We start from the raw sequence: 71,738 nt of genomic DNA, 5'->3' as shown, positions 1-71,738 counted from the left end.
ACTCATGAGCAATAGTCTTTCTACAGAGTGAGTATAAATATGCATGCTTCTGAGGCCTGTGGGAGGACATGGACAAAGGTAGGTGGATTGAGGGGGACTTCAGCTGGCTGACCTTTGTTTGGGCTCTAGGCAGCCAGGGCTTGGGGAGAGAGCTGTAAAGCTCTGGTCAGCACTCAGCTCCGCACGGCTAGTCACCTTGATTCATGCACCAGGTCATTAATCCAGCAAGAAGTCACTAAATGGGCAGACGAACAAAAACAGGAGGCCCTTCTGAGAGCTGTAAATTATTTCTCATAACAGCTTTATGCACTCAAAAGTGTAGGGTGTTCCAGAAGCACTGTGGAGAGCCGGAGGAACCTTGGTTTCTAATAGAAACCTGGGAAGTTTTGTTCAACCACTAGCAAGTTACTTTGTACAAGTGGCTGGGTTGGCACAGAGATGACAAAAAAAAAAAAAAAAGTCCTTAGCATTTCAGAAGTGCACACTGGTGAGTAGAACTCCTGCACCCTGCTTTCCCCATTCCTACTCCCATCCCTAGTGCCAAGAACCATCCTTTAAACCCTCCTGCATTGTCTGACTTCCTTGAGGTGGACCTGGATGCCTGTCATCCCTAACAACTCCTGGTCTGCTCTGATCCAGTGTCCACACATGACCGACTCACATTTCCAAAAAGCAACCTGAACCTCTCTTGGGAGTGGATCAGAAACCGTTTCATGCTTCCCTAGTGATTAGAGAACTGTTTTCTAAAGACCTTGACCGCCAAGTGCCCACTTGCCTCTTCGGGCTTTCTGCAGTGGAATTCTCCCAGCCAGACATCCTGACCCTCTGGTTGGCTTCCAAATCTCCAGCTCCTGCTAATTGTTGCCTCCCACATGGTGTCCTGGTTCCTAGTTCCGTTGACCATCTACTTCCAAGAGTCCACAAGGGCTCCCTCTCCACCGCCTCCGCTCCCACACTGCATAAGCACGTTTTACTTGTGCTTCAATTACACTTGGCACTTGCTCACTCATCACATGCACCACACCTGACTGATGGTCTCGGCTAAACCAAAAGCACTGTATCTGCTGACTCATCTTTTAATACACAGCACCTTCTGGGGTGTCTGAAACCGACTAGAAGCTTGCTGAATGTATCAGAATGAGTGCCTATGCAAGGTCATAATAAATAAGACAAGAATTGCTTTTTCAGAGATTACTACAATGCACATTTATCTCTGCGATCCCTGTTTAGCTCCTAGTGCTGCACTTGGAAAAGTTGTCATGGACAATTGACTGCCTCATTGTTGTGGAACGATGTAGGAGAGCAGTATGATATGAGAAGAGAGACAAGGTTCATTATCTTGGGGAGATTGAAATGCAAGTCTCCTTTATAATTCTGCCTCACAAACGATACGAACAGTCATATTCAAAGGTCGATGATTTGGTCAGTTGAACCTTTTGGTTAAGTGCTGAAGTTTCATGAATTCATTAAACAACCTTACTTTTGATATGGTTTCACTTATTTAGACATACAGCAGTTTCCTAGGGTGTAGCATAATAAATTAACCATACACTACAAAGCTATAAATACAAAATATATATTCTCACACAAGTGTTTCCCAAGGCAAAAGCGCAGAATACAGGTAACAGCCAGCTGCACTCCCTTTTCGGTCTGCAGAGGATGAGTGTTCCCTGCTACTCCCAGCTCTGGGCATCCCTCAGCATGTCACTGCATCACTCCAGTCTCTTGCTCCAGCTTCACAGAACTTCTTTCCTGCTCTTGTTATTGGATTTAGCACATTACCTGGTATTCTGAAATGATCTCATTTTGTGGCAATACACTTAATTGCAGTTGCAAAAGGTTGTTGTACAAATCAAGTCACACGGGTTCTAAAAGTTAAGGAGTGAATGCGTTTATTTTAAGGAAGGGGGACTTCTGTTCTCCTATGTACCGACTGTTAATAGAAATTGCAAATATAACTATAAAAGCCATGGGATGGCCTTCCAGATTAAATGACCATGTTACCTTAATTGTGTATAACTTGTGAAATGGTTCAGAAGGCTTTGATTCTCTTGGTTGGGAAGGAGCTGCAACTGGGTGTGTATTTAGCATTCATGTTAAAAGGGAGTGCCACCTACTGGTTGCTGAGCCTCACAACTAAGCAGTAACGAGCAGCAGCACAGATAATAATAAATCCGATTCTTCGACATCTGGAAAGACGAAACAGCCATCCCAACACAACACCTCTCCATGTCTGAGCCTCGGATTCTTTACCTGCACATGTCACGATTTACTCCCTCATTTCTTCATCTGTGAAAGCACTGCTATTTGGGCATCGCTAGCTGGTGGCGGCTGCAGGAGTGCAATGATGCGCAAGCACATGCATAAGTACTATCCATACTACACGACAGTTCCTCTTTCTAGGAGTGTGGTGTGGATGAAATGGAAAAATCCAAAGGGTCTGGAGCAGAGGAAATTGATGCTTTTCATCAGTCTTAAATTATAGTTCACCCAAATGCCCAATTAGAGTGTCCCGAGTTGGTTCTTGATCTTATTTGGTGACGATCTCTAGGTGCTTCCGGAATACATGTTGGTTCTCACTTGCTGTGATTCACCATGGCCTGCAGAAATTCCCCAGCACCTCTCCAAGTCTGATTGATTCTTTGCATCTGAACAGATAATTTGGTGATCTTGAATTGCAGAGCAAAAAGAAAGATGCTTCTTTTCCTCCATCCACCCCATACTAGAGTCCGCTAATTTAGTGCATTGTAGAAGACATCTTTCATCCTTTCAGTATTATTGGATATTGTCTACATTTTATATAATATCTCCAAAAGTTGAATCCATAAAAACAAGGATCTATAATTCTTAGCAAACCAAAAAGCTTTCAAACTCAACTTCTACAAATAGACTAGACAGACCTCAGTATTTCCAAGACAGTGAGAAGAGCGTTCTCCAGTGGATGTTCAGGATAGTTACAGTGGCAAAACACAGGTCTTGTGATTTCCTAAATTGAAACACACCACTGTGCCATGTGCGCTTGGACTTCTCTTTGATGTCTCAGCCATCTGGCAGACAACTTTTTGCTTCCACCTTTGTTCCCTTTTTACTTCTACTGGATATCTCTCAACACCCTGAGAGGGAAATGTCCCTAAGCTATAATGAACTTGGAATGTATTTCTCAAAAGTACATTTTTCATGGAATTTCAAGTGATGCACTCTTTGCAGATGCACTAAGGGCAGATGACTTAAATGACCCCTCTGGTGATGGTTTCAATGAGCTGGTTATTGGAAAGCTGCTGTGAATGTAAGGCACTATTACTCTACACTGATGCTTCAGTGGCAGGAGCTAGTTAGGGGAATATTTTCTTCCCTAACATTTCATCCCCGCTAAAAAAAGTCAAAATACCCAATGTTCTCTGCATGCAAAGGTGACACCAGCACCAGTGTAACTGTGAACTGCTGCCAATCCCCAGCCTTTGCAAACAATGTCATGGTGCTTTAACTTGCTTTGCAGTTTACTCAGCATGTTTTTGAAGTATCGTTATTATGCATCTTTTCCACAACGCACTGTTCAGCCAACTTGTACTCTTTCAGCTGGAAATCAGCTAAATACCTAAAAGCCAGTGGGCCAGTCTCCTACTTGTTGAGTATTAAATCTGTGTTTTTGTAAGAGAGGTCCTTACAGAGGCAAAATTAATATCCCTGAGGGTGCAAGTCCGAGTCAGGCTGAAGTCAGGAATCAGGAGCTCCACTGGAGTCTCCCACATAGGACGCAGGGAGTTAAACACTTGTAAAACCTTGAGCTCCTTTTTGCAGGCCATTACCAAGGAGCTGGATTGGAAGTGGAGCACTGGGACAGAAACTAGCATGCATATGGGATGCTGGCATTGTAGGCAGCAACTTCACCCACTACATCATGATACTGGTTTCTCCACTCTTACAGGATTCCTGTGCACTGATGGTTGAAATGTACAAATGAGGGAACTGCTGGCATGATGCAATGGGTAAAGCTACCACCCGTGATGCCAGCATCCCATATGGGCACCAGTACATGTCCTGATGTTCCACTTCCAATCCAGCTCCTTGGTAATGACCTGCAAAAATTAGCAGAAGATGGTTCAAGTGCTTGGACCCCTGCCACCCACATGGGAGATCCCAGTGAAGTTCCTGGTTTCTTATTTCAATCTGGCTCAGAGTTTGTCAATGCAGCCACTTCAGGTGTGAGCCAGCAGATGGAAGATCTCTCATTCATTCCCTCCCTCTTCTCTTTCAATCCATACATCTGAATTTTAAAAGATTTATTTATTTTATTGGAAAGGCAAATTTGCAGAGAGAAGGAGAGACAAAGATCTCCCATCCACCGTTTCACTCCCCAAATGGGTACAAAGGCCAGAGCTGAGCTGATCTGAAGCCCAGAGCTAGGAGCTTCTTCTGGGTCTCCCAGGCAGGTGTAGGGTTCCAAGTGCTTAGGTCATTTTCTACTATTTTCTCAGGTCACAAGCATGGAGCTGGATGGGAAGGATAGCATCCAGGACATGAACCAGTAACCCATATGGGATCCTGGCATGTGCAAGGCAAGGATTTAGCCAATAGGCTATCATGCTGGGACCAACTCTGACTTTCAAATAAATAAATAATTTTTTGAGGTAGAAGCCGGTGTCTTTTTCGGTTATCATCTGTGCTTTGCTTGATCTGATTCTTCGTTTACACCTGGGAACATCAGCAAACTCTGGAGATGCATTTCCAGAAATACACCTGACCATCCGCCCAAAGGGATGATTCAAAGATTCCCAGAAAACTCTCCATTTCTTAAATATGTGACAGCGTATTGTTGGCAAATGTCCCATATGCAACCAAGTGTATCATTCTGAATGTCTAGGTAGTTCCTGAACAAAGAAAAAATCAAATTTAGAATTTTAATATACTTTGAAAGAAAGGGAACTTGAAGAATGGGGTGGAATTAGTTACAGGTTACTTAGTAACAGGCACATTCTGAGAAATGCATCATTGGGGAAGGTTGCCATTTTGTAAACATTATAGTAAATGAGGATACTTCAAAATGTTTTAGGACAATTAAAAGATAGGTTCTTTTTGGTCCAAAAATTTATTGAAATCTGTGCATGTAAGGGCTCTTCCAGAAGTTCACACACACAAAAACATGCATTATGAAAAACACTGCATAGCTTTGAAAAGATTTTTGCAGCAAAATATATCTTTAAATTGATTAGTCCATGAACTGTTTATAAAGCACCCACACACATATGCATGCATGTGCCTGTATATGTACAAATACGGTTCTGTGTAGTACTTTTTTTTACATGTTTCATAGAGATCACTACAGCTGACACCACCACAAGGGTAAGTCTCAGGTCCATGACTGTAGGGCCCCCTACGTAGCCATGCCCAGTCTTCGCTGCCCTCATCCCTAATCCCAGCCATGACTAATCTAGTCTCTGTCTCTATAACTTCACATAATTATTTTTAGGAGTACTTTATTAGCCTTGAGGCAACCTCCAACCATGCCGAGCTTTCTGCCTGGACTGTCCAAGTTATCTCTCAAGGTACCAATTACCGCTTCTATTTGTGCTCTTGTTATAAAATTGCGTGAATTTTTAGTGGTCTTTCTATAATTCTAATATTCCTAAAAACATTCTTTTCAGTGTACAATTTTGCTGAGTGTGTGATTTTCAGCAATATCTATTCTGTGTCACAGCAGAAATATTTGTATAATGGCTGAAACAGAAGCCTATTTTTTACTTACTGAAGAGTCCATGGAGGATGTTCTGTCTGGCAAGCAGTTTTTGGCACTGTCTGTGTTCAGAAACTTCATAACACATGCTTTGTTATTGTCATAACCCACTTTCTGTGGCTGTAATAGAGTGCCTGAGATTGGATAATTCATAAAGGAAATTTCATATAGGTAATTCAGAAAGGAAATAAAGGATGTTTATTATGGATGTGTTCCTGGAAACTGGAAGGTCCAAGGTCACAGGTTTTCATTTTTACATTCCTGTGAGTCAGCAAGTATCAACTACTACTAATTGATGCCAGTTACAATATACGTATATAAGCTTTTTCCTTTTCCATTTCATTTGAAAGGCAGAGAAAGTAGATGTATATCAGGAAGGTAGATTTACAGAGACAGGGAGAGAGACAGACAGAACAATCATCCACTCACTGGTTCACTCCTGAAGTGGGGAGTGTGTGTTCGTGTGTGTGTGTGTCTGTGTGAGAGAGAGAGAGAGAGAGAGAGAGAGAGAGAGAGGGAGAGAGAGAGAATATCTTTTTGTGGTCTCTTTTCTCTTTTTAATTTTATTTTTGATGATGTTTATATAGTTGATTAGGGTGGGAAGGATCCAGGATTAGGGGAAAATAGGTGAGACCTTTGTGTCCACACTTTCTTTTCCTTCTTCCTGAATCTGGGTGAAAGGGAGATACAAGGGGAGAAGCCTCACCCAGCCTCCCCATCATCTAAGCACCTTGGGATGGGGATTGGCCACCCGCTGTCATTCCCAAGTCTCTAATGTGGACCACTCAAGGGTTCTGCTCAAGTGCTTTTCAGAGTTCTGAAATGCTGTTGATCTTGCAGATGCTAGGGTGAGGATTTCCTTCCAAGGTCCGTTGGTTGACATAGTCTACCTCTGAGTCTCCGTTTGCTCACATACTTACTGTCATGTTTTACTGGAGTAGGTGATCAACTTGTTCTGCCCTCCTTCCTCTGCTATGGTACCAGGTATTATCTGCAGGCTCCAGTGTTCTGACTTATCCTCATGTATCTCTGGGTATGCTGTCCACTGCTCTGTCAAAGCCACTGAAGAGGTCCAGTTTTGACAGACGCACGCCATTGTCGAACCACAGGTGCTGCCACTTTCCCATAGTTGGAGTTATGAGTCCAGAGGTTTAGTTGGGGAACCATCAAAGAAATCTCATCCAGGTAATCTCAAACCTATCTTTTGTGTTTGTGAGCCCACCTGTATGGGTCTAGTTCATTCTGTCACCTACATCAGCGTAATTCTACACTGGTAACTGCAATTGCTAGGTCAAATCTATCTCCAGCTCCATTTCTTACACAAACCAATGGATTCTGTGGCCCAAGCCAATGCTGCCCTCTTCATAGTCAATCCTCACATACACCATCAGGAGCTGCAGCCCAGTCAGAGCAGCTCTCAATAACCCTCACTGGGCTGACCTCCAGCCACGGTTTCTGTGTCTACCAGCACGTGCATTGGACTGGTCCCAGCTCCTATTCAGCTCTCATTGGGCCTTGAAGCCTAACTCATCCTAACTCCACCCTCCAGCTGACAGTCATGCCAGCAGGTTTCACTGCCTGTCTAAGTCTGCCCCCAGTCCTGATTCGCATGCTCGTCAGTGGGAATTTGTAGCCCCATCAGAGGGGTGCCCACAATTTCCCTACTGGGCCCATTCCAGTTCCTGAATCTTGTACTCTCCAGGTAGTTCTTCAGTCTAGTTCTACAGGACATGACTCCTGACCCAGCACTTGGCAGATGATAATGCAGCCTACTCTTACTCTGGTTCATGCTTGCACAGTGGATACACTGGTTAGCCTAGCCTAGTTCTCCCCAATCTAGTACACATGCAGACCAACAGGTGTTGTAGCCCTTCCCAGACTGGTCTGCCCCAGTCTTAGCTCTTATGCTCACCAGCAGTAGCAGTGGCCCAGCAGGAGAGTCTCCACAGCTCACTTACCAGCTTGCACCCCATCCCTCATCAGATCACACATGTGCTGGTAGGCCCTGTGGCCCAGTCTGTCATGGTTCATCTCACCTCGGCATTTTCCAGTAGGTGCTACAGCCTGGCCTGCCCAGGTCTGCCTCCAGTTCTATCTTGTGCTGTTGAGTACTGTCGCTGAACCCGGCCCAGCCAGTCCCTCGTCCTGGCCCTAATGTTTACTGGATGGTGCTGTGGCCCAACTTGGCCTGTCCCGCACCCTGTCCTGTTTCTCAGATTTGCCAGTGGATGTTATGAACTGGCCCAGCCTGGCCTGCCCATAGACCTGAACCACACATGCCATTGAGTATAGTAACCTGGTCTGGCCTGAGCTGATCTTGGCCTTGGTTCTTGAGCTCGCCTGCAGGGACTGTGACCTGTCAAAGGAGTGCCCCACGCTCCTCTGTCAGGCCTCCTCCCAGTGGCAGATTTTGTGCACATTGATGGGTCCTTGGCCCAGGCTGACTTGGTCCACCTCCTGTTGTGGCAGGAACAGTGGTCCTGCCCAACTGGCTTACACCCATTTTGGTTTTTGCTTTTGAGAGCTATAGCCTAGCCATACCTGGTCCACACCTAGACACAGCTCACATGGGGCTGACTGGAAGCCGAGACGTAGCCCAGCTCATCCTACACCCATGCCGGCTCTTATAAGTACCAGTGGATGCTGGAGTCTAGCCCAGTCAGGGGTACCCCAGATCCAGTCCATATCCGTGCCGAGGCATTCCGCAACCATGTCTAGCCAAGACAACCATGCCCATTCTAGCCCCTGTGCTCGCCAGTGGGAACCACAACCCAGTCAGGGCATCCCCTTAACTCCCGACTGGACTTGTTCACAGCTACAGCTTTACACATGCCAGTGATTGCTCTGACCTGGCTTGGAATAGTCCATCCCCTGTCTTGGCCATTGCCATTGGATGCCACAGGCTGGCATGACCTGATCCGCCCCCAGTCCCACCTCTTACTGGCAGGTGCTGCAGCCGATTCCTGCTCAATCTGCTGCCATCCCTGACTCATGTAAAGTGCTAGGTGTGATAGCCCAGCTAGGCATGACCTGTATTCCAACCTAGCTCTTGCATTTGCCAGTGGGTTAAGGTTGGCTTGGACCTGCCCCCTCCAGAACCAACCCACATACTTGCCAAGCTACCCTGCTCAGCCTGACCAACACCCAGCATGGATCACATACTCACCAATGAGAGCTACAGCCCACCAGGGGAGTTTCCCAAGTTCCCCCACCAGACCCAGGCCCAGACCGAGATCTCACAAGTGCCAGTGGGTGCTAGGCCCTTAGCCAGCATAATTTACGCCTTCTGTCCTGGCCTATATATGAAGTGGTGGATGTTGCAACCTGGCCCACCTACAATCTATTCTTGGGTGTGCCTGTGGGTGCTGCCCAACGTGTACTCAACCCCAGTGCACATGAGTGTCAGAGGCTTCTGTGGCCATGCCTAGCTCAGCCCATCACAATCCCCAGCTCTTAAGCAAACCAGCAGTTCCACAGGGGTGGGCCCACATGCACCCCTACAAATTCTGGCCCAGACCTGATTCCCTTTTGTGCACAAGGTGTCATGACCCAGCCTAATATTGCCAGTTTCCAGTTTTGACTCTCACTGGCAGCTACTGTGATCTAGCCCTGTCAGGTAGTCCGCCAGCCCTAGCTTTAGTATGTGCCAGTGAGTGATATTTGGCGGTAGTCAATGCTATCCACCCCAGCTCTGGTCTGCCATGTGGGCTGGTGCTTCCAACTGACCCTAAAATTTTAGTCCTCCAGTTTCCCCCCCTCTACCGGAGTCCAGCTCTAGCTGAGTTCGGAACTCGAGAAGGGTGCATGGATGAGGCACAAAGAGGAAAGAAAGACGGACCACTACGGTTTCATGATCATAATGGACAATGCGGGAAAGCTGTCCACTTTATTTATACAAAATCAGTCAAACTCTGGCTCAGACTTGTTACGTCATGGTCAAGTTGGGAATTTCTAAGGATAATTCTGCCATTAGTTTTACCTAGAAACAATAGAAGTTCCTCCTACAATTCTTATCCTACAACTCAATCCTGTTTCACAAAGAAAAGGGGAATCTAAAGAATGAGGAAAGAATGAAAGCCTAAATATAGGTCCCTTGATTAGCATAAGGTCAATGGGGACAGCCAAGACAGTAGGAATAATAGAAGGCCCTTTTGCAAGAGGCTATCATCGACATTAACCTCCAAGCTCACACTGAGCAAAAGGCCAGCCCCACAGTAGCAAACAATGCTTGGGTGGATTAGAATTCCCCGGCAGGGTGGTCCGGTGTCCATGCAAAAGAAGGTGGAGCTGCATTCAGGTGGCTGCAGAGTCGGGGCCCTGCCAAACAGCGGGAAGTTCCCTGCGGCCCTGCCTGCAATGGAACAGTACTCTTCACACCTTCATGTCCCCTACATCCACTGCACAGACCCCAACACCCCTCCAAACCTCTCAGTCTCCACCTAATCATTTACTTGCAAGTACAGTTGCCTTGCTCATGTAAGTGCCTCAGTATTCACTCCTCATCTGCAACACACCCCCTCACCGGTCTTCCTTCCCACATATCTATCCACCCCCTTCGCTGGGCAATCTGCTCTCCTTCCTCTACTAAAGTAGCAGATGCTCACATCAGGCCCCACTGGAATGCCACATTTTCTTTTTGCATCTGGGTACGCCATCCTTTGCTCCGTCTAAACCGCTGAGGAGGCTGTGTTCTGCAGGCACAGAGACCTTATCCATGCAGGTCCCGAAGAAATCATTCCTCGTCTGGAAGTGAGTCCTCAAGTCCCTGCACGCCCCCCACCTGTGCCATCCCCCAGGCCACCTGTGAGCCCAGTACCTCAAGTGCTCGAGGGTGCCATTCAGACAGCTGGCCAAGCGGCACCGCATGTGCCACTGGAAAGAGCCTAGGATGGCAACTCCAGACCCACAAGAGAACGAATATGTTTCACTCACTGGTTCATTTCCCAAAGTCTGCAAAAGACAGCTTGAGCCCAGCTAAAGTCTGTAGTACAGAAGTCAAGGCAGGTCTCCTGCTTCAGGGGACCCAAATACTTGACCTATTACCACCTGTCTCCCAGGACATGTAGTAGCAGCAAGCTGCAATTGGAAGAATTGGGACTTTAACCAATCCCTCCCACTGTTACACAGGTTTAACAAGTGGTGGTGTAACCCTAGAGGCAAATCTCCCCATGTTCTTCTATCTTTTCATTCCATTATAGTGTGTATTCTTACAGATCAGAAAGCTGGAGCACAGAGAGGCTGGCTAACTTGTCAGTGACTGCAGAGCTCAGATCTGAACTCCTACCTCTTAAACTCAAGAGATTTCAACTTTTTGACTACCCTTCCAATAGAATGACAATAAATGGTTATGAATAAGTCATATTGGAGAATTAAAAACTGACGGGGGTGATGCAGCATGATGGCTCAGTAGCTAAATCCTTGCCTTGCACACACTGGGATCCCATATGGGTGCCGATTTATGTCCTGGCTGCTCTACTTCTCATCCAGCTCCCTACCTGTGGCCTGAGAAAACAGTAGAGGACAGCCCAAAGCCTTGGCACCCTGCACCCACGTGGGACACCAGAGGAAGCTCCTGGCTCTTGGCTTCAGATCAGCTCAACTCCGGTCATTACAGCCACTTGGAAAGTGAAGCAGTGGATGGAAGATCTTTCTCTCTCCTTCTCTCTATAAATCTGCCTTTCCATTAAAAGTACTGACTAGGTAATATGTGCTTGTCCTGAGATTAAACTCAAGCTTTATGCACTGAAGACCTCCTGGGTAATGGACTGCCCAGCTTTGGATTTGGACAAACAGCAAATGTTTCTCGATTCTCTTGGAGATGACTGGACTCAACTGAATTGAGTCATTATACCCAGTAACTCCAGATGCTAAGAAGACTAGAATCTAATTTATTGGTGTCTATGAGTCAGGAAAGTGACACTCAAACTGCCATAGACATCAGGCGGTTATAATGATCTCTCAATAGGGAAACTGAGTTCAGAGGAGACTGTGCAGCGCGTACTTCCTGCTTCCTAAGTCTTTGAGCCCGTTGCAAAGGGAGCTGCTATTTTTAAGGAGCCCAGTCACTGCCGAGGCATGGTGAGTCATTCTCAATGAAAAGGCTGAATCGACCCTGCTGACTTGACAGGAAGACTCAGTATTGAGTCATCAGTACACCATTTTTCCTGGACAGTGTTGAAGAAATTCCCTTAAGTCTCCATTTACAAAATTCCATCAAAATGTCAGACCCGGGCTTCACTGCATTGGTTTGGGATTGTGAAGTTGACTTTGTTGACTCTGACAATTCCATTCCCCTCATTACAGTTGTAGTGCTATCATCACAGGGCAGCTGTCACTAGGAGAGCACAATGCCTTAGGCTAAGTTATACAAGGATGTGGCGGAGGACAGTTGATCAGTCTTTCTTTTGTTGTCAATAATTCAAGAAAAATGATAATGTCACCAGGTGTAAGTGAATGACGCTTTTTCTTTAAAAAAAAAAAGTCTTTATTTTTCACTTATGAAAATATGGTACCCTGTTGAGATTGTGAAAGTAAAAAATGCAAACCCTAGGTGTTAGAGTCATGATTGAGGGGTCACTGTGGTGGCTTAAAAGGCTAATCCTCCACCCGCAGAGCCAGCCTCTAATATGAGTGTTCCTGTTCCAGCTGCTCCACTTCCAATCCAGTTCCCCAGTTGCAGACTGGGAAAACAGTGGAGGATGGCTCAGGTCCTTGGGCCTGAAAGATTTGGAGGAAGCTCCTGCCTTTGTATTGGCTAGGTTTTGGCTGTTGTAGCCCTTTGGGGAGTAACCAGTAGATGGAAGATTTCACTGTGTCCCTCCTGTCTGTACATCTGCCTTTCAAATAGAAGTAAATGAATCTTTAAAAAAAAAAAAACAACACAGAGAATAGGATGAAATACAAGAAACAAATGGCTCTAGATAGGTTACATTTGAAAAAGCTTATTGCAGAGCGTGAGATATGTACAAAATCACTGGAATCTTGTCACTATGCCCAGAATATTGCACAAGGGACCCATCCTGGGACACAAATGGCCTCAGAGGCTTCTGTTGGTGCCACTGACTCCAGAAATCCAGTGCTGGGTGTTCCTAGTATTAGGACCTGCCACCTCACACTGCATATGGGCACTCAGGTAGCTGGAGAATGGTATAGCAAGACCAAAAGTTTTGTCTTTGTACTACTTTGCTTGCCCATGACAATAAAGAGCCAAGTGAGACAGCAAGATGGTGACCATTGGATCCACCTTCCAAATCTCAAGTGAATAGAGTCAGCCCTGTGCCCAAGATCCCCTGCGGACACAAGCAAGGACAAGCGCTCAACTCTCTTTTATTAAGACGATGCAACATTTGATTATAATACATATGCACCCACCTTAAATCATCTCTAATTAGTTTGTACATGATCAATACAGGCGCCTATGTTTAAACATATCTTCTAGACATTTGGTTGATTGACTGCACAGATGTGGAACTGGTAGTGTAGAGTGCTGACTGTATGATCTGACTGGCCAGGCAGCCTTTGCGTTCTGAAGGCTAGCAGTCAGGGAGTTTGGAGAGCATAGTCAGCCCTTTACTATTCCCTGCTGATGACCCTGAGCAGAGGTGGGGGGAATGAGCCCACAAACCCACACCTTGGATCAAGTGATTTACTTGCTGTCATTGCTCTGGCTTGGAGCCAGAAATGGAATCCTGGTACAGTGTCTCATGGACATGTCCTCAGCTCCTACTTCCTCAGTTTCCCTCCCTTCAGGTTTTGCTGCTCCATTTTGAGGACTGCAAATCAGCTCCTTCCTAACAATGAGCTTATTGAATTGAAGGAGCAAATTTGATGCAACCAATCCTACGGGGCCCCAGATCACGCCCTATGAGTTCATCTGTCTCCTCTGTGGACAATAGCTTGAAGTTCGGCCTTGGTCTGAAGAATCTTCTTCTGAGGAATCCTAGGCCACAAACTAAAAGCCACGTGTTAGTGGCCTCGGACTGGCCAGAGCCCACGATGCTATCATCAGAATTTCCAGAAAACACACAGAGAACTTCTTGGCTCTGAGTACTGTGTACCAACTAGTGAGTCATACCTTTTAGCATTGTCTTGAGTCTAAAATTTCTTGACTTTCAACTTTACACTTTGTAACATAAATGCTCACTTTCCTCTACCACTACTCCAGTACCAGGGGCTGGTGAGTTGTGCACCAGGCCAGCTGACCCAAGTTGTGGGGTTTTGCCATACTGGCTGAACCACTGTGATCAGGGTCCCTTCCTGCTATCTGGCCTTGGCCTTGCCTCACCTTACATACCCTTTCACAGAAGAGTTAGCTGAAGCCTGGAGGGATGAGGTGATTCATGCAAACCTGTGCTCGTAACTGCTTCTGCGTGATTTCAGATGTCCTCCCCACTGGCTTGGTCACACGCCTTTCTTGTAAGCCAGGCCTCTGAAAGTCTTGCGTGCTCTGTGTCAGCTGGTATTGAGCCCCAGTTCACAGGCTCCCCACAAGTCTCCTGCAGCTTATTTCTTGCTCCTGCCTTTACAGGGAATTGTAACATCCTATGAAGCTTTAGTGCTTGCAGGGAGCTTTCTACCTGCTTCCCTCTGGAGAGAGAGAGATGCTTTAGTCCTTCCAGGTAGGGTCTTAAATGATCTTCCGCTACTTCCACGTTCACTTTTTTTTTTAAAGATTTATTTTTATTATTTTGTTATTGGAAAGGCGGATATACAGAGAGGAGAGACAGAGAGGAAGATCTTCCATCTGATGATTCACTCCCCAAGTGAGCGCAACGGGTCGATACTACGCCGATCCAAAGCCAGGAGCCTCTTCTGGGTCTCCCACGCGGGTGCAGGTTCCCAAAGCTTTGGGCCGTCCTCGACTAAGGTTTCCCAGGCCACAGGCAGGGAGCTGGAAGGGAAGCGGGGCTGCCGGGATAGAACCGGCGCCCATATGGGATCCCGGGCGTGCAAGGCGAGGACCTTTAACCTCTTGCGCCACCGCGCCGGGGCCCAGTTCACTTTTTTTTTAAAAGTCTCTCTCCATGAAGTAGAGGACACAAGGCAAGACTTCGCTTTGGAACTTGCTTAGTCTCAGAAAAATGTAATTGCTGCCCTTTCCTCCCTCCCTCTCTCCCTCCTTTCCTTCCTTGCTTCCTTCCTTCCTTCTCCTCTAATCATAGGAGACGTCTCAGCAGCCTCCTTGCTAATGCTTTGACTCCCTCACTCCCCTTTTCCAACTGCTCTTTGAAGTTTGGCTTTGGTTGAAACTCATTTTGCTTCAAGTGGCCTCCTTAATGAGGCTGACAACAGCCAGGCCTCTTGAAAGACTTGGCATTTCCTCTACCCCAAATCTGGTAAAATGGCAGATTTTACCAGAATGGTAATGGCAGGGTGAATGGCAGGGTGCAGGAGTGTGGTTGCTGTCTATTTGCACCTGCCTGGACAACCTCTCCTCCATTAAAAATGCCCTTTGAATGTGAAATGGCACTTATGCATCCCCGTCCCTGCTCAATCTCTCATCTGGAGCTCACATAGCAACCACTAAATGCTAAACAGTCCCTGAGACTCCTTACTCTTCAATTTTTCTCTCATAAATGTTCATGAATATGTGCTCTGTGCAAGGCCCTGAGTAAGAGCCTGGGAGAATAAGTGAACATACAGTCTGGGTTCATCTTCTGGAAATGTTCGATTTAGACACTACATACACCATAGACTCCAAAAAGAACTGGAAGTGACGATTTATGGCATTTCCTTAAAACTAGGTTCCAACTTAGATAAGGAAGAGCATCTCAGAACAGGCGACACGGGGAAGAAGTGTCAGAGGATCACAGCATTGCAATCTTTGTCACTTCTTTCATGATCCAGCATGTAGTCCATGCTATAAATGGTGTGTGAGCTTCAAGAGAGTGTGCGTCTTGCTGATGTCCAATGGACGTATATTAGGCCTAGTTTTCTAAATGTGGCATTCCTATTTGTTACTAATTTTTTTTGGTAAACTTTATCACCATTATCACTGTAGGTTCATTTTTTTCCCTTTAAGTTTTGGCTTTATATATTTTAAAGCTGTGTTATCAAGTGTGTCCAAAATTAGAATAATATTTTTCTGGTAAATTGAAATTTTACCTTTATGAAGTATTCTTCATATTTAATGGTCATTTGTTTTACTGTCTAGTTTGCCTAATAATAGTAATCTATACAGGCTTTTTTGGGGTAGTATTTGTATTTTTTTTTTCTATTTTAAAGTTTCAACTTTCTACATTTCCGTAGTATTTTGTTTTACGTTGTCCTTGGTAACCATCTGTCTTTGAAAATCTAGGCTTATAATCACTGTCATCTATTGGGAGTATTATGACCCTATTCTGGAGTAAAATGAGGAACTTGTGATTAGGCCATTTGAGGTCCTGCTGATTTCATCACATGCCAAGGATGTAATTAATACTGAGCCTTAATTTTAGAATGCCTACCAACTCTCAGTTCATCCAGACTAATATAATAAGATACCTTAGCCTGGGTGGTTAATAAACATCATAAACTTACATCTCACAGTTCTGGAGGCTCCACATTCAAGATCAAAGAACCAGGTATATACTGAGGATCTATTCCACATAGATGTGACTTCTTATGGTTTACTCACATAGCAAAAGGCACAAGGCAGTGCCCTTCAAGCTCTTATAATGTTACTAATTCCACTTATGGGAAAAGATGCCCATGATGTGATCCCCTTCTAGACACCCACCTTTTGCTACTACTGCCTAGGGGGCTCCACTTCAATGTCTTAGTTCTGGGAGTCCACCACATTCAGACAACAGCACAGACCTCTTCAGAATCTATTGTTTGGATTCATGGTTTTATTTATTATTATTATTATCATTTTATGATAAATTTTCATAGGCCCTGAGATTTTCCTTACTCCCTCCCTAAGTTCCCCCACTAAATTCCCCTATATTATACTACAATATAGTTCTTCATCAAAGTCACAGGTCCATCATTGTGGGCATGCACAATGCAAAGAGTTCGGCATCCTATTGTCAAGATAGAGTTAACAATTTCATTGGGAGTCCATCTTTTACCTGGAAGTAGAGATGCATACTGCATTGTATCCTCACATCTGGATATGATAATCTTCATTACACAGTTACTATACATTCCCCTTAATCAAAAACCACAATACAAAATCAACAACAGGAAGAAAAATAGAAATTTATAACACCATGAAGTTAAATAACATGCTACTGGATATGATAGTCTCCATTACACAGTTACTGTACATCCCCTTAAATGAAAAGCCACAAAACAAGAATCAACAACATGAAGAAAAGAAGAAATTAACAATGCCATGAAGTTAAATAACACGCTGAAGAAATGAAAATCAAGAACCTTCTTGAAGAAAATGATGCTACTGTATGATCTATGAGTCAGTGAAGAATTTAATCAGAAGAATGTTTTGAAGAGACAAAAATAAATTAAAAAATAAAAATACATGAGATATAATTTCCACTAATCTTTGCTTGTGAGACATGTCTCCTGTAGGCAACAAATAGATGGAGTTTGTTATTTTATTCCAGTCTACTTATCTATGATGTTTGATTGATGAGTTTAAGCCATTTACGTTCCTGGTTAATATATATGGGTGGTAATTTGGTCCTGTCATTTTAGCAATGGGTTGTTCATTGACTTAGTATTCTGTTTTTGTTTTACTGGGATGTTCTTCACATTTCCCTTTGGTGATGGTGAGTGCAATTCCTCTTCTCTATAAAGAGAACATCTTTAAGTCTCCTTTGTAGGGCAGGTTTGGAAGAGCCATATTCTTCTAACTTCTCTTTACTGGGGGAGAATTTTATTTCATTTTCAAAGACAAAAGAAAACTTTGCTGGGTGCATTATCTTGAGCCGACAATTTTTTTCTTTTAGAATCTGGAATATGTCACTTCATTTTCTTCTGGCCTGTAGAGTTTCCTGTGAGATGTCTCCTGTGAATTTAATTGGCATTCCTTTATGCATCAATTGATTTTTAACATGCATATTTAAGGATCTTTTCCTTATGTTCAATTGAAGAGAGCTTGATGATCGTGTTTTCTTAGTGAAGATTGCTTTTGGTCTACCCTGGTGGGAGTTCAGTGCCCCTCCTGGCTATTGTTTCCCAATTATTTCTCTAGATTAGGACATTTTCCTTTATTATTTCATTAAATACATTTTTATTCATTTACACTTTCTTCTGCAGTTCTGTCCTTTGAAAAAGAAACACAAAAAACTCTCCATGTTTATAGGATAGGTTCTGTATTTTGATAGTTTCTTTTATCCTTCAATAGCTTAATGCAGGCATGAGGGTACAAGGAATATTTAGGGACTTCATGGATTCTGAGTAGCCTTCCAGATTGGAGGACATCCATGGGTAGTGGGAGGACAAGCTCTGATAAAAACTCAATTCCCACTGGGAAAAAAGTCCAAATTCCTTAAACTGCCAAGGAAAACCTGTATAACTTGAGGCTATATGTTGCATGGATAACCTAATAAAAGTTGTCCTGTAAGTCAAGTGTAAAATCATCTACCATATTACCCAGCTATCCCACTTCTGGGAATATATCCAATGGAAATGAAATCTGCATTATTAGAAAGTGACCTATAATCCTATATGTCTAGCAGCATAATTTATAATAGCAAGGACATGGAAACAACCCAATTGACTGTCAAAAGAGGAATGAATGAAGAAAATGTGGTATATCCACTCCATGTAATTCTACTCAGCCATTAAAAATGAATAGAATTTTACCATTTGCAACAAAATGGGCCAAGCTAGAGACCATTATGCTCAGTGAAATAAGCCAACACCCAAAGGACAAATGTCATATGTTCTCACAGATATAAGGCAACCTTCATGTGCAATGCAAGACCAATTGATATAAAGGTAAACATGTATATGCATGTATGCACATAAAGAAAATGCATAATGCAGACTCATACGAAAAAGTGAAGACATGTTGCAGTATGCATCTCTACTGCTGAATAAAAGAACTCCCAATGAAACAGTTGAATATATCTTGATAACAGGATGCTGAACTTTCTACCACTTTCTGCCATTACTTACATTACACATTTGAATAGCATTATGATGGAGTTGTGATTGGTGCCGAAGGACTATACTATTGTAACAATATGGGAGAAATAATGGCAGGGGGAAGAAAGCAGGGAGGGTGCAAAAGGAATTCCCTGAGCCTACGGAAATATATAATGAAAAATTAAAATGAAAATAAAAGTTATTTGATACTATTAGCTATCTTTTAAAGTTTATGCTTTGTTTTAAGTAAATAACATGATCCTTGAAGCAAACATGTGTCTTATACTTTTTATCCCTAGCCCCTTTTGTACCTAACACCTATTGCATTAGTACTATAAAGACGGATCTGTGCATTTAATGTTCATGCATTTAGTTATTGGTTTCTCCTGTAGATTCTCTCAATGCACTAAAAATAGATCCTCTTGGCATCTCTTAACTTTTGATCACTTTTAGTCTCATAAAGGTGCAGAAATATATGAGCAACGCTCAGATCAGAACAACCAGGATATTTACTCAAAACTTACTATGGGAATAGAGTCATTCACCATCTCTTATATTTGACAGAGACACAAATATAGAGATTTTGATCTTTGCGATGTTATCATCATCATGATAATCTAATGGGAGGATGGCTGCAATGGAATTTAAGATGCCAGGATCACAAAAATTCTGACAAAAAGAACAAGTAGTAGAGTAGATCTCTTAAGATACTTCAGAGTTAGGACCTGATTGTGCAACCCAGCCCTACAGAATAAAACTTATAGGCCATGAGAACAACCTACGTCAGCCAAGTTGCTTCTTCCTTAAGGCTAACAGTAGCTGTTTCTACTTCCCCTTTTTCATTGCTCTGAGTACAATGAGACATTTCATCTGTAGCAGGGGTGTCACTGTCACCAACAAGAAAGCCACAGTGAAGCGACTGTCCATCTCTGATTGTGCCAAAGGACTGCCACAGGTCTCTGTTCCTCACTACTAACCCTTGCTTGTGTTAGGGTAAGTTTCTTACCATCTTTTAGTGGGACCCTTTTCACTACAGGGAACAGAGCACACACAGGAATTTGCAACTTCCCCGAAGTGCCTGTGCAGTTACTGGTGGTGGGTTGTTTTTTTTTTTTTAAGATTTATTTTTATTATTATTTTTTTATTGGAAAAGCGGATATACAGAGAGGAGAGACAGAGAGGAAGATCTTCCGTCCAATGATTCACTCCCCAAGTGAGCGCAATGGCCGATACTATGCCGATCCAGAGTCAGGAGCCTCTTCTGGGTCTCCCACGCGGGTGCAGGGTCCCAAAGCCTTGGGCCATCCTCGACTGCTTTCCCGGGCCACAGGCAGGGAGCTGGAAGGGAAGCGGGGCTGCCGGGATAGAACCGGCGCCCATATGGGATCCCAGGCATGCAAGGCAAGGACCTTAACCACTGCGCCACCGCGCCAGGCCCTGGTGGTGTGTTTTTGAGCTCACACATAAGTCAAGGTTTTTATTCTTGGTGACTTATGGATTTTTTTTTTTTTGTGCATGTATTTAGAAGACTGTTCCTAAAATGCATCAGTTGTTAGTCTGAGGCAAGAGGATTGGATGTCCAGGCCACAAAGGATGTCTTCTCCATAAAAGGAATAGGAAGACACACTTCTAAAGCTTTGTATATAAAAAGTTAAGGATGTTGCTAGTTCTTTTCAATCTTTCCAAAATATTTTGGGTAATGAGGACAATGTATTTTTTTGGTAAAGGGTGATACCTTAAAAAGTTTCCATATAGTATGTGGCTTGGTCACATGATATCAAATTTGTTTTGATCCAGATTGGAAATATAAACCAACCTGTTTTTAGAGACTATAAGGGCAGTAGCTTTTTGGCAAGGAAACACTGCAGGCCACTCTGTAAACAGATGTACAATATCTGAGAAGTTAGTTTGAAGATATTAAAAACAGTGGTTGAGGCTTTGAATCTGGGCCACGTTCCACTTCCTTGGATTTTCCAGGATTATGTTGTTGACAGCTAACACATGAAACCACTCCCCCCTCCAATAACCTCAGCTTTTTATAGTACCCAAAGAAATATTTAATTTCTAGTGCAAGTCATCTGTGCTACTGAAGGATGGTTTTAGGATTTCGAAGATTAACTGAATGAGGAATAAAACCAGAATTTTCCCATTCTTCATCTCTAAAGTCATAAGTTAAACAGTGATACATTATAATTGTCTGTTTAAACAGCTCCAGAAGTTTATGGTGGAGGGGTGTGAGTTAAGGGGAGCATATCATTGGCTAAGGTTGCTTGTTTGGCACAATGCTGTTAGAACACTTCCTTTAGCCTGTATGTTACCCCTTTGGTAGACGTCTTTTTGACAATGACAAACAATCTAAGAAATAGGAGTGCACCCAGAAGGTTTTTGATTTGTTGTCCATTTCTGATGGAAGTCTCAGTGGAGATGAAAAACCTTCTCTCTTCAGAGAGCATCTCGAAGTCACATCCTATCCTAGAAGCATACTGTCTGAATTAATGCTTTCTGCCTGATCTTGGCTGCTGAGTAAGTGGGCTAGTCCGTGTACTATGTCCTGCTAGTTGTGCTCATCTTTTCCCTTTTTAAAGGACTGCATTCCAAATTACTACTGAGAGAATATTTTACTTTACAATCTTCATTTTCAGTTTGGGGGTGCAAGTCATCAAAACAATAATATTGGGTCAACATTCTCACTGGAACCCTGTAGTACAGTTTAATAGCTGAGATAAGATAATATGAAACTTCAGTAGTAGAACAGTGATAGGATTAGCGTGCTGCAGTGATGAATAATGGTTTGAGAAGGGAGTAATAACATCACGAGAGGTTAATCCACTAGCTGAAAAGATTTGTGTTCCCAGATGTAATATCTACACTGTGTGTGATCTTGAGATCAACTAGAGAACTTTGAGTCAGTGTAATCAAAGCATTGAGAAGTCTTTGTTTCATGGTAGCTGTTGTCACAAGGTAAGAGGATGACATTTTGGCCGCTAGGTCTAAGGCTTGGATATTTTGTGTTTGGGAGGAGCAGGAAGAAGGGGCAGTAGAAGAGAAGAAGGAGACAGAGTGCTCGCACAAACATGAGAAAAAGGCCAGAGATCATCTCTATAGTGTACTAGAACTGATTCACAAGAGAAATTCAGTTCATTCACAGCTTGTTTGAAGAATTGGGAAAAACAGCTTCAGTGAGTTCCCAAGGCATGACTGTCCAGGGGCTTTGCTGACTTTCCTAGGAGAAAGCCCAGCAGTGCTGACTGTTGCACATGTGGTCTGGAGCCACACTGAAAAAGGCAAAGCAAAGACACATTACTGTGAACCCTAATGATTTTAGGAGGAATTGGTGCCAAGACACTGTGATATGGTCTAGGCAGTTACTTTAGGATAGGAATCTGGAAGCCGCACTTACTCTGTGTAATATTTTTCACCCACCTATGTGTACCCATCATTACCTGGGACTTGGGCAAGGGGCAGGGCTGCACTGTGATCGGTTATTCCCTCTCAAGCCTGAGCAAGGAGAGGTTTGGGCTTTTGGCCCATCAAGGCTCTTCTGGCCTTGGCAGCCTTGGGCACAGCTTCATTGGTGGGGCTTTTCTCTGTCTCTCTTCTCTGTTCTGTGTATTGTGTGGGCAGACTCAGAAAAAAGTAGCGATTTCCTTTTCCTTAGGACTCAATGCATCAATCTCTCTACCTTACCACCTTTTACATGGTTAGTTTCCATTTTTCACCTCCTGAATAAACTTTACTACTTGTTTATGCCATGTTGGTTCCTGTGCATAAAATGCTTTTTAAGTAAAAGGCAAGAACCTAAGAAAACCTAGACCATAACATTCGGGTTTGGACATACTGGCAGTCAAGGGAGAAAAATCCTTGATTGTCCTGAGCTCTTGCACAATACCCTCAGCCACGCAGAGTCTTTACTGATGAGACGGGGATATTATGAACTCTAGTGCAGGATAGAAGATAACCTTTGGGTTTGAGACTTTCAACGCCTGCTTTAAACCCTTCCTTTCCTCTGTGTTCAAGAGATATTGGGGGCAGTGGGTAGCAGTTTGGTAGGGTATGTCTACTTTTCAGGTAGACACAACATTTTTTCCTACATCAGTAAACCTTTAAGCCCACACAATGTTACGTAGAGTGCTGAGGCCTCTATAGGTCAAGTGCAATGGAGAATGCAAAAAAGTGTGTCTAGAGAGATACAACTGTACTATGAATTGAATATTGTGGAACCATATAATCCTTGTTGTTCACGTGCAATTGGTAGCACCTGTAGATTATTTGGTGTAAATGCCCCTGCTACAGTTAAATTGCCCTGCTTTTAATCCTTGCTAATGGCCTGGGAAGCAGAGGAAGATGGCCCAAGAGCTTGGGCCCCTTTCATTCATGTGGGAGAGCTGGATGAAATTCCTGTTGGCTGCTGGGTTCAGCTGACCCAGCCCTGAATGCTGTGGCCATCTGAGGAGTCAACGAACAGACAGGCAATCTCTCTCTCACCCCACCCCCCATGTGGCTCTTTCAAACAAATAAATGAGTAAATGTTTAAGTGTAGGTAATACTAAGACAATCAGGAAGTGCTGAGTTTTTTTTTTAATGTTTATTTATTTTGTTTTTAGTAGAAAGCTTACACTTAGATTATTTAATTTTTAACAAAGGCTGTATTTAAAAACTAGATAACAAAACTATCAGCTCTTGCAATTGAGTGTGAATCAATGCACGCAGGTTCTAGCACACCCTTGGTCACACAATGTCAGGGCTGACTTTAGGCTCAGCTCAGGAATAGACTGCAGGGAATCCAAGCCAGGGGTCTGGTCCTATTACCCTCCAGAACTTACTGCTAGGTTGTGCAATGCTCCATCTAACCTGTCGCCTCAGCACTGTGATTTGTTTCGTACCTGTTCTCTGCGGACAGTAAAACCAGGGCCTTTCCTTTAGAGAATTTACCTTCAGCGGTGCCAGTCCAGTTTATCACATCTGGTGGTATGGGTGGTGTCACAGGGGGCGGTAAATTCGACTGTTTGAAGATCTGGTGTGGGCACTGCTCAATCGCAGGGGATTGCTGAAGGGTGGTTAATGTTGAACTGCGTAAAGGCAAACACGCAAAGTTCTGGAAGCTTGATGTCTAAGAGTGACACAGATGGTGCAAATCTCCACCGTCCAACAACAGCAACAACAGCACCGAAAGGCGAATTCAGTACATTTTTCTTGACAGCTGCCCCCTGCAACTGCACTTTACTACTCTGGGTCAAGTCCAAGTGCAAACCCCTTCCTTGCTGGCCTAATCTTCTCTGCCTCCGGAATCTAGAGTTTTATCAAGCCAATCCGAGCGCGGACGGGGCAAGCCTAGGATCTGCTTCTTCCCGCGGCCCCTCTTGCGCACGCGCAAACCCTCAACCGCCGATCCGGCCGTTTGCGCATGCGCCCGCGCCAGGCGTGCTGTGTAGTGGCGTTGGTTTTTATTTATTTTTGGCCCCAGGGCCCTGCCGTACCGTCCAGGGGGTAGAGGCGCCTGCCAGCTCCGTCGGTGGCCGGCGAGTCAGCGGGTCGTGCCGAGCCGGGGCCATGAACCGCGAGAGTTTCACGGCCAGCGAGCGGCTGGTGTCTCCGGCTTACGTGCGGCAGGGCTGTGAGGCCCGCCGCTCGCACGAGCACCTCATTCGGCTGCTGCTGGAGAAGGTTAGCGAGGGGCCGGTGGGCGGCCGTCGCGGCCCCGCTGCGCTGAGGCAGGTCCCCCGCTCCCGGCGCGGCGTGGCCGGAGCCCGCGGAGCGCCGAGGGCGTCCCTGAGGGGCGGCGGGGCCGGGGCTGTCTGCCTGCGGCGAGCCGGAGCGACCCACAGCCCGGCTGCCGTACTTTGCGGAATGGGCAAAGTCCGCGCCTCGCCATCCCCCGAGGACCCGGGGCACTCCTGATGTTTGCAAGCCACGGGGCGGCCACTTCCCGGATCCACCCAGGGCGCAGGGCTCGCCCCTGCCAGCGTCCCTTCGTGGAGTTTCTCTCCAGTTGGACCACCCTTGGTCATGAATCCTTGGGTTGAAGTGTGTTTGAGCATTCGGTTACTTTAAATTGCAAATCGGAATAAGCTTCGTTTTAGCCGGGCATCTTCTGTTTGTTGATAATTAGCCCGCTGGAAGTTTCTTGGTGATGCTGAATGTCTGAAGTTTGGGTAGCAAAGAGTATGGCAAAGTACACGTGAAGCAGTTGACAATTTATCGCTGAGGGATTTTAGAAATTGTTGGTTCTCTTAAATATAATTATAAACTTAATTTTTTCCTCTCCTCTCTCCCCTGCCCCCAAGGGCAAATGCCCGGAGGACGGTTGGGATGAAACTACGCTGGAACTCTTCCTGCACGAACTGGCGGTCATGGATAGCAACAATTTCCTGAGCAACTGTGGTGTGGGGGAGAGGGAAGGGCGAGTGGCGTCTGCCCTGGTCGCTCGTCGGCATTACAGGTAAATTGTTTTATCCCGGCATGTGAAAATTCCTGTTTATAATGTTGGTTAAGGGGACTGGTGGCAGTATGCATCCTATTAAATTGTAAGCTGTAAGCCACTTTTTTTTTTTTTTTTTTTCCTATTCCTACTTCCAGTTGCTGCTGGGAGATGGAGACAGTTTGCCTGAGCAGGTGCTTTTCAAGAACCGTACGGTAGAAACCCTGGGCTTTGGCCCTTCCGCTGGCTGGTCTGGGTTGTTAGCTCAGGCAGTCTGTTCTGGTGAGAACGTGAAGTGTAAGCAGCCTGTTTGGTTGTGAGAGTTTAAACACATTGAGGCTCTTTGCAGTTTTCCATACATGTCTTCTCACAGGGCAGGCAGGCTTTGTTGGAGAGTGACTGACATACAGTCAGAACATTAATTATGGTTGTGTTAGAAGCACCTCTTTTTCTTGCAATGGATATAGGAAGAGGCGTGTTAGATTTTAAGTCATTGTATTTTTAAAATCTTTGTTATTTTAGAAAACTTTTCATCACTTCTGCTAACAATTAAACAAGCTGTGGTTTCAATATATAATCACTTAGGAGTATCTCCTTTTGACTGCGGTGTTTCTGTGAAAGATAGGTCAACGGTCTTCAAAACTCCGGTCATCTTTGGTGTTATATCATGATGACATGCTGCTAGACATAGTGGCATTTTATCTCAGTCTAAACCATTGCGATTGAAACTGATAATAATAGGGGCGGCTGTTGTGGTGCAGTGTGTTAGGTTGCTGCTGGAAGTACCCGCAACCCTCATGGAAGTATTGCGCAAGTTATAGCTACTTACAGCTCCGAGGCACCTCCAGTCCACTCAGTGCTCCTGGGAAGCAGCGGAGGATGGCTCAAGTGGTTGGGTTTGCGCTACTCATCCGGCGGTCCTGGGCCGGGTTCCAGGCTCCTTCCTGGCTTTTGATTGGCCCTTCCCGGGCTGTTGGGGCTTTGGACAAATGAACTGGTTAATGAAAGATCTCTCTTGCTCGCTGTCACTCTGCCTTTCAAATAAAAGAAATTTTCCCCTTTTGGTTTGTTTTTTTGGCAGAACTGAAGATAATGTAGAACTAATGCCAGTGAGTATAGAACTTAAGGGAGCGTTTCCTGAGTAATGTGCTGTTGTACTTTATGTGAGGCTTCAGTGGTAAGCGAGCACAGCCAGGGCTTGGGTGATGGTCATATTAGGATTTCTCCTCTGTTTGACTCTTACAAATTATTTCAGTAACAAAAGGACTTCTTTATTTTAAAGACTAGTCAGAGGTATCTATATAGTGTATATGTCATCCAGTCTAGTGTGGATTTGCACACTAGTTTTTAAGGAACATGTAGTTCTTTCAAAATTAAGGCAGTTTTTGACTCATCCCCATCGAAACTTGACCCACTAGTCTGGTTAGGGAAACAGAAAAAGAGAATTGATTATTGCCCATATCCTAGTTTTGTATTGCTGTATAAGACACCACCCCAAGACTTAGTGGCTTAAACTAGCTCAGTATTTCTCATAGTTTTAGGCACAGTAGGGTCCTTTTGTATTCAGATGTTGGCTGAGTTTAGTTATCTGCAGGTAGTGGGGTGTACTCGAGGTAATGTGACTCATGTGGCTGGGAGCCTGGTGGGTGTGTGCTTGTGGCGGGGACCCCTTCTGTCCTCGCCCCTGGTGTGTGAGAGGGGCGTTCTGAGAGCAAGCCCTTTAGAGAGGACTGCTGAAAGCCTAGGGACTAGCCTAGTAGTTCCACACAGCGACTTCTGCGAGGGTCTTCCTGGCCCGGTCAGCCACTGAGGCCAGCCCAGACTTGCATGGACGGGAGTTAGACTCATTTCTTGGTGTGCGGTACTGTAGGAGCCGAGGGAGGAAAGGGAACAAGGCCATCTTTGAGACGTGGTATCCTAGCAGAACTGTTGAAGGTGTTTCTGTACAAATAGAGTATTTTAAATATTGTCAGTGGTTTAGCAGATAGATCTACAACAGCCAAATTCTGCTTCTGGTGCTTTTCTGGTTATTATATTTCTATATGTATACATTGGATCACCTAGAACACTGAATGTGTTTCTCTGGTTTGGGGCCCATGTTCTTGCTTAGGTTTATTCATGGAATTGGACGATCTGGAGATATTTCTGCTGTGCAACCAAAAGCTGCAGGCTCTAGCCTTTTGAACAAAATTACCAATTCTTTGGTCCTGGATATCATAAAGTTGGCCGGTATGTACTGTGTTCATCATAATGCTTGTTACTGACTAGTTAGCGCCACCTCTGCCTAATTTTTGTACTGATGTCTGTTTACAAAAACAGGGAGTAGATTTGGGTCAAATTGATTTGTTTATTTAGAAGGCAGAGAGAGAAAGAGAGAGATCGATCTTTCATCTGCTGGTTCCCTCCTGACATGGTCCTTAGAGCTAGGTTTTGGCTAGGCCAAAGCCAAGAGCCGCACACTCCATCCTGGTCTCCCACTTGGGCATTAGGAACCCAAGGACTTGTGCCATCTTCTGCTGCCTTCTTGGCTGCTTTAGCATGAGTGGATTGGAAGCAAAGCAGCCAGGACTTGAACTGGCACTGTGCTGCAAGTGTGGATTAAGCTGTGCTGCCATATAGCTACTAAAATCTTTTTTGAAGATTAAAAAAATGATAGGCAGAATGACAGATACGAGACAAAGAGAGGTTGGCATTGTGGCATCAGAGGTTAAGGTGCTGCTGACAGTGCTGGCATCCCATTGTGGGCACTGGTTTGTGTGCCAGCTGTTCCACTTCCTATCCAACTTCCTTTGAATGGCCTGGGAAAAGCATGTCATCCACATGGGGACCAGGATGGAGCTCCTGGCTTCTAGTTTAGTCCTGGCTGTATGGTTGCTTTTAGGGTCGACCAGTAGGTAGAAAATTTCTTCTGGACGGACTGTGGGAAGGCGAGAGAGAGAGAGAGATATTAGATAGATAGATAGATAGATAATCTTCCATTTACTCATTTATTCTCTGGTATCTGCCGCAGCCAGGGCAGGGCCAGGCAGAAGCCAAGAACCAGAACTCCATCTGGGTCTCTCATGTGAGTAGGAAGAATGCAAGTGCTTGGCCATTGTATGCTGCCTCTAGGCACCTTGGTAGAAAGCTGGGTTGAAGGTAGAGGTAGGACTCAATCCCAGGCACTCTGGAAGGGCATGTGGGCATCCCGAGTTGTGGCTGCCCCTCTCAAGTAACTTCTGAAAAGACAAAATGCAGACAGTCCTTAGGATTGAATGGATCCGGGGGTGAACTGGGCAGTGAGCTTCCTGAGATCGAGAGCGGGAAAAGGAAGCACTCATGACTGTTGTTTTAGGATTTGGTAGAAATAGGGTTTATTTATTTATTTATTTTTTCTAGAAGGATGCTGGGTAATGTTATGGTATAACTTATGTTTCACTTCTTATTTGTAGGTGTCCATTCAGTGGCCAACTGCTTTGTGGTTCCTATGGCGACTGGAATGAGTCTAACTCTGTGTTTCCTAACTTTGCGACACAAAAGACCAAAGGCAAAGTATATCCTGTGGCCTCGGATAGACCAGAAGTCATGCTTTAAATCCATGATCACTGCAGGTAAATGAAGTGACATGCAAAACATTCTAAAATCACAATTAGAAGATCTAAACTTTTTATATAGAAATAGATGAATGAAAATTAGCTCTCTTCCTTGTTTTAAAATTGTATACATTGATTGCTTTATACAGCTTTTAATTTATGAATACTGAACTGTTTACTATTAAATGTTATATAATTATTTCTATGGAGGCTTTGATTATGTTTTAGCTAAGCGCGTCACCTCCATTAAAAATTTGATAACAACTTTACATTTGAATTATATGAACTCTCAGATGTGTCAGTGATTCCCAGGCACCTGAGATGTATTATATTTTACTTTAAAGATAAACCAGTCACTTGCTGATGGTTGTTGCCACCCAGCAGCGACACTAAAAAGATGAGGCATACTCTTGAGGGTCCGGGAAAAGCTGGAATCGCAACCGGTTCCCTCACTGCCAAAAGCGGCTGCGTTTAAATCCTTGTCTCCACTGCTCCTGTCCCCACTGGTCTAAGCTTTCCTCCCCGCTTCTCTAGCCCTATTTCTGCCACCCTTCTTCCCGTTCTTCCTCCTGTACTTTGTGCTGCATTTCTCCATTCTTGTCCTGGTCTCTCCGTACCACTTCTGTATCCCTCTCTACCGCTTTTCCTCCCCGTACGCCTTAACTTTTCCACCCGAAGATCTAAACCCTTCTTCTCCGCTCTGCTGCCCCATTCTTCCTGTTCTGTCCGTTGTTCTTTCGCCAGTCTTTCTCCTCGTCAGCTCCCAGTCTTTCTCCTCGTCACTCCCCAGTCTTTCTCTGTCGTGGTCATCTGTCTGTCTTACTGTCTGTCCATCGTCAAGCTCGTCCTTCATCGTCCTCCACCTAGCTTTTACCGGCTACTTTTATATCGTTCTCCACCAGTCGCTTCTCCCCGTGGGCCCACTTGGTGCTATGTGATAGGCAATGACATAATCGCAGCAGGGGCATTAGCCTAGCCCTGTGACTTCCTCTTTACCTGCTGGTGAGACCAACTCCACCTCCTGGCCCTGGGCCAGCTGCCGTCTTGCAACGGCCCTTCCCAAATCCCAGGAGCAGCTTTAGCGCCCGCTCCCCACAGATGGTGATGTGTTTCGGTATTCTAATTATATTTATGTTGCTACAAAATAAAAATGACCCTTGTTGCTGGAGGCTGAACAGATTTCTCTTTATACAGAAGTTGAACTGGACTAAGTAATCCTTTTTGTCATCAGTGTCTTATTTCTGTAGAGAACTTTTTATCATTTGTTTTCACAATTACTACATTTTTATTTGTTTGTGTGTTTATTTTTGTTAATGTATTTGGGAGGTAGAGCAACAGTACTCCGAGCTGGAAGCAGCTGAGGCTGGGCCAAGCCAGTCCCTGAGTTTAGTGTGGGTCTTTCCCATGAGCAGTGGGCCAAACCAAGTCCTGGAACTTGGTGTGGTCTCCCATGAGAGTGGTGGGCATAGAGGTGCAGGGGAGTGAGTGTCCCAACTGGCACCCTAGCCTCCAGGCCAGACGCTCACCCCAGAGTTGTTCATCCACTCTGTCTCTCTCGTTCTCCCTCCCTGCTTGCTTTCTTTCCCTCTCTCTCTTCCTTTCTTTTGAAGAATTAGAGAGCTCTTCCGTCTGCTGATGTACTCCTCAGTAGTTGGCATAACCGGTGCCGGGTCAGATCGAAGGCAAAGGCTTTATCTAGGTGTCCCACAGGGACACGGGGGCCCATGTGCGTGGGCTTTCTTCCACTGCTTTCCCAGTTGGATCAGAGCCCCAGGACGATGTTAATGTTGCAGTGGCAGCTTAACCACTTGCCACAATTCTGAATCCCAGAATTCTTATTGTTGTATCAAAAAGTTAGCTTGGTGGGTTCATTGAATAGTTGCTTTTTTTGCTTAATTTTGACCTGCCTTTGATTAATTTCAGAATTGAGCCAGGTTTTCATTACAAGCAGAAGGTTCAGCAGCCAGAGTTAGGATTGAGAGTGTTAGTAGAATAGTACTGCTTCCTCGAGTTTTAGGTTTTTCCCTTGTTTTAGTGTCCCCTGACATTTGGTTTCTGCTTGCCTTGGGTAGGTTTTGAGCCCGTGGTGATTGAGAATGTCTTGGAAGGTGATGAACTACGCACTGACCTGAGAGCAGTAGAAGCCAAGATCCAGGAGCTTGGGCCTGATTCTGTTCTCTGTGTTCATTCCACCACGTCCTGCTTTGCTCCAAGGGTGCCAGATAGGTGAGTGGTTTATGAACATTAACCTTAGGTGCTGATCGGTCTTTTAAACATGCTTGTTTTCAAGAGTGAAATGACACTGGGCAGTGAGATGTCAGTTGTTCTGTCCTGAGGGAAGAGGGACCTCGTGGAGAGTTAGTGTAAAGGCTTAGAAAATAACAGCTTCATGCAGGGCAAACACAAGTAATAGGTGCAGAGATCCACTTAGACGCAATGTCTGGCATTTGGCTCTTTATCCTGTTTCTGATTGCTTGCATTTTTTCCCTTATTATTTAAAATAGAAGTTTCTTTATACTTGTTTTCATTGCAATCCCTGCTTCTTTGATCTTACAGTTAGTTTTTAGATGTAGAAATTATCAGTGTTAACATATTAAAAATGAAAAATGTTAGGATTATATGATTTCCTTTGACTTTTTAGTATGATTAACTCAGGTATACACTTAACTGTACCCAATAATTGCTTCCATTTTGGCAATAATGCCGGTAAAGAATCAAAGCAAAAGGAAAACATGAATGTTTTCTGAAGAAAGCCATAGATTTTTATCCTGAATACAGGCTCAGGTCTAGCAATGTAGCTCTCTGATTTGAAAAGCAACTTTGCTTGCTGCATTTTCACATTTACAGCAGAAGTGCTAGTGATTTCAGATCTGTATTCACTAGACTTCTCTAGCAACAGGTTATACTTTGGTTCTTATGGAATCACATTATTTGGCAGTAATGAATGCATATTAACTTTTACTATAGGCAGATTTTAAGAAACAATCTTAAAACCATGTTCTTAAAACTTCACTTTGCTACTGTCATGCACTTGTGAATTGTTTTAAAGTTATATTACAAGTGTTTATGGATCATTTAGAATTCATATTCAACTGTTAAATATCTATATTTCAGCATTGATATTCTTGATATCTAAAAATTGTCATGTGATAGAATTAAAATTGGTTGTAGATATATTACATAATTCTTGAGAATAGTTTTAATTTTGTTTCATTTCGACTGTAACGTTTTTTGAATGTTTATGATATGCCTGATGTGATAATAATAATTTTACATATATAATCTTTATTTGAGAAAACCATAGACTTTTTTTGTCAGTCAGAAAAATTATTTGTTATTTTCTAAGTAGTGTTATGTAAATAATGTAAGGTGAAATTTAGGGGAATGGAAGCATCTTTGCATTTCTGATTTTATTAAGCTTAAAAACTACTACATTATGATTTCCTTAGCTCAAGCTTAATTCCTTCACAATCTTCATGGACTTATTTTGTCTTTATTAGTTAATTAATTAGATGAGCTTGTTGTTGGATAAATTCATTTAAAAGACACGTTTAAAGAAGACAAGGTTATCGTTTCTTTTAACTGAAAAGCCCTTTAAGTTGTTGAATACAATTTGATTTTTACCTGGAAAATATTTTTCTTTCTTTGCCTTTCACGTAATACTGTTTAAATATCCTAGCTATTAACATGTTTGATGAGTTGAAGGTATTTTCAACTACTCACAAGTGACTTGCTTTTCAGGATAGAGCTTTGATATTATTCTAGAATCTCTTTATAGAGGCTTTTTGTTCAGGAATGCTTTTATTAGATCACTATGTGAAAGTACCTTTTATCTTCATAAGGAAAGATAGGTGTCTCCCAGAAGGTCTGCTTTGTTAAAAACACCATTTGATTAGTGTAAGTAACAGAAAGGATTTCTGTATTGATTTATGAGGTTTGTGAAAGTGAAGGATAAAATGAGTTTTTAATTCATAAAACTTCAGGGAAGCAAATTGAAGACTTCTGACAGGTGAACACAATAATTTCTAATTATACTTTTAAAACATTAATTTATATCTACTAGAAAATATATCAAGCATAATTAAGTAATAAAAGTGTACAGTGTATACTTGAAATACATCCTTTAGAAAAGAACCTTTATTGTATAAAAATTCCTTCCTGCTAATTAAAAAAAATATTTAAGAGGCAGGCAGAAAAAAAGACACAGGCAGTCAGGACCAAGAAAGCTCCTGTCCACTGGTTTACTCCCCGAATGCTCTCAGCAGCCAGGCCTGGGCTGGGAGCAAGGACTAGTCCACGCCTCCCATGTGGATTTTGGTGCTGCCTCAGCCATCACTGATGCTTCCCAGGTTAGCATCAGTGGGAAGCTGGAGTCAGGTGCTGCAGCCAGGGGTGAAGCCTAATCAGGCACAGGCTGTAGGTGTCACACTCTTAGGGCTAATTGCCTGCTGTTGATTCTAAATTTTGTGTTTTTTTAAAATTAATTAATTGATTTATTTGAAAGGCAGAGTTTTAGAGAGCAGGGAAGGTGGGTGGGGGCTGGGGAGTTGGAGGTGAGTAGGGAGAGATTTATTCTCCATTGGCCGCAGTGGCCAAGTCTGGGTTGTGTTGAGACCAGGGGCTGGGTACTCCATCCAGGTGTCCCATGTTAGTGACAGGGGCCTACGTATTAGGGCCATCTTCCACTGCTTCCCCAGGCAAATTAGCAGAACATTGGGTCTGAAGTGGAGCAGCTAGAACTCTAACTAACCAACACTCATATGGGAAACCTGTGGCCCAGGTGGTTGGTGACTTAATGCAGTGCACTGCAGTGCTGGCCTCTTCTGATTGTTTTCCATTTTGAAGGAAAGCTTTGAAAGAATTAATTTTACTAACTCATAGGACTTAGTTTTGTTTTCATTCTATTAGAGTGACCTCAGTCACCAATAGCGTTTGGTTTTGTAAATAGTGAGTCTGTATTCTGCTCCAGCTCCAGTTTATTACTTTACTTTGCATAGATTCCCAAATTGTCCTATTCCCAAATAGGAGAGGTGTAAAGAGAAAAAGTAAGAGTGGGTAAGAGTGGATTTAAAACCCATCACCATTTAAAAGATTTCTTAAGCATTCAAGTTTCCTGAAAATGTTATTTTGGTACTGAAACATTTTAATGTTCTGTATTTTTTAATACATTAAAAACTATTTGAAAATGCATATTTCATAAAGCATTTGATGTTAAATTTCTTAAGATTTTTAGATATGCAAATTATTCTCAGATAACTAAACTTCACATGTAAAATAAATCACACCACCTTGTGAGGGGTCATTACTAATAATCTTACTTTTTACATAGGAAATTTAAAAATGATTCCATAGTTACCATCTACATAAATTTTCATAAATACATTTTTTCTCATTTATTGGTAATATTAATTTAAAAGCCTTCTGAGGTTTATTCTAAAGTGCCTTGCTCTGTTTTTCTAAGCTACCTGATTATATGCTAAAATACTACAGTAGAAATTTAAGAGTTTGTCATTTTTTCCTAGTCTACATTAAGGATGGCTATTAAATTAAAACCAAGTTTCTACATTGTAATTTATAAAACACAGGTTGAGTATGTGTTTCTGTTGAATATTTATGTTTATAGAGTAAAAGAACTGGCTGTGATTTGTGCTAATTATGGCGTTCCCCACATAGTCAACAATGCCTACGGACTGCAGTCTTCCAAGTGCATGCATCTCATTCAGCAGGTAAGCGCATCCCGAAGGAGTCAGGAAAAACTGGATTGGGACACTTTACAAGACTATTTCTTTTTCTTACAATCTAGTATAGTCAAAACAGCACCCTCTGCTTCTGGGATCATGGGAAAGTCTTTCGGTAGAAGTCACTACCCTGACAATATGGTATCCTAGTTTTGGTAGCCCAGAATCAATGTACAAATATTCCAATAACTTAGCTTTTAAATTTTTGAGAATGTTTCATTTTCAGCGTCCTCATCTTTCTCGTATGATCCATGTTGCGTATTTATTTAAGAAATTATTTTACCTTGTTATTAAATCTGTGTAGCTTATTTCTTTAAGAAGTTATTTTATTTTGTTATTAAAAAATAGAAATAACTTCATTTATCGACACTCTTATACTAGTTGACAGGTATTTCTGTTTTGTTTTTATTATCTTCAGCTAGATTGTGATCAACTGTTGTCAGCTAATCTCTAGTATAGAAACATGACTGTTTCCCGTCACTGCTCAGAAGAGTCAGCATTGTGCCCTGCAAGGTTGGATGTGTTTGAGCCTCAGCTGCTTCTCCAGTTTTGTTTCTTCTCTCTCCTTCTTTTGCTGTACGTGTGTACACTTCCAGGCTTTTGCTGTTTTGATTATTCTATATCTTTGCTTTTGCTTTGTTACAGGCTAATGAGACCTTCCTCAGATATCCTATCTAAAATAACACCTCACCCCTCCTTGTTAGTGTTTTGTATGCCCCCTTTCCCATTTTGCCATATTCATCAGTTTTCTTTTCTTTTTTAAAAAAATATTTATTAGTTTGGAAAGCAGAGAGACAAGCTTAAAGCTATTTTCCATCTGCTGATTTTACTCCCTGAAATGCCTGCAGCAGCTGGGAGTGGGCCAGGCTGATGCCAGAAGCCTGGAACTCAGTTTGGGTCTCACAGGGATAACAGTGACCCAGCTACTTGAGCACATTAGTACCTTAGCAGGTGCACATTAGGAGGAAGCTGGATGGAAGTGGAGCTGGGACTGAAACCCAGGCACTCTGCCTGTTACTGTTTCATGACATTCTAAGAACTTTAAGTTAACTTTAACTCACCTCAGTAGTTCTTGTTGGTAATAGCATTTACTGAGTATCTGCCTTGTGTCAGGTACCCTCTTAGGCCTCTGCTGCCGATGAACTTGATTCTAGCAATTTAGTGTGTACTTTTTACTGTTCCCGTTCTGAGATGAAGGAAACAAACTCAGTGGGATTTGGTAACTTGCCCAGGATCCTGTAACTTGTCAAAGTCTTTATACATCTCAGTTTGACTTCAAACCCCATATTTTCCTTTAAAAATAAAAACTGCAAATCTTTCTTGGGATAGTAATGAATCAGTCAGTGAAGAAAGAACTGTAGCTTCAAATGTAGTTGGAAGCAGCAACTTTAAGAATTTGGAAGAAGTGTTACTTATTCACAGACTTGATTCACTGACATTCGTTTAACAAATACATCCAGGGTTACTGCTGGTGGGCCGTGCAGCAGAATTTGTGCTGGGAATGTGGTGGTAAATGCCAACACAGTCCTGCTTGCAGGGAGCATCCTGGCATCCTGTTTTCCTGGGGTAGCAGACAGGAAGCGGGTACAGCAGGTCTTGATAAAGGCTCTGGTATTGGGGCATGGGAGTGTCACACTAAGTGGGGTGATCCGGGCTGGCCTTTTCAGGAAATAATCTTTGAGCAGCACCCTGAATGATATGAAGGAGTGAACTGTGCAGCTCTCTAGTGAGAGAAGGTAGCAGCAAGTGCTAAGCGTGTGTTTGAACTGTGTGTGAAATAGGAAGAAAGCTGGAATCGCTGGACCCCAGTGGTGATATGGGGAACAATGGTCATGGGGACTTGAGCTGTGCTCAGTAAGGCTTTGGATTTTAATTCTTGGTATGCTTGTCAGCCAGTGAGGAGTTTGGAGCAATACAGTGACAGGTATCAGGTGGCGACTGGAGTGTAGGAAGGCAAGAGTGCAAGGTGTTCCAGCAGCCCGTGTGAAAGGCGCTGGTGTGCTGCACCGGCTGTGAAGGGGTGAGAAGTGATTGGGTTCCGGTCATTCTGAGCAGGCTGTTGAGGTGGATGCAGGGTGCAAGGAAGTGATAATTCAGGAAGAGCATTAGTGCCTCAGGAGTTACATTTTTTACCTTTAATTAGGCTGCCTTCAGCCAGGTTATTTGGGGTTTTGTCCTTGCTGTGTCTTTTATTGCCTGGCTAGACTTCATAGTGTGGCTGATCTGCCTTGGTTTGAATCCCAGTGGATCTCGAACAGGTCACTTTAAAACCATTGTGCCTTGATTGTTTTTCATCTGTAAAATAGGTAGTATTACAGTATCATTTGCTTCTTATAGTTATGGTGAGGGCTCCATGTGTCATGTACCCAGAGCTTGAAATAATGCCTGATCCATAGTGAATTCGTGTGTAAGTTCTGGTGGTAGTTATTATGTGAAAACTTTGTTGTATTCCCAGCTGCTCTTTCCAGCTCAGAGCAGCATTTGGCAGGTGGCAGGTGCTCAGCTGTTCTGTGAGTGAGTAAAGGAGTGGATAGAGGGCTGAGCCTTTCATTTAGCAGACGTGAAAAGTTTCTAGTTTTACCTCAGCTTTTCCATCCATTTGGCATTCTCCCCTTTGTGGTTGGGTGGTCACTGATTTGAAGGGAAAAAGAGGTCCCTGTCCCCTTGCCTTGGCTGTTGTGGAGAGCGGGTCCTGGTGCCCTGGTGCCCTCTTTGTAGAACTGCTCACAGCTTAGGTTCAGTTTTCTCTCAGGAGCCTGGGATGGTGTGTAAATGGTAACCTAAAGCCGCTCTGACTTGCCCCCCTTTATTTTTACATGCTACCTCTCATGTGTTTTTCAGTTATGTGTTCTGTTGCTCTTGAATACTTCTTTCTGGTGTCCTGTGGTAGGGTGGGATTCTTGTTAGGGGGATAGGAAGGTAGCAGGGGAAGGTGAGATTTACACACGCGGGTGATAGCCTCGGTGGCAGTCAACCGCCCCTGCTTGCTTGCTGCCTGGGTCTGGTCTCTTAGGTTAGACCAGCACTCTGCTGCTATTCCTCTGAGATATGGATGTGAAAAGATGGTGAAAGGGAAGGTCAAATGTGGCTGTAATATTAAAAGGAATGTAGATTGTGAATACAGATTGAAATTCTGTGGCTGCAGATAAAGAAAAAAAAGCTACCTTAGTTAAAATTTAGATAGTATCTTTTTTTAAGAGGGCAAAAATGAAGTACTTTAGACAGAAGGTCATAGACTGTGCTGGATGTGGACCAGAATTTGGTTTCTATTTCTAGGTAAAAATCCAGTTTTTCACTAGAGTATTAGGTTTTTCATTTTGAAGTTCATTTGCAGTGCAAGGCGATCATCTAAGATTACCATATGAGGGCACGTGAATTACACAGAAACATGGCTTTTGGAACTGTCACACGTATATGTGTGGAGCTGGCGTTAGTTGATGTCAAGAATGTCATTTTTCTCCCTTGTTCCCTGAGTCATACTAGGAGCGGAGCTTGCTGCCTCAGGTGCTCAAACAGGTGGTGGAGTGTGTGGCTGTCAGAGGCAGGCTCTTCATGTTTGCCAGCCTGGCTGATGTTAGATTATTGTGGTCACCCTTGAACCCATAGAGGGTGTTTGAAACTGCTTAATAATTGTGGCCCCCACTGTAAATACTGACCGTGGAGGGGAGGTGTGGGCACTCCCTTCTCTGCAGCACAGTGTTAAAGTGTGAAGCTCTGCTTTGATAAAATCCCCACCTGGACTTACGCTGAAACGCTGTCTACTTCACAGGGTTGTTGTTGAGGGTAAGTGATTTATGTGCGAAAGCAGGTTATAGACTAGACAGTGCTGTTCTGCATGTCAGATGTATGATGCATGATGTAAAAACTTGGTTTAATGCTTAAAAATTTTTATTGGATAATTATAAAATATGCAGTCTTTTTCTAGTGAAATTTTTATGAATTCTATTTTCTGCATTGTTTTAACCTTTTTTTAATTTAAGAGTTGTTAGCAAGCAAAAATATTTATTTGTAGGTTGCAGTATGTTGTTTTGATACAAAGGTGTGTTCTGTAATGGTTAAGTCAGGCTAATTATCACCACAGTTATCACCTGATGTACTTGTCGTTTCTTTTGTTGTGGGATCTAATTTGTTAGTAGCAGCTGTTTGTTCCTGTATGTAATGTTATACATTATTCGATTCTAGGGAGCTCGGGTTGGTAGAATAGACGCTTTCGTACAGAGCTTGGACAAAAATTTTATGGTTCCAGTAGGTGGCGCCATAATTGCTGGCTTTAACGATACCTTCATTCAGGAAATCAGCAAGATGTATCCAGGTAAATAAATGAGTCGTTCTTAAGAAAAAGTAACACAACACACAGAAATCCATTTGTACCTAGGCTACTATAATGCATCTTAGTTTCCAAAGCTTCCCACTGCTCCCGTTAATGGAATTTGTCCATCTTTGTTCAGGAAGAGCTTCAGCGTCACCATCTTTAGACGTCCTCATTACTTTGCTATCACTTGGATCAAGTGGTTATAAGAAGCTGTTAAAGGAAAGGAAGGTAAGCCAATAATGGTTTTGCCCATTGGTTATCACATTTGGAGTGTAGATACCTAAAATGGTCCTGGAGAGCTTACTGAGATCTAGAACCTTCTTCTTTATCCAGATATTCTGATGAATTTTAGACAGTTATTCTTGTTTTTACTTTTTATTTTGAAACTCCTATGTAAAGATTCTTTAAAAATTTTTCCATTTCTCATTTAAAGATAGAGGCTCTTGAAAGACAAGTGGGCTAATCATCTTCTCAGTATTTAGTAGCCTGAAGACTTTTTTTTTGATTGTGAGAGTCAGTCATAGGAAGAGGAATCAGCTCAGAAGGTGGCCAATCAGAAGTTGATTATGTTAGTTATGAAGAGAAAAGTGGTGCTGGGAACTGGACTTTGTCTTCAGCTCTGAAGACTGCTTGGATTCCGGAGAGTTGGCTCTGGGTCAGGTCGGAGTTAATATGTGTCATTCATTCCCTGCTGGGGAGAGTTAAAGGGCCCACATTGATTCTTTTGATGCTGTATAGCTTTCTAGTTCTTAATGATAATTGTAGTCTCTTAGATTTATAATGGTACTTTATGTGTTTTAATATATTATTGCAATTTTTAAAAAAGGTATATGTATGTATTTGGAAAGCAGAATTAGAGCGGAAGAGGCAGAAAGGGAGAGAGCAAGATCTTCCATCCACTGGTTCATTCCCCAAAAGGTTATAATGGCTGGTCCAAAACCAGGAGCCAGGATGCAGGGGCCAGCATACTTGGGCAATCCTTGGCTGCTCTCCCAGGTGCATTAGCTGGGAGCTGGATTGGAAGTAGAACAGGCAGGACTCAAACTGACACACATATGGGATGATGGTGACTTTACCCTCTATACCACCGAGCTGGCCCATCTCACAAGTCTTTTAACATGTTTTACCTCCATCTTTGACTTGCTAATACCTTCTGAGAGTAATTGTTTACTCTCTATTGTGAGGATTTCCATGATACAGGGAAAGATGCTCATTGTCGTTAGTCAATAAGAAAGTATGGATTAAAACCACAGTGAAGTCTTAGTGTTGCGTGGTGCAGTGGCCTAACAGCTAAAGTCTTCACCTTGAACACACCGGGATCCCATATCGACGCAGGTTCTAATCCTGACAACTCCACTTCCCATCCAGCTCCCTGCTTGTGGTCTGGGAAAGCAGTTGAGGATGGCTGAAAGCCTTGGGATCTTGCACCTGCATTGGAGACCTGGAAGAAGTTCCTGGCTCCTGGCTTTGGATTGGTACAGAACTGGCCTTTGTGGTCACTTGGGTAGGGAATCATCAGATGGAAGATCTTCCTCTCAGTATAAATCTTAAACACACACACACACACACACACACACACACACACACACACACACACACACACACACAGTGAGATATCACTTTAAAAAGCCCGTAATACTAAATCTCAGCAAAGCTTTCAAGCTAACAGGACTCCTAGACCTTGCTGGTAGAAAACATTAAGTGGTACAGCAACTTTGGCAAACATTCTGGCAATTTCTTAAGTTAAACATGTACTTACTGCATAACCTAGCTGTTCCACTCATAGCTGTAAGTTCAAGGGACATGAAAGTTTATATCTATTTGAAAATATTTATGTGAGTGTAGTACTATTTGTAATTGCCAAAACCTGGAAGTAACTCAAATAGCCATCGTTTGATAATTAGATAAGCAAAGTGGTATATCTGTACTCAGCAATAAAAAGGAGCCTGCTCCTGATAGAGCAAAAACCTGATTCTGAAAAGCCCTAGCTAGATGGAAAAAGCCAGACACGGAGCCTGCATGTTGAGTGGTTGCAGTTATATGCCCTGCTGGACAAGGCGTATATGTAAGGACAGAAGAAAGATCGCTGGTTGCCAGAGGTGGTTTTGGGGTGTGATGAAGTATTTTAAATGTTGTTAACAAGCATGAGTTTGTGTCTATTGCAACAGTTGAATGCCATTTGAGATGCCACTGCCCTGTGTCTGATGCCTGGGCTTGAGTCCCTATTCTCCCAATTTCAGTTCCTTGCTCATGGACACCCTGGGAGACAGCAGTGATGGCTCAAGCAGCTGGTTTCTTGCCACCTGTATAGGAAAGCTGGGTTAAGTACCTGGCTCCTCGCTTCAGCCTGGCCCAGCCCCTGGCTTTATCTTAACCCAGTACTGGCTGTTGTGGGCACTTAGGAGAGTAAACCGACAGATAGGAGAACTCCGTTTGCCTTTCAGGTAAAATAAACAAATCAATAAGATTTTAAAAAATTCATAGAGTGGAAACCTGGAATATTATTACATATGAACTAAGACAAGCCTGTAATGAATGTTTATTTAATATGAATAGAAGTCTGATTTTGTAGGTTCCAGAAGGTGGTCACCAGTCATGGTCCGTAGATTGCTGTAAGCAGGAGGAGACGTGTTGTAGGACCTTCTTCGTGTTGTGGATGCTGCTGTGTTTGTACGTGAGGAGAAACCTGTCCTCTGTTTCATTCAGGCAGCTGCCAGAGCCCTTAGCTCTTCTATACATAGTAGTTTCATCCAGGAAAAATTACTAAAACTCACACATTTTATTTTCCTATTTGTGAAAGAAATGATTAGTATCTTTAGACCAATTCTGTTACTAAAAGTCTAGCATATTTTTTAGGAGAGTTACTTTCTGGACTTTGGACATTATGATTATGGTAATTGATCTGCATTTTGGTAATTTAATAGAAGATTAGTGATTTATGTATCAGATATTCTGTCAGTATAAATTTTCTTTTTTTGTTATGAGAAATTTAATTGATTGATAAAGTCTCTCTCACACACAGATGTTCCACTTGGAAATAGCTGAGATTGCCCCAGGTCTCCCACATGGGTGGCAGGAGGCCAGGCACCTTAGGCCCGTCATCTCTGACTCCCAGGTGCATCAGCAAGATGTGGGATCAGAAACAGAGGCCTTGGCCAAGCACAGTGACACGAGATGCCGGCATGCCACACGAGGTGGCAGCTTGGCTCATGGCCCCACAGTGTCCACTGCTGTCATTTTCAAGTGATGGTCTCTTCAGTTTCATGGGACATCATATCCATTTCTGTCCCATCAGGCTGTTTTCCTCCATCTGAACAATGACAAGTAGGGTCTAAAGTTACAGTGCATGTTTTTGTGAAATGTAGTTGGTGAAATTGAGTGTGGAATTAATTTCATTGAATAAAAACTTAATTTACTGTGCATCTGTTGAGAATGTAACGTCAGGCATGTAGGGAAGTATGTGTATACCAGTGAATAAAGCAAACAACACGACCTGCTTTTGTGAGGCATGCGTTGTATATGGAGGAGACCAGCAATCAGCAGTGTAATGTATAAACTGAAACGTTTACTTGTCAGTGATAATGTGTGGAAAGAAAGAAAATGGAGTCGTGTTCAAAAGCAGACTAGCTGGATTTGACTTGGGAACTCTGCTATGGGGTGTGGGTGTCTCATGTGCTGTCTTAAGTGCTGTGCCCAAATCCTGCCCCCAAGCACATTTTCATTTATTCATTAGATCCTAACAATATCCTGTGAGGTAGTATTGTCAACCTATTTTCATAGGAAATGGAAGAACAGAAGTAGCATGTGTAAGGTAAATTGTGGAGCATGGATTTAAATCTAGGCAGTTGGATTTCTTATCCTCTGTCTTAACTTCTAGACTTAACCACCTTTTTCTTAGATAGATAAGTAACTTACTCTATAGAAATATAAATCCAGCTGTAGCTGCAAATCTAATACATGAATGGGGGAAAACAATGAGTAAAATGAGCTATTCTGGACCCAAAAAGCTCTGTGCATTTCAGGGAGATGTATGTGCTGGTGCAGAGATACTGTGCCTGGGGAGGTGCCCTCCTGGCAGCAGGTGGTCCCGAGTGGATCTGTAATCGCATCTATTCCTGCTCCTCCTCAGCGGTGGATATGCGGTTTGGCCAGCCTGGTTTCTCTGGTAGGCATGAGGAGTTTGAATCCTTCTGGTGGATTTGGTAGATTCTTCAGGGGATAGAAGGCCTTTAACTTTGCAGGTAGTAAGCTGTAGGGATGAGTTCTTGGTGTTTATGGTAGAATCCTATAACCCTGCGGCCGTATTTCTTGCCATGCCGGAAGAGGCTTCTGGAGACTAGGAAAATCAAGAGGGAAAACAGAACTGAGTCATTTGAGTCTCCAGGTCCAGCCTGGCAGCTGTGGGCTGGGCAATTAGATGAGTCAGAGGGCTTTCTTCCCTTTTTAAACTAGATTTCTAATGCTGATACTTTTTGAATGTTAATTTTTGATCTGTTTGAAAGAGCAGCTGACAGTCTTCCATCTGCTGGTTCACTCTCCAAATGCCTGCGACAGCTGGAACTTGGCCATTCTCCATAACCTTTCTGAAGTGACACGCAATGTCATAGCATTTCAATACTTAACCATAAGCAGCTAACGTTTTGTGGCATTTTAGGTGGATTGTATGTGTATCCAGAATACCAAAGCATGGAGATATAGCTTGTTAGTTGTCTGTATTTATCTCTAATCTTTTAGAGCTTTTTTTTCCTTAGCTGCTTTTTATTTTATATTGCTCACTCTGCAAATTTTTACTAAAATTAACCTTTAAATAAGTGGATTATATAATTCTGACAATTAAGACTACTATACAGTGTTTTTAAATTATACATTTAAAGTTTATTATGTAGGTAGAAACTTTTATGATTTTTTCGTATGCTGTTATACTGCCATTTGGTATATCATTTAGTATTTTCTACATTTGTTCTTAAATGAAAACTGTATAAGTTAATAATATCAAATGCTTGCTATAATCAATTAAAATAAAATTTAGATAATTTTTAAATTGAACTTTTTAAATTAGCAGATTAAGCTGATAGTTTGAGCCCATAGTTTAAGCTTGTAAAATATTACCATTTGATATGTGGTGTGAAACTTGGTTGTGGATTGCTAAGCTGGTAGACCAGACCTGAAGTTTTGCTGTTTGTCCTCCTGTTCATAGCATCTGATGCTGGACGGGTGAACAGGTAGTAGGTTCTTGTGGAATGTTTGTTAAATGAATAGCCAGGTGGAAAGTTTTGTAGCCATCCATTGTTTTACATAGAGTTCTTTGTGGAACATCAGTCAGAAACTAAATAACATTTTGATGCTGATCTTGTCACTGAAAGCTTGCTCCGTGTCCCAAGTATCAGATCAAAATGACAAGGACAAAGATTAAAGGTACAGGACAGAGAATATTTCAGTCTGTTGACAGGTGACACGTGGCAGACTTCCACTTCAGGAGCTGCCACCCTGCTGGGTGAGGCTGTTTGGGGATTTTAAGGAGGCTGGAGGAAAACGGAGAGCTGCAGCCACCAACCTCGGGTGCAGGGCCAGTTACCAAGGCTTGTCCAGTCCTGCTCTGTTTCAGGCTTTGGTTATCAGAAAGAGAACTTGCGACGAGGCACAAGATGATGTGCACCTTAGGACAGACAGCGCAAGTCAGCCCTGAAACAAGGGTTCTTGTTGTGAGTGCCCATTCAGTGTCATCCGGTTGGTATGGTGGCCAGGTGGGCTTCAGTCAATCTGGGGGCTGCCAGAGGTTGCTTTGTGCCCTGAACTGGAATTCCATTTTTAGGACTTGGCATTTCCTTACGTAAAACTCAAAAATGATGTCCCCCCACCCAAAAAAAAAAAAAGAAAAGAAAGAAAAAAAAACACCTAAAGAATTTTCATCACTGAAGTGTTACCTGTTGGAAAAGCACTAGGTAACTGGTCTCTGAGTACAGTGGTTAGAATCTTGGAACGCTGAGTGTGCCATTCCCTCAGAAATGCCATTTGGGGGCTTGGTTTCAGTTTCATTATTAATTTTTTGTTGAGAAGGGTTTCCCTGTGTAGGTATAGTTGAAAAAATTGTGGACAGGAAGTGAGTTAAGATGATGGTTAGTTGTAGATAGCAGGTGCTGTGATTTTGGGTGTGGGACTTTCTGTGTACTAGAAGCAATTTTTTTCACCTAGGATTTTGGAGTTGATGATTTTAGGGGTGTCATGTTTGGAGGATCTTAAGAATTTCTGTGTGTTTTGTGTTTTTTCTGTTAACATTTAGGGTATGACTTTAAAATGTGCAGCTCCTTCAGAGGCGCATACGTGTGTGCATTTTGCTTAGCATCCTTTGAGAGTGAGCTGCAGGATATGTAGCTCAGCTAGTGAGTGGATCCAGCAGACAGCTCTGCTCTTTTCTTCATTGGGACTGTGTTCTTTATTCTCCCTGGGTAAACACTTCCTGGGAAAAATGTGCTCTAGTGGTGTTCTGGATCGGCCAACTCCATCTCACAAATCAAGAGGTAATTGTCTTTGTAACATGCCAAACTTTGTTCTTTGCCTTTCATTTAGATACACAGAGTAGGGTGGAATAAATAGGGACTGATTCTTGATTCAAGAATTGGGTTGTGGCCAGTGTGAGGTTGTTAATTTTACCCTTTTCTATTTTTTGGGTAAAGAACTCTGTGTGTGTGTGTGTGTGTGTGTGTGTGTTTTAAGATTCATGTATTTTTATTGGAAAGTCTGATATACAGAGAGGAAGAGAGACAGAGGGGAAGATCTTGTGTCCCCTGATACACTCCCCAAGTGTCCACAATGGCCAGAGCTGAGCCAAGCCAAAACCAAAAACCATGGGCTTCTTCCGGGTCTCCCACACGGGTGCAGGGTCCCAAGGCCTTGGGCTGTCCAACTGCTTTCCCAGGCCACAAGCAGGGAGCTGGATGGGAAATGGGGCTGCCACGACACAGACTGGTGCCCATATGGGATCCCAGTGCGTGCAAGGTGAGGGCTTTAGCCTCTAGGCTACTGTGCTGAGCCCAGAAACCAGAATTTTTATGAACGATTGCTATGTGTTAGACATCCTGCTGGGTTCATTATTTTGCAAATTTATGCACTAGGGATTATCCCCATTTTATAGTTCTTGTTGAGGCCAGAGAGGTTAAATATTTGTCCCACAGCGGCCTCCTACACACAGACTTCCTGCTTTTGAAACCCAGCACTACATGAGGCTGAAGCCTCTGCCCTAGTCTCGTCCTCTGCCTTGCCCCTGCCGCCCCCTTCAACCAGGGACAGGCACTGAAGGTTGCCTCTGTCTCAAGACTCTCCTTGCTGTGTTGGTATTTAAAACTCCAGAGGCTCTCTAATGTATTAATTGGTTTTATGTATAGAATTTTAGAACAGAGAATATATAAAATTTTGAAACACTCATTTGAGAACTCTGACACTGTAAGTGAATAAAAGTGTGCTATTTAACGGCTTCATTGAATGGGCAGGTCTTTCATTTGAAAAATGCGGATGGCCTCTGTAAACCATAATTGCATATATGTAGCATAAATATTGTTCTTTATTGGATTTGTTGCAGAAGTAAGGGCCTCTTTTGTTTAAATGGACTTGCTTTTGAACTGTGAAAATGTAATCGTGATAGTTTATTGGTTCAGCTCTGAAGGAGCTGAGGCATAGCTATTTTGCTCCAGCCAGAGCTATTTATATACCATCACTGAGAGTTCCTTTTTATGTTACTGGTGTTACTGTGCACTAAAAAAGGAATGTTAAAAGAAAACTTTGGATTAAAAAAAACCCTCAGTGCCCTTATTCCCCAGCATGGTATTTTTAGAGGTTATTTCATCTGGCTCTATCTCTCCAGCAAAGGCTTTATCTTTCTCACAGTGGAGCCAGACAGGAACTCAGCGTGAAGCCGTTCCTTCTCTAACCTTCCTTTCTGAAGGGTGAAAGGATCAGAGGGAGTGGAACTCTGTGTGTGAATTGAGCCTCTTGGCCCTTTGCCCCTGCCTGATCAACACATTCACTCCATTGAGGGGAGAAAAGACCATGTATTCATTGGAAGATCCCTTTAAGAAAAAGGGTTAAAATGTAGGGAGCTGTTTGAGGTTCTCTATGCATAAAAATGATCAGTCTTAGAAGCTTATCTTTACCTCAGTTTTGCTGCCCAAGAAGACCAGTCTTGTGGTTAGCTTTCTTGTTGGAGGAGTAATCATCTCTTGTTGCAAATATCCGTGGAATTGGTGAAGTGTAGGAGAGGAGTGACAGCAGAACACCTGCTCCATGGGTAGAATTTGTGAGCCGAAGTTTGGAGAATAAACTAAGTTCTGAAAGAATATCAAATGCAACTTCACAGCTCTATAACAGAGAAGGTGGAGCACAGTCTTAGATTTGTTTTTGTTTTTGAGATTTATTTTTATTAGAAAGACAGGTCAGATTTTACAGAGAGAAGGAGAGACAACGATCTTCTATCCACTGGTTCACTCTCCAGGTGGCCGCAGCAGCTGACGCTGAAGAACCTAGTAGACGTTTTCTGCCTTTTGTGATTCTGCCTTAATGGTTTGGCTGGGGTCTGTGTGAACTCCAGGCCTGATAGTCTACGTGACACCCGGCAGGACACCTGGCAGGTCACGTAGGCAGACCACTCCTCAGGGAGGAGGTACCTGGTGTTTGATAAAATTCACAGCCCAATAGCTCATCGATTTGTACTTTTTGAAAGTTGTTTCAAACTCACCAATAGAAGCCTGCTAAATCATGACTGTATAATTAATAGCCTGAAATGTATAAGAACTGGGGGACTTGGGCTCTCTGGTTCTCTCTCTTCTGGCTTGTGCTTCTTTTTGTCCTCCCTGCGGATCCTAGCAGCCTCGGCTGCGGCTGCCCCTCCCGCGCCCAGCCATGCTGGCTGGGGGAGGTGGCTGGGAGACCTAGGCTTACCTGAATAAACCACCTTTATGCCTTAGTACCGACTTCAGACTTGATGATTATTTGGGGATTTCAAAATCCGGCACAACACCAGGAGCTTCCTCTAGTCTGCTGCATGGGTGCAAGGGCCCAGGGCTTTCAGCCATCCTCTGCTGCTTTCTCCCAGGCCATAAATAGGGAGCTGGATGGGAAGTGGAACAACCTAGGCACGAACTGGCACCTAACTGGGATTGCAGTGCTTGCAGTATGAAGGATTTAACCATTAAGCCATCACACTGAGACCACCGTCTTAGATTTGTAGGCCTGAAAAGGAGAGATTGAGTCTCCGTGACAGTTACTAGACTCCAGTCATGAATGCAGGTCCCTGCAGCTGAAGGCAGTGTTTTTGTCTCATTGTGTGGGGCTGTTCTGTGGAGAAATAGGCTAGTTGTTGGATTTCATGACGGCAAATCAACTTGCCAGAGGCAAGACAAAAGAAAATGCTCAGTGAACTTCAACTTCCTTTTCGTTAACATCCTGAACTATAGTGTGGAAGTTTGTATTTTTATTTTAGAAATATAGCTGACATTAGCATTCAGGGTATACAGTTCAGTTTATCTCTAGTGAAAAGCCCTTTAAAATTAAGTTAAATACAGCACAGGGACATAGAAAATCAATAATATTTCATTTCTTTTAAGTAAGATCTTTCTATATACATTTGCTTGGCTTACTTATAAATTTGTTTCTTTACAGAAGTATTTTGTAATAAATGTCAGTTATAGATTTAACTGTAGCAAAAAAGAGTGCAGGTGCTGTAGTGCCTTTAATATATCAGGGAAAAACTGCTTAGCCAAGTATTAGTGTAGGATATCGGTATAATCGGAAAGATATTTTTAAAATACATTGATGTTACCAAAAGAGCATTTAGGACTTTATTACATGGACTCTTTGAGAATTTAGTATATTATATCTTACCATACTTAAAAGCTTTGCTTATTGGTTTACCTCTCAGGACCATTTACTCAAAGAAGGGATACTGTAAATATTTGCTGTTACATGTGACCTTGATTCTAAAATATTTTTCTTTAATTACTCCCATACTATGATATATGATGCTTAGTTATGGTCTAAAGATTTCTAATGTTAACTGAAGTTAAAACTGAATTCTAGTGGCATTAGCAAATGATTGATAGAACTGGTTAAAACTGATTTATTAAAGTATTAGAAATTGAACATTGGGAAAATTAATTTTTTTAATAACCATGTATGCATCAGTAAGTTCAAAGCACCCTCTAGGGAAGTTACTAAGGAAACATCCCCTCCTCCATCTCCCTTTTTTTTTCTTCAAAAATGACTCACTCAGTTTAGTACAAGTTAAGTAGTGATAAGATTCCTTGTATTTTACAAATGTGTCCTCATTGGCATTTAATATGGTGGCCACATTGGACAGAATCATACTTTAAATAGTTCTTCATCAATGAAATACATACATTGAAAAACACTTTGCTTCATTAATAGATGATTAAGGGTAAAAGAAGGCCAAGGGAGTAAGTTTTGTGGTGGTGCTTGTCTGGGCACAAATGAAGTGATATGTATAAGAGTTCCAGTTTGCCTGAACTGTCACATTTATTCCTGCTCTCCAAGGTTGGTGAATTTGAGAAGGAAAACTTAGACATGCAAAAGCTGGTTAAGGCTTCGATGAGTAATATAGATGAAGAAAAATCAGCTTTTACCATGTGAATGAAAATAAATGATTGCTTGTTAAAAAATATGGAGTTGAAATTACTAAACTAGTTATTTAGCTGTTATACCCTGCCAGCTTTGGTGTGGTACTAAAGAATGAGTTTATTGCCTCCGTTTGATTATCTTTTTGTTGCAAGTTCTAAAGTTGTATTGGAATGTTAGTTTAAGAAGCCTGTGAGGGGCTGGCATGTTGGTTCAATCAGCTAATCCTCCACCTCCAAGCACTTGCATCCTATATGGGCACGGGTTTGTGTTCCAACTGCTCCACTTCCAATCCACCTCCCTACTTATTCCCGCCCCCCCCCCCCCCCGCACGATTACTGTGAATTAGAACATTTTTGCCTCTTTAAGTGTTTTTTAACAGAACACTTTCAGTGCTTATAATAACAGAAGAGAAAGGTTTATCTCGTGTAACTGTAATGTTTACTGATAGCTTCATTAAGTATGACATTTTTGATTGTTAACTTTTTGAGTATAAAAAGTCAGTTTATTTTAGTGATAATTATTGGTTTAAAATTCTGTTGCATGGAATACAAAATATATGTTTTATTGACAAGAGTAAAAAATGTTTATAGATCCATTAGTAATTTAGAAACCTGGGGAGAATTTTCTTGTAACGTTTATCCAACAAAAGATGGAATTTGGGACAGCCATTACATGTACTGACTCAAGAAGGTGTCTAGAAGCCCTGTACCCCATGAAAGGAGTTCTCAGTTCCATTTTCCTTCTAATACAGACCCTGGGAGGCAACAGATGGCGACACAAGAGCCACCCATGTGGATAACTAGTTGAATTAGTTGAATTAGGGGTTCCTAACTCTACCTGATTCCTGTTCCAGCTCTTGTAGTCATTTGAGGAGTAATCCAGCAGATGGGTGACCTCTCCCTCTCTCATTCTGTCCCTGTGTTTCTGCTTTTTAAATTAAAAAAAAAAAGGCAAAACAAAAACACAAGAGAAATTGGTCAGTTTTGGACCTGAAGAAACTGCTGTGGGACCCCGTGTGGAGTCAGAATATCCATCTTTTCCTTAGGTGTATACTTCTTGAGTGTCATGTGTACTGATGTCTGCTACATTTTTTGGGTGTTACAGCAGTAAAGAAGGCAGAATTCCTGCCTCCAAGAAAACTTTGCATCTTAGTAGATAGCTGTAAAGCAGTGTTACATTGAAGGAGGTAAGTGAGATGAATTCAGACTGTAGTTAAGTAAACCGCAGGAATCAGAATAGGGAATGGAGTGTTTGGAGGGAGATTGGGAACTGGAGGCGGGCAGACAAGGTTGCTGTTTCACTAGGGTGGTAGCACTGGCTCAGGGAAAGATGCAGGGCGAGCAAGGAAAGCAGGTGCAAAAGTTGAAACCTGTGGCTGGTGTTGTGCATGGAGTGGGGGAGTGACTGTCAGTGGGTAGGAATGGTGGTTGGTCCTATCACCTGGGACCTTAGTGTTACCTAGTTACAAGAGGAAGTCCTTGCAGAGGCCTGCTCTCCATCCTTGTGAGGGAACAGATGTGTTGCTCTGTGTAGGGAGGAGGTAGCTGAGTAGCTCTGAGACTTGGAGAAGAGGATGGACATGGAAGAGCTCCAGGGCAGGAGAGAATTGATCCTGGAGCACATGGATGAGGTGATGTACAGCACACACTTCATACCAATCAGACTGTGTCTTGAATCTAGCAAGTAGCTACGCATTTATTTGATTTGTTTTACATGTGACTTTTTTTTTTTTGGGCAGGAAATGTTTTCTTATTTGTCCAGCCAACTAGAGAAACTGTCGGAAGCCTACAATGAGAGACTGTTGCATACACCTCATAATCCCATATCTTTAGGTAATTTTAAAACTTTAGTACTTCTGATTCATTCCTAGGAGTAAGATGGTATTTGTAGAAAAAGAGGACGCCTTCTGAATTCATTACAGCATTAATTTGGAAATTGAAAAAGTTTATTTAACCTTTAGAAATGCTTACATGTATTTCTAAGATAAAAGCTATATGCTGAAAGAATCAAAATCAACATTAAATATTATAATGAATACATGGAAAACAGTAATTTAAGTCTTGCTTCTAGCCAGAATGTTAGTCACTAGTACAAAACTCTATATAAATAATTAAAGCTTTTCTCCAGTTAATAAACCTCTCCCTAAAATTTTTTAAATGGTGGTATTATTTCCTTTAGCCGCTGCATATTAGATAAATCTGTAATTGTGATCATTTCATTTGTTTGTGGACAGACTGTTTTTTTGTCATGTAGTATAAGGACTAATAAAAATGATGGAAACATTAATTTTTGTGCATTTAGCTTTTAATAAAACTGTATAATCATGTCTTTTAATTTGTGGATATCTTTAGAATGTTTTATATTCTGAGGAGAAAGTAAAGAGAGTGAATGATTTGTGAATGAAGCCCCTTTCAGGGATGGGCTTCTATGAAAACCTGTTTATTTCAACACTTAAATATAATAAAAAAGACTCCAGTCTTCTGCTGGGTAGTTTGATATCAGTTCTGCCATGCACTGGCCACTGGCCTTCTTTTCCCTGTCTCAGAAATAGAGATGATCCTGCACATGCAGCATTGTTGGAAGGTCAAGTGTAGCTTGGTGAGAGTGTGCTCCGTGACGGGAGCTGCAGCTTGTGGTGCTGTGTGCTGTCCCAGCACAGCCTCTGAGCAGGGGCTTCCATGCTCACAGGCAGAAGTGCCTCCTGCTCTTATGTAGGTACTGGGATATGTCTCACATTCTCATACTGCAAGTTCTTAAAACTTGGTTGACTTTTATTTAAGAGTCATACTGATTGTGTCATTACTGCATCTACTGTTTTTAGAAAATTTCACTGAGTATGTTAATTTATGTAAAAAATGTATGGTTCAGATCCCTGCTGTAGTTTATTAAGTGTGCTAAGTTGGTACTTTGTCACTCAACAGTGCGTAAGAAGTAATGTCTGTCTGTGTGTGCCTTTTGTGCAGTAAGCTCAGAGCTTGTTAGGATGCTTTTTGTCTTTTTCAGCTGTGACCCTTGGGACATTTGATGAACACTGTGACAAAGCTGTCACTCAGCTTGGCTCGATGCTTTTTACCAGACAGGTTTCTGGAGCCAGGTGAGTGTATTTAAACAGGATCTAGGTTCATTCAGTTTCTCGCAGTTAGCTCCAATACTTGTCGTCCGCTATAGATGTGTTGCATACCAGAGAGTCCATCGCGGGGACAGTGGTGAGCAGGAGTCTGTGAGCCTGTTAGGTGCTTAGCTGTGCCTAGTGTGGATCAGACACAGCAAACACCTGTTTGTATACATGTCCAGAGACACACTTCATTACCTGTCTGTCTAGGTTTGTCTTTATTTCCTTTCTTAGATACTTTCTTCAGTAGTTCAGATTATCATATTATATATAAAATCTGTAATACTAAATTCAAATGAAAGTTTAAGGAAAAGTGTATTTCCTAAACTAAAAATGCTGTGTGATCCTTGCCCAAATACTGCTTTAGAAAAGGGGGCAAATGTACTTTCCCCTATTATGTACCTTTGACCTGAAAATGAAACTATTTTTTGTTTTATCTATGAGGAGGTCACAGAAAAATAACTTGAAAAGAAATATCTTGCTGTGATAATTTTCTTTACATGCTTCTGTTAAAAAAGTTCATTCTGAATACCAGAGGTCAGAGATTTCACATCAAAGGATGGCTGTCAGAAAGGAAACTCTTAGATTAATTCAGCTTGTACCTTGATGAATGCTGTCCATGCATGGCCCAGTGTTGACACATCTAAAGTGGTTTTCTTGATCTTGTTGTGCTATTGCCACTCTCTGTCTTGTTTATGGGATGCTAACTGACATTAACAAAAAGAAGAGAAAGATTAAAAACCTTCTGGTGTCTAAGAATGCTAGTGAAGTCAAGCTTGAAAAATGCACATGCCGTTGTTGACTGGCCTTTACCCCACTGTGAGCAGTTATGTAATTTCTGCTGAATCTTTGCTTTCAATCCTTCTATTTCATAGCATTGCTCATTTGCACAGTTGGGATTTTAGTTTGTTGAATATTCGAAAGGCTCGACTTGCAGCAGTGAAGCAAAGGACTTTGGCTTATAGGTTTTAGTGTTCAGTTAAAGTATGGATATATGAAGTCAGAGACAAGATCTGCTCAAAAACAAATTTGAATTTGCATTTATCCCTCTGAAGAAGATGTGAAGGTGTTTGGGATTCATGGAGCTTACAGCTCTTCCAATGAAGATAAATAATGGTTCAGTTAAGACTACTGCATATCAAATAGCAGTGTTTTATATAAATTCACTCAAAGGCTGACCAGTCTCTTTGTAGAAGCCTGTAGTTTATGGCTGTTTCTAAAGTTTCTTAATGAGTAGATATTACACATATCATATAACATAGATCCCTTTGTTTATGAGAGACATTATGTTGATATTAATGGATACTTGGATAATCTTTTCCCTTTCAGGGTTGTGCCTCTTGGATCTGTGAAAACTGTGAGTGGCTATACTTTCAGAGGCTTTATGTCCCACACCAATAGTTACCATTGTGCTTACCTCAATGCGGCATCAGCCATTGGAATGACGACACAAGATGTGGACTTATTCATCAAGAGACTGGACAAGTGTTTAAAGACGCTAAGAAGAGAACAAAATCAAGAAGCTGATGGACCTGGAGTTGACAGTTGTGACAAAACTGAAGATGCAGACATTGAAATGATTTTTAAACTAGAAAATGCTTGACATATTCCAGGGTGTGTCTTCATGACATGCAAATGGCTTCTTTTGGATAATTAGCAAAAAGTAATGAGGCTGAGGACCACGCAAGCAGTTTGAGGACAACTCATGGGGTTTTTGGATTGAGAATTTCTTGGAGAATATTCCATCAAGGGACAGAATGTGTCCTAAGCCAGTCAGTGATGATTGTTAGAACCCCCTCAATCCTTAAGAGCCTTAACAGGTTAGAACAACAAACACTGTTTCTGATTGTTAGAATATTTGTCATTGAAGCATCATACTCACTTCTGACTAATTTAATGGCTTATAATTACTTCTGATTCTTTCTGAAGTGTAAGTTGCTAAACCCTGCAGCCAGTTCTTATTATTCACAAAATACTTAGGTTTCTGATCATAAAGAGTTTAGAAGGGTCTGTTGTGCTGATGAGTGGTTGTGTGTAGAGGTATGTGTCGCTTAAGTGTGCTGTAAAATGGACATTCCCCAAGGAAGAGGAGTTGAATTTAAACATCAGTTTTGATTCAGGAGCAGCGGTTCTCCACTGGGGATGATGTGCCGTATCTAAACAACATCTGGTGACATTTTTCATTGTCACAAATGGTGAGTGCTGTTAACATTTAGTGAGTAGAGGCCAGGAGAGCTGCGTAACATCCCGCCAATGCACAAGAAAACTTTGCACAGCTAAGTTTATTTGGGCTAAGACCTCAGGGAAGCAGAGGCTGAGAAAGACTGCACTAAAATCAGCTCCCCAAGTGGAAATTTTCCTCAGCAACTTGAGCTGCTCAATAGTAGAGCCCCAAGCTGTGTAGCTGCGTTTTCGTCACTGGTGGAGCTGGGTAAAACAGTGGCGCCATCGCGGTTTGTGCAGATATAGGCTCACGTTGCTTGCCAGACAATGGCATCAGCTCATGGTGCATGGCTCCGAGTGTATATCTATCATTAGATGACACATGACTGTACTTTATAAAAAAAGGACCAGGTAATTTCCTGTTACCAAGCTGTACTGTGTGGAGATACTTATGTGAAAATCAGGGGCACCAGTTCCAAACATGTCTTCTATAGCATGTATGCATTTTCTATTTGGGCAAGTTAACACTTTACTCCACTTAACACTTTCCACACGTAGCAAGCTGTGGACATCAGCTGCTTCGCTCAGGAGCTGTGCACATCTTTCCTCGGGATCAGCTAACATGCATATTTTAAATGCATTTTTGCTGTAGGGGTGAAAATGATGTAGTGAGATAAGTGGGTATTCCCTTCTCCCTGTCCAAGTACTCATTCTAAGTCTAGAGTTCTATATTTACTGGCCTTGACAGTTCGTTTTGATGTTGATTTAAAGAAATAGCTTGTGGTTCCAGCCTAAGGAGTAAGTGGAGCGTCTAAATTCTCTACCATGCCAAAGCCACGTCTGCACCAACCTGCTCGGGGACGATTGTTCAGGTAGATGCTCATGGGAGGGAGAAGTTTCTGAGGACAAGTAATTTTGCGAAATGTCCCTATAATCCTGCTGTGCACCGTGAGTATTCCTTCAATAAAGAAGCATCCATTTTTAAAAAAGAAGTACTGGTTAACATTTCAATTATCGCAAACATTACAGTAAGAATGCCATGCTGAGTTCTGTATCACATGTTTCTTGTTGATTTGCAGGTAAACTGTGTAGCAGAAAGGGTTTTAGTATTTGGGGGATGTTACCCATCATCTAAGACCACGTGTGAACATATTCGCAGCCAGATAACACTTCTTTCAATGTGTGTTAGAGCACTTTAGATTCTGGCTTGACCACCTCGTGTTGAGATTAAAGTACTTATAAATATCCTAAGAGTTACTTTAGAGTATATTCTATTATTGGGCTTCAAGCATTTAAAAATAAAATAGCTGGAACTCATTATGAAGGATGAGATCCTGGACTGAGTGTGCAATATGTTCCGTGGATTGGGGGAGCAGTGCAGAAGCAGGGGGCTGATGGCACAGCAAGTCTCCAGAGTCCAGGGAGCAGGTGAAGTGGTGCCGCAGGTGTGACTGCTGGTTGGGCCGCTGGCTGTCCATGGCTGCTAAAATTGATGAAGGGACAAGGGATCCATATTGTGTGATCATCACTCTGCGCCAGAAAGGCCAGAGCCCAGAGCCCAGCAAATGTTTTCTTGTCTGCTGTGTCTCAGCAGTTCTTGGGCTTCAGCTGCTGAATAGATAATAATTCTAATTGAAGATAAATTACATGAACCCACAAGTGAATGATAGATACAGCATTTCATTCCTGATGCATAAAGTCAGCTGCAGTTCTTATTATTAACCCCTTCTTTCTCAGTGGTCTTAGAGTTTCAGCTCTCTCCTTTCTGGCCTAAAGTTTGACCCCGAGGTCACAGACTTCCCCTGGTTCTGAAGGGACATTGGTAGGTCTGTTGGTGCAGGCTGTCCATTACCCTGTCCCTTGTACTGTGTCCCCTCCCTTTCCCACTTCCATAGGTCAATTACTAAGTGTGAACAGAAAATGATTTTTTTAAAAAGGATTTATTTATTTATTGGAAAGTCTGATATACAGAGAGGAGGAGAGGCAGAGAGGAAGATCTTCCGTCCAATGATTCACTCCCTAAGTGAGCACAATGGCCGATGCTATGCCGATCCGAAGCCAGGATCCAGGAACTTCTTCTGGGTATCCCACACGGGTGCAGGGTCCCAAGGCTTTGGGCCGTCCTCGACTGCTTTCCCGGGCCACAAGCAGGGAGCTGGATGAGAAATGGAGCTGCCGGAATTAGAACCGGCGCCCATATGGGATCCCAGGTGTTCAAGGCGAGGACTTAAGCTGCTAGGCCACGCCCCCGGGCCCAGAAAATGATTTATCGCAAACAGCATGGATTGCTGAACACTGGTTTTCCTTCACTGGGGTGGGGCTTGGGCAGGCAGCGGACCAACCATTTCCAGTCATGGCCTGTGATGACCTCTTCTGTCTTTATGTTGCAGCTTCCCTTCTTTTTTTTCCTATTGTAAGTATTTTTTTTTTAAGATTTATTTTTTATTTTTATTGGAAAGGCGGATATACAGAGAGGAGAGACAGAGAGGAAGATCTTCCATCCGATGATTCACTCCCCAAGTGAGCGCAACGGTTGATGCTATGCCGATCCGAAGCCAGGAGCCTCTTCCGGGTCTCCCACGCGGGTGCAGGGTTCCAAGGCTTTGGGCTGTCCTCGACTGCTTTCCCAGGCCACAGGCAGGGAGCTGGAAGGGAAGTGGGGCTGCCGGGATTAGAACCGGCGCCCATATGGGATCCTGGGCGTGCAAGACGAGGACCTTAACCACTGCACCACCGCGCCGGGCCCTATTGTAAGTATTTTTTTATTTTACTTCTTCTTCTTCCTCTTATTATTATTTTATGATGCAGTTCCATTGCCCTGGGAGACACTATGTGTCCTATATAACTAGGTTATTGGTGGTACTGATCTTGCTGGAACCTGTTGGCCATTAGGTCTGAGGGCCACATGGACCTATTTTGACCCCTGCTATGCCAAAGTCAGTATTATTTTCTCTGTGGAACTAATGCAATGCACTGAGCTCAATGCGTTCACTCCAAGCTCACTGCATGCACAGCTCACTATTGTCCCTGCAGTCTTAAAGCCTTTGTCACATCGTACGAAATGGTGCCTGATGTGCCACTACAAGAGTTCTTGATCTGCTGTCCATCAGGTCTGAGGGTTATCCGGACCTGTCTTAGGTGGAACCTGTAGGATGCCATATTGTTGCAGTTCACTGTGCCAGAAATGAGTCCACTCACAGCTCGGTGAAGGTGCAGTTCTGTCCCACAGCCATTGCCTCCTTAAACAAAATAGTACCTGATTCAGCTCTAGGGTGCAGACTAGGCTGTGAAATCTACCCTGCTCCTGCACCACCTGTCTGGGACCTGCTGCTCTTTCTGCTCCTGGTCAAATTAAACAGACCAGCAGGACAGGCAGTTCTTCGTGTGGATTTACCTCCTGAGCTCCTGGTGAACGCCCCTTCCCACCTTGTTGCTGGTGGAGTTCCAGCCGCTGCTGCAGTTCAGATCACCACTTACTGATTGCCGCTGGGGTTTCGGTCGCTGCAACACCACACCATTGTGTCTGCTGCTTTCCTGTGTCCTTCAGTCTCCAGTTGCCCTGCTGCTGCTGTTCTGTCCTCTCCTATTTCCTGGAATGTACCTTCTCTGCTTCACACTGGCTAATGTTTCTTTGTTAAAACATGTCCTTACCTGGGCCCGGCGCGGTGGTGCAGTGGTTAAGGTCCTCGCCTTGCACGCCCAGGATCCCATATGGGCGCCGGTTCTAATCCCGGCAGCCCCGCTTCCCTTCCAGCTCCCTGCCTGTGGCCCGGGAAAGCAGTCGAGGACGGCCCAGAGCCTTGGAACCCTGCACCCGTGTGCGATACCCAGAAGAAGTTCCTGGATCCTGGCTTCGGATTCGGGAGTGAATCATTGGACGGAAGATCTTCCTCTCTGCCTCTCCTCCTCTCTGTATATCTGCCTTTCCAATAAAAAAATAATAAAAATAAATCTTTAAAAAAAAAAACATGTCTTTACCCTATTCTGCCATCTTGATTCCCCTCCCAACTTTTAATGCTGTCAAGCAAAACTATGGAGTTTGGTTTTTAAGGCCATTACGTTGTAGTAGTCTGCCTCAAAAGAAAATTTTTTTGGTCACTACACAGTATGTGACTTATACATGATGTAGGAAAAGGTGTGTTAAATCAAACTCTTAATTTGGCTCTTAGGGCTTCTCCTGATGAGTTCTCACTCTGTGAGGTAATGATTTGTGGTACCAGCCTTGGGAACTCAGTGTTCGACTGTAAATCTTTCTATTTAGCTTTTGTATTAACTGAATGAAGTCATAGAATATGAATGTGAATTACTGAATACAGTTCTGTTTAGCCAATAGGCACTTGATATACAGAATGCTAAATTTCAGTATAAATTAGTGGGTTTTTTTTCTCACAGTTTGGCACAGCACATAATCCTGTAGTCCTGTATCTTTAGCCGCCTCATAATGAGAACTGTCATTTAGACCTGAGCCGTGGACTGTGCATTGCTTTTCACACTGTGGATGTGACTTCCGAAGGTTTTGGGACAACTTTGATGAAGGATAATGTTTTAATTGGTCATCTTATTTTAATGCTGAATAGGTAACTCATCTTGAGGGTTGAATTTTTTATGTCCTTTGGTGGAGGTAAATAGCCAGCAATTGAATAAAATAGCAACAAATCTATTAACTCATTCTTACCATGTTAAGAGAAATCTGGGGGAAAGACTTAACTTTTGGTGCCTGTGAAAGGTGTGGGTTATTCCCTTCCCCACCAAGGTTTACTAATTTGTACCATATCCTTCAGGGTAAGAATCAGTTGAATATACTGTTTTAAAAGTCCCTTTACACAGCTGGGCCCTTACTCATCACGAGGGTTTGCCCGGTGCACCCTGTGTGCCTGTTTGCTTCAACGTGGCCATGGTGGTATGCCAGGAAAGATGATGACTGTAGAGCTAAAGTGAATGTAACTTTGTAAATTCCCACCTGGTTTTCTCCAGTTCAAGGTAAGGCCAGAGTCCAAATCTTGAAATGTTCATACTATTTGTATATAGTGTATATACTATAATATGAGCCTTTAGAAAAAATATGCAGAAAGGTTGCATTTCACAGTAGAGCTGGGGTGGGCACCGGGAGCAGTTGGCCAAGAGAATGTGAAGCTCATGTCTGTCCACTAACTTGCATTCTTTGTCAGAAAAAAAAGATATTTTCCAAAATAATTTTTGATGTAGACTTTTTACAGTTAAAAAGGGCAAATTATATAATCATGAAACAAATTTTTAATAAATGATTGATAATACATATTATTTTACCTAGTCATTATAGCAGATAAATTCTGAATGTACAAATAGTTGACATTAAATTACTTGCCCATTGGGCCTGGTGTGATAACCTAGTAGCTAAATCCTTGCCTTGCCTGTGCCAGGATCCCATATGGGCATAGGTTCATGTCCTGGCTGTTTCATTTTCCCATCCAGCTCCCTGCTCTTATGGCCTGGGAAAGCAGTCAAGGATGGCCCAAAGCCTTCGGACCCTGCACCCTCATAGGAAACCCAGAAAAAGTTCCAAGCTTTTGGCTTCAGATCAGCTCAGCTCCGTTCATTGCAACCATTTGGGAAGTGAACCAATGGGCATAAGATCTTCCTCTGTATCTCCTTTTGTCTGTAAATCTGTCTTCTAATAAAAAATAAATCTTAAAAATTAAAAAAAAAAACCAGTTGCCTGTTTTTTTGATTCATTTACTATCAGCTTCCCCAGAAATCAGCCAGAAAAGACATGCCTATCATGAGAATCAACATTATTATTTTTAAAGAGAATAGAGGACCCAGATTGGCAGCCTTATGGCTAACTTCCTGGTCTTGCATGTACTGGGATCCCATATGGGTACCAGTATCCTGGCAGCTCCACTTCTTCCAGCTCCCTGCTTGTGGTGTGCAAAGCACTAGAGGACTGCCCAATACCTTGGGACCCTACACCTGTGTGAGAGACCTGGAAGACGCTCCTGCCTCTTGGCTTCAGATCGGCTCACTTGGAGAGTGAGCCAGCAGATGGAAGATGTTTCTGTTGCTCGCTCTTCTTTATAAATCCTTAATTCTAATAAAAATAAATAAATCCTTTTTTTTTTTTTTAGAGATGACATTCTTGCAGCAATTCACAAAGGATCTATTAACTGTAGAAAGTTTGACACTTTTTGGACAGTGTTTTATTTTTCTGTTATTTGAAAATAAGACGGTATCTCCTTCCTCAGATTTCAGTTATAACTTGTACTGTTTGAGTTGCACAGGTAGTTGTTTTCGATTTGGACTTGAGTCCCTGTGTTGGCATTGTTAAATATGTGAACATTGAACCTCTCATTGTCTGACATCATTTGTGAATTGGATACAAGCATATAGGATTGTGGTTCAAAGAAGGCACTGTGGTACAGCACATTAAACTCTTGGTTGCAAGCTCAGCACCCCTAAAGGGAGTGTCAGTATAAGTCTGATACAGCTGTCTGCCAGGGCGCCTGGGAAGGCAACCAAAAATGGCCCATGTGATTGGGTCCCTCTGATTCACATGGGAGCTCTGGGTAGAGTTGCTGGCTTTGACCTGGCTGTTGCTGCTGTTGAGGGAGTGAATCAGCACACAGGAGAATTCTCTCTGTGTCTGCTCTCTTTCTGTCATTCTGACTTTCAAATTAAAAGAAAAAATTTTAAACTTATACATGCAACAGTACTCTCAGTACATGCTATGGTACTTGGCAGCAAGCTCTATGGCAAGCTGTGCCTGAGCTGAAGCGAGTGTGATGTTAATTGTCTGGCGTGCTCATGGGACTTTTTCTGAAGAAGGCTCATTAATTAATTTTGTCCAGTCTTCAGTGGACATTTAGTCAGGCAAATGTACAGTTAGTTTAGTCAACCATCTATAAGGTTTTTCTGTTTTTGTTTTGTTGTTTCTTGTTCCTTTGCTTTTACCTCTGGGAAGATCTTTTTAGCAACAACATTTAAAATCCATTACCTGTTTTATGCAGCTGCATCCTATTTTATCCAACAGAAATTTCAGTTCATGTCACTGTGACTTCTTCATTAATATATTATCTGGCTAAAATTATTGGTACAATTGGCAGACCTACAGGCATAGCAGTCATTCAGTGTATCTAGCTCTGCTTTCCTGTAGTTTTGTAGTAAACTGGCTGGTCATGGCTGCTGAATTTCTATCTTGGTATCCCACCTTGTTCATAAACAGTCAAATGCAACAGCTAAGCATCTCTTGAGTGTTTAACAGATGTCTCAGCCCCTACAAACCAAAGATAATGCTTGGGTCTCACCTCTGTTCATCTGCAGCTTGCCCAAATCAGTGGGTAACACTTTTATTCTTTTAGTTGCTTAGTCCAAAATTCGGCATTACTCCCAACTTCTCTCACATCCTGCGTCTAATCTGTCAACAAGTCATGTTGAATCTAGAGGTCATTCTGAGTCAAACCATTTCCTACCTCCTCTGTAATGAGCCAGTTCTGAGCTGTCAATACTTGTCCGCATTATTAAAGCCCTCCACTTCTTCCTGTCCCTTCCCATGCCCCCCCAAAAGCATCCTGCCTCTACTTGGGGTCCTTTGCTGTCCTCAATTCCACAGCCACAGTGATCTTCCTGAGACATGGATTTTTTCACTTCCCTGCTTAGCACAACTGAAGTGGCTTGTCATGCCATTTCATAAGCACAAGACTCCCTCCCCTCCCCCCACATCTTTTAGATTTATTTGTTTTTATTGGAATGTCAGATTTACAGAAAGAAAGAGATCTGTCCACTGATTCACTCTGCAAATGGCCGCAAGGGCCAGAGCTGAGCAGATCCAAAGCTGGGAGCCAAGAGCTTCCTCCAGGTCTCTCAAGTGGGTATAGGGTTCCAAGTCTTTGGGCCATCCTTGACTGCTTTCCCAGGCCACAAGTAGGGAGCTGAATGGGAATTGGAGCAGCCCAGACAGAAACTGGTGCCCATATGGAATCTCAGCACATGCAAGGCGAGGACTTTAGCTGCTAGACTACCCCCAGGCCTCAAGACCTTTTATCTTTGAAGGCCTCGCAGCATCTTTTTCTGCTACCCACGTTTTCCACTCCCGTGCTAGTCCTCATGCCCACCCGCTTGGTGCAGCCCAAAGGACATCACTGGCAGTCCCTCAGATGTTCCAGGCTCACACAGTCTTGCAGCCTTGGCATTCAGGTTTGCCTTTGCTTGGGTACATCTCTTAACCCAGGTGCATGGTCAATTCAGTTTATGCATGTTTTTTGTAAAACATTTTCCAATGAAGTGTACCCTGAATGTCCTTTTCAGTTCTTTAGCTGTCTCTTCCCATCTTAATGTCTGAAATTGTTCTATGGAACCTCAGTTTCTGTGTTTGTAAAAATAACCTGTAATTCCTGTTGAAGTGCATAGTTGAATTAGGTAGGTCTGTGGTGGGGGTGGCATTTCTAGCAAATTCTTAGATGCTGACTGCTCTGCCGGCCCTCAAACTAACCTGAGAAGTGAAGGTCCAGCATCCTCTGTACTTGATGCATTTAGTGTGCCAACTTGTCTGTTCTCCTCTTCTCGCTAGAAGAGAATGGAGAATCTTCGTTTTGTTCACTCTGGTATCCCAAAGCATCTGAAAAGCACATGGCACATGATAGACAATCAAATATTTGTTGCATAAATGATTCAGTAGGAGTTATTAAGTATTTATGAGATGATGTGTGAAATGCCATCGTGTCTGATGAAACCAGTCTGAGTTTTCCCATCTCTATTAAAATAGAGCTCCAAAAGTGTACTAGGAGGTGGCAGGCAGGAAGAGGTGCTGCTCAGATATCCCTATGAGAGAAGATGCGTCCTCCCCCCACCCCCCGCCACTCAGAAGAATGGCTCAGGCTGGCACCTAGCTGTGGTCAGCTGCTCCTTCAGGGTGAGTTCAGGCTCTGACTCAGCCAAAGTCATGTCTTCAGCTCATTCCTGAACAAGGCTGTACTGCCAGGACCACAGGTGACCTTTAACTGGCAGTCAGCACACACACTCTGCCCCGGGCTGCTGGACAGCCTGTAAGGGCAGGAGCATAGTCGGAAGGCTCCCCTTGTTCTGAGCTGCCACCCTGCCTTGGGTGTGTGTGTGTGTGTGTTTTAAATGAGTGTTACTTCCTAGTAGATCTTTCACCCTCTTAACTTGGTTTCCACTTCTGCTTCCTGGAGAATCCAACCTGAAGTGGCCCGTCTTCCCTTGCCTACCTTGCTCCTCTTGTCCCTCACCCTTCTAGCTCATTGTGTAAACCAGCCTGCAGTCTACTCACTGAGTGCTAGTCAGATAGCACTAATCCATAGTCCAGGCTACTAACTTAATAGATCTCTCACTAGTTGACTCTCACAGTTGGTGGGTGACATAGTTTACACTGGCAGCACACAGCCATTTCCTGATTTAAAATACTAATTACCAGTTTTAAGTAACAGTGAAAAGTGCATGACTGGAGCGCACCTTTGGTGAATGATCCATGTACTGTGAGAGAATTATCCCAAGACTCATCTGCAGGCAGAGTTTCCCTCAAGTTACAACAGTGGCCCCTGAGTGAAAAGTTCAATTGGAACCTGATACATCCCTGAGGGCAGTAGTTAGAGAATCTCATAATGAAATCATGGGTTCCTGTGTAAATTACTTAGCTAGGAGCCTGATAGGTAACAAGTGGTCTTTAGTATCCTTCTTTAAATAGTGATCAACAATAAAAAAATCTATAAGAATTATTCTGTTATTGTTCTATTCAAATAGAAGAAAATGGAGTATGGAATTTTATTGAGCTCTTTTTTTTTAAAGGTTCATTTATTTTTATCAGAAAGGCAAATTTACAGAGAGGTTAGAAAGATCTTCTATCTGCTGGTTCACTTTGCAAGTGGCCACAATAAGCAGAGCAGAGCCAATCCGAAGTCGGCAACCTGGAGCTGCTTCTGGGTCTCCCATGCAGGTGCAGGGTCCCAAGGCTTTGGGACATCCTTGACTGCTTTTGCAAGGCTACAAGCAGGGAGTTGGAAGGGAAGCGGAACAGCAAGGACATGAAATGGCATCCATATGGAATCCTGGCACTTGGCAAGGTGAGGATTTAGCTGCTGAGCCATCATGCCAGGCTCTGTTCAGAACTCTTTCTGCCTCTCTTGCCCTTTTCTCCAGCCTTGCTTCTTGCCACCGATAGATATTGTGTGTGTGTGTTTGTGTACGTACACGTGCGCAGGCTTATTTTGTCTGTTAAGGCACATATGCCTCAGGAATTACATAGTTGGCACTGGTCCTTATCAGTTAGTGTTGTCTGTGTTTGTATGCGCATAAGAGAGAGCTTAAAAATCAAGAAAATTCCAAGTACCTTATTATATAAAGTCCAGATGCATCAAAAAGACAGCTGCTACTCCCACTGACTGCTGGCTGCACCTCCAGCCATAACCTCCCAGCTCCCATTGCTGTAGATCATAGCTCAGACATCTCTTGCTGAAGCTTACATTTCAATGTATATCTCCAAAGACGAAAGATTTGGGCTTTTGAAGTCACAACATCATTATCACCCCTAAAAATTCAACAGTAATACTTTAATATCAATCAGTAGGCTGACAGTCCTGCAAGTTCGTGTGTGGGAGATGTCGTTTCCAACACGGTGGTGTGGAGAGCAGGGGTGATCTGGGCATGGAGGATCTGCTCTCCGAATAGATCTACGTCTCTGCCTCAGGAAGGCATTGGTTCTCTGCGGAGATGGTTCCTGAGAGAGGGACTCATTTCCTTCTCCCACTCCTCTCTCTCCCTCTGCCCCGCCTTGCCCTCTTATACCATGTGCAGTCCCGAACCATGAGAAATATGTTTCTTTTCCACAAAATGGACCGAGGTGCCTTTTTTAAAAAAAATCTTTGAGTCCAAACTCCAGGTAAGACGTGTTAAGCTAGATGTGACTGGGAAAAGATAAGAGGGGGAAAGCAAGATGTCTTGGGAGCCAGTGAGAATTAATTAGATCCCTCAGACCTTGCAGGGCACTGGCGAACATGGCTGACCCGTTGCACACTCCCCTGCTTAGGAGGGATGGGCAGACGCACACTCGTCCATGGTGACTCAGTAATTTCCTCATAGGGAGGCTTGGGCTTAGAACCCTAGATGGGATGGGGCTGATAAAGTGGTGAGGGGGCCAAGGAGGCAGGAGTCCTTCCAGTCTTTGTGGAGATAATGCTCCTTCACAAATGTGTTGAAGGCAGGTGTGCTAGGCTCCAGCCTGCCAGGTTCTGTGAACAGAAGGTAGGTAGGTGCCAACTCAAACCGGGCTTCTGGAGGAAAGGGAGGCAGGAGGGTAGCTCTAGGAGAGCCCAGGGAGTGCATGTAATGCCTGGCGGCAGCAGCCACCACCCTTTTAAGTTGCATCAGGAGGAACCTGGAGCTTTCATCCAGATGAAAAGCAAAGTCATCCCCCATCTGTTTCCATGCTGACAGTGGTAACACATGGGGCCTTTAGGCTATGATAGCAGAAAGTATTTTTAGTTAGAAGGTAATCAGGAAAAACCCCAGCTCCAGCCACACCTCCTGGAGAAAGTTCTCTGTAGGACATTAATCCAGTGAAACACCCCCCTCAAAACTTAACCTCTCCTCCGTAAGGTTGATTCTGAGAATATTGGCCTGATGTCACACAGCTGCTTAAGGACTGAATAAGGCCTGAGCTGGAGCCACTGACTGGGGCCATTTTAGAAGCAGGACCAGGTAGGAAGGAAGTGGAGAAAACCTGGTCAAGCACAGGGTGATCAAGTCCTAAAAGATGCTTGCACAGCTCATGATAGACTGCAAATGTTTCTCTAAAAAAATGTATCTATTTTTCTTTGTTTTTTTTTTTTAAGTTGCTATGCATGTCCTTGCCTTTCCCCCTTGCCCTATAACAAACCTCCCTAGGTGTGAGAAAGGGCAGAGATGGGACCTCAGGGAAGGAACCATTCCCCCCACCCCAAAGATTTATTTGTTTGAAAGAGAAAGAGAGATCTTCCTTCTACTGGTTTACATCCCAGGTCACATTGGCCGGGACTGGGCCAGAACAAAGCCAGGAGCCAGGAGCCTCTTCTGCATCTCCCAGGTGGGTAACAGGGACCCAAGTACTTCAGCCATCTTCCACTGCTTTCCCAAACACATCATCAGGGGCTGGATCAGAAGTGGAGCAGCTGAGACAGGAACTAGCTCCCATATGTGGTACCAGCACTTCAGGTGGCAGCTTGACACACTAGATCACAATTTCAGCCCCAGGAGGAGCCTTTTGGATAGGGACCCATGGTAACTTGTCTTGAAGACTATCAAAATACTAATCAGTTCTTATCTACTAACAAAAAACCAAATGGACCTTTTAGTATTTAGGAAATGCAGCATTTTATTTACATTTATGGTTATTATCTCCCTGTATCCCCATCTATTTGTGTCGAATGTATATTGGAGCCAACGTAACGTAGTTTTTGCCCATTCCCCAGGAAAAAAAAGCATCATACAACCCACATCCAAGCAAGCTGCTTGTATGCCATCCCCACAGCTCCCAGAGCTTCCTCTGCATGTAACGGACTGATGCACGCAGAGGCAGCAGGTGTGGGGGCCACATGCCACCTGCCGCCTCCTTTTTAGTGTGTGTTTATAATCAGTAAATGGCTGTGGATGTTTAAAGGGCTCCCTGATACCGACAGAGAGCAGATGCCATTATAACTTGAACTTGGAGTGCCATGCAGATGGTGGGGATAGACATCCAATCCTGCACAGTTTGGTTTGTTTCTGACTTTTACAACATCAGCTGAGTGTCAGGCATCCAAGGTGCCAGCAGGGTCTGGGAGGCACAGCAGGCATTGCAGGAGAATGAGCACTGGGCTGCTGTGGTTTTCCCAGACGGGCATTTGTCCCAAGAGCAGAGGACAGCCAGTTCCCCTGAAAGAGGGAGGGGCTTGCTGCGATGGCAGACCCCACTCTGGGCATCAGCTCAACCTCTCCCTCCATAAAATCAAATTATGCCTGTGTACTCTTTGCTCTCAGCCAGTGCTGCCTCATGGCCTTTTCTGTTGCAGAATGATGCCAACTCTCTGTGCTCCCTGGGAACTCTTGCTGTGCCTTCTCTTTGTCCCTGCACTTGCCTAAACACCTTGCAAAGTGGGAGAGTTCTGCTCCGGGGTGACCACACCAGCTGGATTCAGTGTTTGCCCTCTTAGCTGCCTCTGCCTGTGCCTTGGACAATGTCGCTTCCTTCTAGGGGCCCTTTGCGCTGTGACAGGCATCTGCAGAATGAGCCAGTGGAATGTGTGTGATCCAGTGTATGTTCCTTTCTTTCCATTTCTATATGTTTCTCACCTTTCTTTTTTGTCACTCTTTCAAATATATACACATATATATGTATATGTGTGTGTTTGTGTTTTGTTTGATACAATGTATGTAATCTTGGGCTGATTGCCTGCCTACATCATGGTATCTGTACCCCCAAGCTGGGAAAAGCCAGGGTGATCCCTGCCTTTGGGGGCCTGAGGGTGAAACACAGAACCAGGCAGGTGCTTAGCACAACAGTTGCTGCGCAAATAGACCTGAGGCTGCGTTGGATGATGCTGAGCCCCCCCGGGGTTGTGTGTTCTTCCAAAGCACAGTGATACGGGATTCTCTCCTCTGTGTCACAATCATGACCTTTTCCACTCCTGATGGTCTTGCATAATTACAGGGAAATCCAAACAGGGCCACAGGCCAGAAATCCTGTTTTTATAAAACAAAGGTAAGCATTTTTAACAAAAACAACAAAAAAGGTAAATAAAAAGAATCTGTAAGATTGACTTCCTCACACTACATTGAAGCCTATTCTGGCCTCCATCTCCCCAGCTGTATAACAGGGAGGCAGGGAAGTCAGCCTGAGACTCCTTGTGACAGCCGGGTGGTGAACAAGTGATATAAAGCCAGAACTGACGCCATCAAGCTCTGGCCTAACTAGCCAGAACCCCTCCTCCTCCTCCTGTTCCTCCCCATGGGAGCCAGAGCTTCCTGGTAGGTGTGTTACTTGTCACACATCAGCCTCATCTGTACCTCACCTTAGCCTTCCCCCATCTTGTACCCTTGAGCTGGGTGGAACAGGGCCCAGGAGACCACAAGCCGAGTGGGCATGTTGGTTACAGTCAACTACCCAGGGTGAGGAGGAGGGCTGGACAATGTGTCCGATACACAGGCAAGCACTGCTCCAACTCTAGCAAAGAGCTCCAGGTGCCAACCTCATTGGTGCTTCCTACTCCCACCCCCATCAGGGTCTCAGACTTGGTGCTGGCCACCAGTCTCCTATCTGCCAGACCCATACCTTCTACCCCTGAGCGCTAAAGATCCAGTTCACTTTGGAGACTCTACATTTCCAACACCCAAAGGACTCAGCCCCAGGCCTGGACCAGAACCTTGGGGCTCTGCCAGTCAGCAGAGGAGGTGGTGGGAGGCAGCCGTGGGCACAGACAGCTGCCATGGCAGGGTTGAATCCAGGTGCATGTGCCGTGTCTGCTCACTCAGCACTGTCTGCTGTCTTGAATTGGCCAGACTGGGCTTGTAGCTTTCCTCGCACACAAGCACGAGCTTGTGACTTGGCACCTGTTTCTGTACCTGTGCTGGCTCAGCCTTCCTCTATTCAGTACCCTTGAGTCGGGAAATGCAGGTCCTGAGGGCAGAGCAGGGCCCTAGGGATCATGAACCAAGTGGGTCTGCCTCTGTCCGCATTCATCAACTGGAATCTGCACCTGCCAACATCCCAACTGACCACTGCTATAACATGAGTCTGCACCCAGCCAGTCACTGAGCAGATAAAGTCCTGTGGAACAGAGAAGGTCCAACTTGGCCTTGCCCATCTGCACAGCACTGGACAGGGTTCTGGCAAGTTGGTCAGTCCTGTGCCCAGGGCTGCAGTGGCAGCGACTTGTGGACTTGCTTAGGGGAAGAAGGGGATGTGACAGGGACAGAAAATGGCTTCTTCAATGTCACCTTTCCCCAGCTCCTGAGCCGCTGTCCTCCCTCCCATCTCCCACCAGATGGGTGAGAGTCACAGCCAGCTAGAGGCAAGGTGGTCACAAATCCAAGGTCAGCTGGTTGCTAGAGCACCCTCCAGGCCGGACTTGATTGGATAGGGCTGGGGCTGGCTGGCCTATTACATACTGGACCCAGACTTGCCCAGCACTAACCAAACACTGCAAGCTTCTTCTCCACAGTCCCCTCCTTCCTTGGAATGCCAAGCTTAGCTGGGAACAAGGCCCTCATCTCAACAGGTTAAATTTCCAAGCTAGCATATGGGTAGGTGAGGCCCTTGACATGTAGACTGAATAGAAGCCCAAACAGTTCGTTTTCAGCTGTTTTGTGGAGGCAGATGCTCTAAAAACTGTCCAGGGCCCTTCAGACCCAAGGATTTGTGAAAGTTCTCATACTACTTAACTGTTAGTGCCATGCCAGGCTAGAGAGGCAACCCAGGACATTACCAGGCTGCTGAGGGGAACCAGGACCTGCCAGCGTCCTCGGGGATCACAAGACTTGGGAGCCGTAGAGGACAACCAGAGGTAGAAAGGGCTTTTCTTATTGCTGCTTTCTTCCCTTCCCTCCCTCTCTGTCTCCCCTCCCTCCTCTCTTTCCCCACCTCTCCTCTCTTTCGGGAAAAGGTGCGTTGCTGAAACTCCGGACTGTGATAACAATCCTTTGTGAAATTGGAGAGTCACTGCTCTGGCATGTCATGGACTCACTATGAACAAGTCATGCCAAACACTCTGCATCACTCTTGGGAACGGGGTTCGTGTGCATGTGGGACAGGCGACAATCTTTGTGGTCCTAGATCTTGTGAGTGGTTTATCAGAGAGCTTCACCCTAGCCTTTGGATGGAAGGAGAGACCTGGTCTGGTACAGATGATTCTTAACTGGCTGCAGCCACTGAATTCTCCCCCACCCCAACCCCATATTCTTCCTTCCTTCTCTCTGAATATAGTTTAACATTTTTGTTTGTTTATGGAAGCATATTAAAATACTAACAAAACATGTAGGAGAGTTTTATACTGGCATTTGTATTTTTATCTTAGAGCTTCTTCAACATTCAAAAAGTTTGGAGTGAGTGCTTGGACCCCCGTGGCTGGCGCTGCTTGAGACACTCCCACCCTGCAGCAGAGTCCCTAGGCTTGATTTCTGGCTCCCTTCCTCGTCCCAAGTTTCTATTACTGTGTATCCTGGGGAGATAACTGGTGATGGCTCAAGTAGATGGGCCCCGTCAGCTATGTGGGAGATTACAATTGAGTTCTGGGCTTCTGGCTTCGAATTGACCCAGGCCTGGCTGTTGCAGGCATCTAGGAAATGAACCAATGGATCCGGTTTCAATCTCTCACTCCCCCTTTCTCTCCCTCTTTCTGTGTTTCTTAAGTTAAAAAAATACATATATTTTTAAAAAGCAGTCTGGTCATCATTTCATGTTTCCCATAATGCTGAGCTTGCTGTTGAAGGAAGCTATGGGCCAAAATGTAATCCTTTGTTATCTTGTTCTTTCCACACAGCCTAGATAATCAGTAGCAGTTTTGTGCCGGGTACTGTGCCAGACCTTGGGGATTCAGATTTCTACAATCAGAGGGGACTGGACATCTTCAAGAACTAGTGTAGAAGGTGTTTTCCTGATACCATCAGAGTTGCAGAAGCATTTTTATGAAGCTCTTCCTGGGCAGCCAGCCTGCAAAGCTGTGCAAGCTGCCATCCCCTTTGTGCTGGGGTTTTGCTTTTGAAATAACGCTGAGCTCCCAGGACAGGCTACAAGGCAATATTGCAATCCAGGCATTTTTAATTTTAATTTTTATTTTTAATGCAAGGAAGAACATTCAGAAAGGAATTTGCAAAAGATTACATGTGGTCAATACCTAGAGGAAAAAAAAAAGAGCAAATAGTCCTTTTAGGCTTTCTGAGCTGGAAGAAAACAGCCAGTTCTCTGACACAGCTGGCCAGGCTGTGTGTCAGCAGCCACCGTGTTCTCAGTCCCCTGCATATCCCAGGGAAGATTGTCCTTCCATGAGGAGTGGAGCAGAATGTGAATCGGGGCTGTTACAGGCCAGGAGCCAG

The 71,738-nt window shown here is 43.5% G+C and overlaps 1 protein-coding gene across 2 annotated transcripts; it reads left to right on the top strand.

Moving 5' to 3' along the window:
* Positions 1-24,261: 24,261 nt before the first annotated feature.
* SEPSECS (Sep (O-phosphoserine) tRNA:Sec (selenocysteine) tRNA synthase) lies at positions 24,262-54,552 on the top strand. Of its 2 annotated transcripts, XM_040966449.1 has the most exons (11): positions 24,262-24,430; positions 25,051-25,205; positions 27,295-27,413; positions 28,616-28,774; positions 30,829-30,982; positions 34,380-34,482; positions 38,677-38,806; positions 38,943-39,034; positions 51,171-51,264; positions 52,436-52,526; positions 53,874-54,552. In XM_040966449.1, the coding sequence occupies exons 1-11, from the start codon at positions 24,317-24,319 to the stop codon at positions 54,145-54,147; spliced, it is 1,485 nt and encodes a 494-aa protein (XP_040822383.1). In that variant the 5' UTR covers positions 24,262-24,316; the 3' UTR covers positions 54,148-54,552. The 2 variants fall into 2 exon arrangements, with proteins under 2 accessions (XP_040822383.1, XP_040822384.1); XM_040966450.1 differs by lacking the exon at positions 25,051-25,205 and having other exon boundaries at positions 24,323-24,430.
* The last annotated feature ends 17,186 nt before the right edge of the window (positions 54,553-71,738 follow it).

This window comes from Ochotona curzoniae, unplaced genomic scaffold, assembly GCF_017591425.1.
Source record: "Ochotona curzoniae isolate NIBS_2020 unplaced genomic scaffold, NIBS_Ocur_1.0 scaffold_4505, whole genome shotgun sequence".
Lineage (NCBI taxonomy): Eukaryota > Metazoa > Chordata > Mammalia > Lagomorpha > Ochotonidae > Ochotona > Ochotona curzoniae.
The sequence above is the reverse complement of the archived record's forward strand: the minus strand, read 5'-3'. Positions and strand labels throughout refer to the sequence as shown.

Bases quoted from the DNA above. Each gene is read 5' to 3' on its own strand.
- SEPSECS (XM_040966449.1), top strand. From the start codon at position 24,317: ATGAACCGCGAGAGTTTCACGGCCAGCGAGCGGCTGGTGTCTCCGGCT. The intron at 27,414-28,615 runs GTATGTACTGTG...TCTTATTTGTAG, and splicing joins GGATATCATAAAGTTGGCCG to GTGTCCATTCAGTGGCCAAC. The intron at 51,265-52,435 runs GTAATTTTAAAA...TGTCTTTTTCAG, and splicing joins TCATAATCCCATATCTTTAG to CTGTGACCCTTGGGACATTT.